At 48.5% G+C, this 69,742-nt stretch overlaps 3 protein-coding genes across 4 annotated transcripts in view; 1 reads left to right on the forward strand and 2 right to left on the reverse strand.

The window, feature by feature from the left end:
• The first annotated feature begins 7,731 nt into the window (after positions 1 to 7,731).
• LOC111144055 (potassium channel tetramerization domain containing 6) lies at positions 7,732 to 16,511 on the forward strand. Its single transcript, XM_022498140.1, has 3 exons — positions 7,732 to 7,820; positions 14,474 to 14,543; positions 15,776 to 16,511. The coding sequence occupies exons 2-3, from the start codon at positions 14,517 to 14,519 to the stop codon at positions 16,460 to 16,462; spliced, it is 714 nt and encodes a 237-aa protein (XP_022353848.1). The 5' UTR covers positions 7,732 to 7,820; positions 14,474 to 14,516; the 3' UTR covers positions 16,463 to 16,511.
• A 2,120-nt stretch (positions 16,512 to 18,631) lies between these two features.
• Positions 18,632 to 48,238, reverse strand: LOC111144181 (acyl-CoA oxidase 2). Its single transcript, XM_022498372.1, has 15 exons — positions 48,079 to 48,238; positions 47,495 to 47,657; positions 47,127 to 47,278; positions 46,617 to 46,724; positions 44,091 to 44,210; positions 43,420 to 43,535; positions 42,583 to 42,755; positions 40,095 to 40,257; positions 38,749 to 38,939; positions 37,203 to 37,379; positions 35,310 to 35,415; positions 30,609 to 30,826; positions 23,496 to 23,628; positions 20,007 to 20,110; positions 18,632 to 18,756 (listed from the first exon to the last, which is right to left on the reverse strand). Exons 1-14 carry the CDS (start codon positions 48,236 to 48,238, stop codon positions 20,048 to 20,050), a joined length of 2,043 nt encoding a protein of 680 aa, XP_022354080.1. The 3' UTR covers positions 18,632 to 18,756; positions 20,007 to 20,047.
• Positions 48,239 to 59,220: 10,982 nt separating this feature from the next.
• The window catches only part of LOC111144127 (family with sequence similarity 107 member A), a 19,433-nt gene continuing 8,911 nt past the window's right edge, over positions 59,221 to 69,742 (reverse strand). For both annotated transcript variants that reach the window (XM_022498281.1, XM_022498282.1), the window contains exons 2-4: positions 62,809 to 62,983; positions 60,952 to 61,108; positions 59,221 to 60,462 (exon numbers count right to left, since the gene is read on the reverse strand). In XM_022498281.1, the coding sequence (XP_022353989.1) occupies positions 60,355 to 60,462; positions 60,952 to 61,108; positions 62,809 to 62,983 (440 nt within the window). In that variant the 3' untranslated portion in view covers positions 59,221 to 60,354. The remainder of the gene's footprint in view (positions 60,463 to 60,951; positions 61,109 to 62,808; positions 62,984 to 69,742) is intronic.

Consider the following 69,742-nt stretch of genomic DNA (forward strand, 5'->3'; position numbering starts at 1 on the left):
ATGATGTGAGGGGTTTGGGTTTTATGTGTCTTAGGACAGGAAGGGTTATAAAAAGACATTTAGCTAATCACACAAGTGCTATAAGAATGTCAGCGGAAGCTATTGTTTCTTAATTATTCATAGCAATTATCAATGTGGACAATATTCAACTTGCAACCGAAATAAATGGATGTTTGAAGAGGCCTTGGTGGAACAGTCAAATCCTCAGTTTCAAAATGTCCCTCTCACAGCCCAGTCCTGCTGCCCGCCAGAGTTTCAGTTCTATATTTATCTTTCTGAATCAGCAGTATAGCAATTAGTTATTATAATAGGAGCTACCAATTTATTGTGTGCCGACCTCACGCCAGGCACTGCGTTACCCGAGCTTTTCATCCTTTAATTTCATTGTCCCCACAACCCTGCCAAGATGTTGTCTTACACCACTTTACAGTTGAGGAAACTGAGGCTGGGGGAATCCTGAGTGGGTCCAAGCCCCCCAGCTTTGCTGAGTGACAGCCAGAAAGCAAGCTGGGGTCCCACCCAGTGTGCTTTGCTAGGTCTCGGGACCTGACGTCAGTGACAGGAGATAAGTGACATGTGTAACAGAATTCCGAAGCCCGAATCATGGCTCTTCACGCGGTTACTATAGTTACTTCTCTCCATGATGCTCACATTTTTGCTGGGATAACAATGGATCCACTGTTAGCCATTGAGGTGTTTGAACCCCTACCTTCCTCATGAAACCCGAGGGACATTTTAATAGGTTTAAAATAGCACTCCTGCCATTTAATCAGACCTTTTATTTCAGAAGCTCCTAGAACGTTAACAGATCCCACTCTGTGGCAGCTTTACCACTATTGTTTTTTGCACTTTGTGCAAAACATAGGAGCTCTCTAAAGGTAATACAGCCCTATTTCAGAGAGAGACCCAAAAAACTCCTTGACAAAAGCAATGCATTTGGACGGGTGGGTGGGTGGGGGTGCATGGATGCCCCCTCACTAGGTTGAGGGTTGGGGGGTGGGCATCAGAGGAAGATGTAGGGAAAGAGGGACCTTAGCTAGGGTGGGAAGGAGAGGCGATAGGACCTGGAGAGATCCAGCAGAAGAGGCAGGAGCTGTGCTTCGCAAGTGGATAAACAAACATATGCAGAGGAAGTGGTTTGGATTAGGAATGAGGTGGGAAGACAACCAAGGCCTGAAATGTGTTATTGACAGGCATTTAGAGCGCTAAGCTGTCGGGGAGTATGAGAACTCAGAATTGGGGGTTCTCTTGCCAGCTGCCCAAGCAATGGTCAGGTAGCTTTATTCCCTTTGGACTCTCAAGGCCCCTGACATTCTCAGATGGGGCACGCCGAGACACCCATGGGACTAAAGAGACAGAAGCCAGAGCTTCAGATTCCTGGTCTAATGGCAGATCCATTCTCTCTAATTACAGTGTCATAATGGTGAAGAGGATGGTGACATCCAAGGACAACCACAGGGCCTCTCTCTCAACACTAGTGAGAACAAGTTTCCTCCCCCTGGGTCTGTAGCTCCCAGCAGAGTTCTGGAAGCTGATTAAAGAGAAGATCAGAAATAATAGGTAATTAGGAACCTTATAAAAAGGAAAAATGCTCTCATCAAACTTACCAAAGCGTCTCCATGGCTGGGAGTGGGGGAAGCATTGAAAAGTACTGGCTGCAAGGCTCACTTGTGTCAAAGGCCTGGCCTGGAGGCTTGGGGGTATGTGTGCAGAGGGACTGGGACTGGTCCCCAGGGGTGGAGTCGGGAGGTGGTTTAGAAATGTATTTCTCAACTGGGGCAGCCACTGAGCAAAAGGCTAAGGAATGCCTTTCAGCTGCCCCAGGAGAACCTCAGCTGGTGAAACCAGTGGTACAAGGACCAAAACGGACTGAGGGCAAGAAAGGGAGAGAGACACACAGAAGAGAAGGAGCCCACCAACAAGACAGGTGGGTGGATGGACTTCTCTACTGGCCAGTTCCTTGGCTATTCAGAATTCTCCAGGAGGGGTAGTTGGAAAGAGCTCAGCAATGCAATTGGTTGCTCTAGGGTTCCTTACCTTCTGGGATCCCTAGGAGCAGTGTGGAAGGTCATTGGAATGCCATGTGTGGGCTGAATGGAGGTTCAGTAGTTCTCTGAGCAGTGGAGCAGCACCCCACAACTTTGCAGGGCATCTCCCCACCGAGGGGTTCCTCATAGTGTCTTTCTAATTTAAGGCGGAGGCATACAGTCCCCCACCCCCACCCCTTTTCTGTACCCTATAGGCCCTCCCATTTGAATGCTCAAGAGACTGTTTTGGAAAAACCCCTGAAGGGAAAGACTGTTTCTTTTTGTATTTCTGCTCCACCAATCCTAAGGCTTCCTGAAGCTGGGGGTGAGGGTGGGTAGACACCCCCTTGACAGAGACAAGGCAAGGGGTAGAGGTGGAGTGGGAAGAGGAGCTCCTGACTGCAGTCAGCACCCCAGAGATTCATCCTGTGTTTTGGGCCGAGTTTCATTTGCTGGTTCCTTTTTCCATCTTGTTTACTTTCATCTCTTCTGTGCTCTTTCATTCCCTCGCTCAGTAAACCTTACTGACCATTTCCGTGGCCAGGGTCAGTCCCAGGTGAAAACTCACTTTGAAGACTGAGACAGGTCTTCTCTGTCAAAGGAGGTCACATTCTAGGTCGGTTTCAAAACAGAGTGAGCTTTATGCTCAGTGGGGGCAGGCAGGGGTGTGGTTTGGGGGCCCAGGTTTTGGGGAGTGCGTGGACCTAAGGTGGTAGCAGTGGAGATCAGGGAACTCTCCCAAAGGAGGAGGGAACTCATGCTGGTTCCTGCTGGAGGTTGTCAGATGAAATACAGGAAGGACCCTTGTATTTAATGCAATATTAATGACATAATTTTCCTAAAACAATTATTTGTTATTTATCTGAGATCCAGATTCAACTGGGCATAGTGTATTTTCATCCCTAGTTTCCTGATGAAGATATAGATAGGAGTTAGCTGAGTAAATGGAGGGACAGGAGGGAAGAGCATTCCTGCAGAGGGAACAGCATGTGCCAAGACTTGGAGGTGAGGGATCCCGTGCTTCACTGGAGAAACCAAACATTATCTAGGGGCTGGAATATGGAGTGCAAGGGGCGGCAAGGGAGGGAGTGGATGCACCACACTGGCCCATAGTTGCTGAGTGGGTACTAAGTGCCAGGCACACTCTGCTCACACAGGGTGCTCTTCTGAGCCAGATGGACGCAGCTTCTGCTCTCAGGAAGCTCACGGTTCAGCTGAGAGGCAGTGAGGTGGGGAGAGAGGACAGACATTGTGGAAGTTACAGCTGGGGGACATCAGCTTGGCTGGGAGGTCAGGAGATGACAATATGCTGAAGGATGAGGAGACAGGCGTGCTGAGGGCTGCGGGAAGAATGTTCTAGACTAAGGGAATAGCATAACAGAGGGCCTAAGGTAAAAAAATTCACAGTGGGTCCTGGATGCTGAAATGTGGCCTAAGGGGCCAGGGCGCTGAGGAGAAGAGGGGCAGAGGAAGAGCCCGGAGAGGTGAGCAGGGGCCAGATCACATTGGAGGGAATCTGGGCTGGATCCTGAAAGCAATGAGAACCACTGAAGGAGTTTAAAGCAGGCAGGGAGACACAACCAACTTTGTGTTCTTAAAGGTGACTCACGCAGGAGAGAAGAGGACGGATGGGTAGTGTGGGAGCAGAGAGAATGAGGGTGATGAGGGAGGGGGCTCCTGCAGATGTCCAGGGCAGACAAGTCAGTGGCTTGGAGCTGAAGAGAGGAGGAGAGATGGATCCAGTCTGCGCTGAGGAGGAAGACTTGGCAGGGCTGGGTTACCCAGCACTGGGAAGTGAGGGGGCGGGAGGAGCAGACGTGACTCAAAGCTTCTGGTTTGGACAGATGGGAGGACGGTGGCACCACTTGCTGAGCTGAGCTGGGGACTTGAGAGGTTTGGGGGTGGCAAACTGACTGGGTTCAGGTTTGCACATGAAGAAGGTGAAGAAGCTGGTGGTGGGCCATCGGAGGAGGGTGTACAGGAGGAGAGAACCAGGGGACGCCCAGCAGAGTTGGTGTTCAAAGCTTTCTTCTCACACTTGGCTGTGTGGCCTTGGTTAATGACTTCCCCTCACCTTGCCTTAGTTTTCTCATCTGTACCCTGGGATGACATGAGTAGTCTGTCCTCGGAGTTGTCAGGGTGTGGTGAGCAACCTCCAAGATACTCCAGTCATCCCGGCCTCCTGGGATTCGCTTGTGTGGCGCCCTCCCACATTGTGAGACCAAGGGACTACATGTGTGCCACTTTGAAGGCTACATTATAAAAGACACTGTGGCTTCTGGGGCGCCTGGGTGGCTCAGTCAGTTAAGTGTCTGCCTCCGGCTCAGGTCATGATCTCAGGGTCCTGGGATCAAGTCCCAGGTCAGGCTCCTTGCTCAGCGGAGAGTCTGCCTCTCCCTCCCCCTTTCTCCCTTCCCCTTCTTGTGCTTGCTCTCTCTCAAATAAATAAATAAAATCTTAAAAAAAAAAAAAAAAAGACACAGTGGCTTCTGTGTTTTCTTTCTTAGATCACTGGCACTGGGGGACACCTCAGCAGCCATGTTGTTGGGAGAGGCTCAGGTGAAGAAGAGCCACTGCTTCCTGCTAAAAACTACTCCAGTGATCTCAGAAGTGGCTTCTGGCCCCAGCCCAGCCTACAGCCGACAGCCCCAGCTGACATCTAGACTGTAAGATCTGCTCTCCATCTAATCTTCTTCTCAATTCTTGACCCATAGAAACTGTGAGATAAGAAATGCTTTATGTTTTGAGCCCCTAAATTTGGGGTTGATTTATTATGTGGCAATAGAGAACTGATCCAGAGGGCAAAAAACTTAGCACAGTGCCTGGTGCAGGGTAGGGGCCACAGAATATGTAATATCTGTGGATTGAGCTCAGGAGAGAGACTTTGGGCTGGAGGTATGGATCTGGGAATCTTTTGGCTTAGAGACAATAATGGAATCCGTGGAGGTGGCTCAGCCAATCCGTAGAGATGGGTAGACAGAAGAGGATTGCCTTGGCCATAAACCTGGGCGAAGGGGCAGGTAAAGCAAGAGGAGGAGCATTGCCATGAGTCTGAGAGGAGGAGCTGCAGAGGAAGGAGGGAAACTAGAACAGGGCCTGGGAAGAGGCTGACTCCTGGAGGGTGTGGTCAACAGCATCCCTTCCTGTGGGGTGGGAGGTGCTGAGTTGGGGAGAGCTAAGGAGGTTCTTTTGGATTCAGCAATAAGGAGATTCCTGGTGGCCCCACAAGAGCTATTTAGGTGGAGAGACTGAGGCCAGATTGAATATTGTGGGTTGGGGTGTCAGTATAAACACTTTCCACCCCCAACTCCCAAACCAAGATGGTTTGCAGGAGAATCCTATAGAAAATCCAAACTACAGAAAAATCACACTCTTATATAAGCTGTGTAGTGAACAGACACCCATCCTTAATTGATTTTATGAGCTCATGTAACTTTGATAGCAAAACCAGATAAGGAGAGAAGAGGGAAGGAAATTAGCAGGCATATCTCATTGTAGATATGGATGCAAAAACCCTAAATAAAATATTGACAAATGCAATCCAGCACTATCTCAAAAAAATAACACATCATCAAAGGTATGTTAATTCCACGAATGCATGGACGGTTTAATATAATAAAATCCACCACTGGATAAGGGGGAAAAAAAATCTCATGCTTGATAAAATTCAGCACCCATTCCTAATAAAGCAGAATAGTGCTTCCTTACCCTCATAAAAGGTATCTATCAAAAATCTATGACTAACACTCTTTTTAAAGGTAACATATTAGAAGCAGTCAAGAACAAGATGGAAATGCCCAGTGTCATCATTGCTATTCAACATTGTGCTGAAGATTTTAGTTAGTGCCTTAAAACAAGGAACAGGAAATAAAGGCTGAACAGGGAGATACCAAATGTAATTGCTTCCAGACTCTATGATTATTTAACAGCGAATTCAAGAGAGGCTCTAAGCTTATTAGAGCTAAAAAAGAGTCCAAGTTTGCTGGATACATTATATAAAAACCAACCACATTTCAGTAATCATCAATATATTATAAGATGTATATTTGAAAATATAATTTATAATAGTAATAAACATTTCAAGAGATATATAGGAATAGTTCTGAGAAAACAACTGACAAAATTAATTCCTCTGTTTTTAGTTGAGGAAAAGGGAAGTAACTCTTTAAAGGATACCAGCAAGCAGGGGGCAGTTCTGGATTTTCAGTGGCACCAAATCCTGAAGATCTGAGTGTTGGGTAATTTTGGTAGTGTTTTCCTTTTGTAAAAATTAAAACACATATTTTCTGATTATAAATTCAATATCTATGCATTCTATAAAATACAGAAAATTCAGAAATGCATTAAGAATAAACCACTAACATCCCATCCTAGAGAACTATGACCAATGACTTGACATATTTTCTTCAAAATTTTTGTTTATGTATATTTTTGTTTTTTAAACATAATATTAGAACTATACCACATATACCGTTTTGTGCATGTCTTATTTTCATACACATTTCCCTGTATCCTCATCTAGTCTTTTTGAATATGATAATACAGCACTCAATCATGTTGATGAAACATATGCCATTCATTCAATCTATCGATTTGAGTTTTTGGAGAAAAACCAAATTATCAGATTTGGCTGTGATGATCATGCGAAAAAAAGTTAAACCCCAGAGCCAATCTGGCACATGCGGACATGAAAAACAGGTGAGTTTCTAAGGCCAGGGGTTATCCTGGTGTAGACGGGGAAAGGACAAAACCAATATCATTTACCTGGTCCCGCCTGAACCAGGACAGAGATCTGGTTAGCGGGAAGAGAATGGAATTTGGGAAGTCTATGCTTGCGGACCAGTTCGCTCTGAGACTTTAGGTAATTCCCTAGCCTCTGCAGCCTTGGCTTCCGTAGCGGTGTACCCGCACCAGCTCAACTAGGGCCAGCTTCTTTAGGCCTCAGGACCTTTGCACTGGTCATTTTCTCTGCTGAAGTCAGCTCTCCCCTTCACCCCACCTGGCTGCCCATGGCGACCCTTCAGGGCTGGCTGCCCTTCCCTACCATGCCCACCAGGCCGGATGGGTGACCTTATCACAGGGTGGCTTCCCCCTAGGGTCACAGGCAGGGCGTCTAGGTTTTCTTGACCACCGAGTGTGAGGCACAGGCCCCTCCCCTTATACTCCGTTTCCTCCAACCTTGTACTTCCCAAGACCCAGAATCACAACTTGTCATTATTTTGCTATTTTCGTGGGTCTTGTCTCTTTTCTTCTTTCATTAGGACCCCCTTCCGTCTGGGTGGCCGCTGTACATGGTCGGGGCCCTATGCGTGTTCGTGAAACAGAGAAACAGCTGTGAGCACCCGAGTGCGAGGACGCAGGGAAAAATGCCAGGGGCTGGGCTGATTCCAAACTGCGGTCGGGGGCGGGACGAAGGGGCGGGTTTCTGGACGCGGGCTCCGTGTTTCGGGGGCGGGGGCTTCGGCTTCGGGGCGGGCCTTCGGGACTGCGGCGGAGCCGGCCTGACCGCTCAGCCCAGGCTGCGCCCCGCTGAGCTCCTTCGGCCTCCTGGCCCTCTGGCCTGCAGCTCGAGCCGCCGTTAGGGGGCGCCCGCACTTGTGGCGCCGCTGGTCTGCTGGGAAGGCGCCGCCCGCGCCGGGCGGCAGGAGCCGCAACTCCGGGCGCGGGCTCAGTCGTCCGCTCTGCCACCGCCGCCGCCGCCGTCGCCGCCGCTGGGCGCAGGCTCGCTCGTCCTCGCGCTCCTGCTCTCCGGCAGCCGGCATCTCCCGGCCGGGCCGCTGCCGCCACCGCGCAGTGAGTGGGGGCGGGCCCAGGGCTAGGTGGCCTGGGGCTCGGGAGGGCCAGCCACAAGGAGAAGCCCGCGCGGAGCGGCCGGGGCAGCGGGTTAAGGAGAATCCGGGCGGTGGCGGGCCGCGCGGAGGGCACCGTGGGGAGCCGGCGCGGCGCGCTCCGGGGCTGGCACGAGCCCGCTGTGGAGCGGCGGGGCTGGGGCGGGTTCCGGGGCCCGCCCCGCGGGGACGTGCGGCTTCGGCTGACCAGAGCTCGCAACACCGGGGCGCGCCCCCTGCCCGGGCCCAGAGCATCTTGTGTCCCACGCCGGGCCGGGTTGGGGGTGGGGGGGGCACTTTGGCTACAGGCAACAGGGAAGAACGGCCCGGACGGGGACACCTCGAGTTTTGCCCGAAAATGATTGTCTTGGGGGTGGCGCTTATTAGCCACCGTTTGCCCTAATTTAAAGGCTGTGGCAGGGCTTCTGAGCACCTCTTTAGGGCATTTCCTGCCCTCAAAGATACTCTGTGAGTGCAGCTGAGTTCTTTCTGCCCGGATTTGTGTATCTTGGCGTTTTTGTTTTTGTTTTTTTTAATTTATTTGACAGACGGAGATCACAAGTAGGCAGAGAAGCAGGCAGAGAGAGAGGAGGAAGCAGGCTCCCTGCTGAGCAGAGAGCCCGATGCGGGGCTCGATCCCAGGACTTTGGGATCATGACCTGAGCCGAAGGCAGAGGCTTTAACCCACTGAGCCACCCAGGCGCCCCTATCTTGGCGTTTTTAATGGTTGATGGTCAGAAGTGATAAATGACCGTGGTAATGGGGAGCCCCTGGAGCACCTGCTGGGCTGACAGTGGTGGAGGTTGTGTCTGAGGGTGGGACCGAAGAAACGAAACAGATCCTCTTTGGATATTCTGCTGAAGTTATCATGTTTCTGTTCAAGTATAGCTGTTCTGGAACAAGTTGATAAATCCAATTTTAGGACTTTGTGATAGAAGAGGTTTGAGTGGCAGGCAGACCGGGGGTGACCTGGTTTGGCCAAGAATGTTTGGGGTAGCCCAGGTATCTCTTACCATTTCCTCTTGACATATTTATTTCCTTCCCCTCACAAATGTCCAAGTGTGATCTCAGAATAGGAAGAAAGCTAGAGGACAGCATTTAGCACAGGCCTGAGCCCAAGACTGATATTTTCAAATGAACAAATGTGTGGCTGGGAAAAGGAAAATCTTCTTATCTGCAGGGTTGGTAGTTGGAGAGAACTTGCTCTTCGGGTGAGAACTATCAGTCCATACTAATTTTCATTTAATGTAATGCTATAGATATTAAAGACTGAGTGGTGAGGACTGCCACAGATGCCATTCTTAAGATTTGTATGATTGAAATGTTCATAAATCCTGTTTTACCCAAAGCATTCCTACATAAAGGAATCCTAGGGTGAATCCTTCTGTAGATCCCTCAGTGTGTCTTGAATTTTGATATTTAGAGTCTGTTTAAAACAGAACACACGTATTTGGGTTTGGCTTTACCTTAGAGATAATCCTGAGTCATGCTTTAGGGAAGTTCCTTCTGTGATCAAGAACTCAGATGTCTGGTGGTCTCTATACAAGCCATCTTGCTCCCCCTTACCTGTAATTCTGCCTTGTGGAGTTCTGAAGAAAGGAGGACCTGGGAAGACTGGAAGCAAATCAAGAGGCTTTTTCTTCCATATTTGTCTTGTTTCCATGCCAGGGTTCTAAATTACTTGTGTTCACACTCTCAAGTTTCTCAGTTTACCACAGAAATTTTGTTTATGCTACTGCCATTAGTATTTTCACGTTTAATACTCGCCAGTGTTTTCTATTCATGATCTTGCTTATTTTCTCGTATTCTGCAAAAAAGCTGGGCTTAAGGAGAGATTTCCTCAGGGTCTCATAATTAGTAAAGGAACAGAAGGGGGATACAGATCCTCACCAGTAACCAGTTCTCTTTCGTCTGCACTGACCTGCATGTGACTTTGGAACCCTAGTCCTGATCTGTTACCGTGTAGGTCAGTTGTTGCCTTTGTGCTATGCCTAAATGGTATCATTATTTTGGGGAAGGTGGTATTATCCTATTGTATTTTGTAGAAACTGAGAGTAAGAGGAATCTTCTAATTTTGTGACTATTTGTGACAGCTCTTAAGCATTAAGGTCATTTTTTCAATTTAGACCTCCTTTCCTCTAGACTACATGGAGACTAGAGAGAGAAAAAAATAATTAATTTTAGGAAAAACAATCTGTTTCTGCGTTGGTATGGTTAAGGATACCCTAACATGTTCTCTTTGTGTGCCTGACTACTAGTATCAGCCTATATGTGAATGTTAACCCAAAAGATTCCTTTAGAGTCCTTTAGTTACTATAAAAAGTTTTCATTTTCAAACTCCCATGTTTCAAGAACTGAGGAATTCCATACCAAAAGTCATTTTGAAGATATGTGTAGATAGAATTTATCGAGTCTTCTTTTCTGAGTGCCAGACACAAAGATTTCAGTAGAAAAACATTTTACAGGGGCTACCTGGAAACTTTGGGAAGGCAGTAGTTTGAGGTTTTTTTTTATTTATCTGAGTTTGGTGGTGTGTATTCTGATGGATAGGCTGTTAATATAGGAATAGGACTTTTGCCTGAGAGAAAACTCAGTTTTAGTCTGTAGCAGAAATGGTAAACCCAGAATATTTATGTAGATTTAGCTACTTAATAACCAAAAGCTGATTGCAGCTTTGCAATGATGAGGAGAATGGCCCTGAGTTCTTCGGTTATTCTTTAGGTTATTAACTTGTTGGGTTGTGCATTTTTCAGATTTGCTACTTGAGAAAATTGTTGGCAGTTTCTTTTAAGGCTTTTATAAATTCTTTAGTATGTGTTTTCCTTGGCTTAATTAGCCGCTAAAATTACACTGTCAGAATTTACACACTAGTCATAATTAACCTTTGAAGCTTAACTGTGGGTGAATTTTCAGTACTCTTTATGTTCTTTGGGAATGGTCAGCCAGTAGTTTCCACAAGAATTTTATTTGCACTGAAGGTCAGATATTTTCAGGTAGGACTGATTTTCAGGGGCTGGAAGCCTTTCTTTGAACTTTATAATTGTGCTTGGTTGCATTCACTGCCGTTTAAAATGATCTTTAATAAGGAGAGTCACTTTAAAGAAAATATTTTTTCATTGTTACCTTCATAATCTCTATTCCTGGCAAATTTTCTGGAATATTTGATTTTTCTTTGTCTTCATTAAGTAAAACAGGTCCCTTTGATGCCCATTTCAAGATCGTCCTTCTGCTGCCTGTCTTGTGGTCATTTAACTTCTCATTAAGCCCTCCACTGGAGACTGTGCCAGAAGAGAGAGATGACGAAAAGCAAACGAATCATTTTCTAATTGTTAGCAGCTCTGAAAAATGATTTGTAGAAGAGATTGACACTATCCCGGAAATTCTTTAGGATTATGTTTTATTTCATTCATCTGTATTATCTCTGAGATGTTCCTAATAGTCATCAATTTAGAAGCTGATTATCCAGCTGTTGGATGACCAGGAATCTAACTGCTTTTTTTTTTTATTTGTTTCTTGCTGTACCTAAGCATTAAGCATCTCCACAGAGGATGTCTAGAAGTAAGGAGTAGGGATAACATTTAAACTGATCAGGGACGCCTGGGTGGCTCAGTTGGTTGAGCAGCTGCCTTCGGCTCAGGTCATGATCCCAGCGTCCTGGGATCGAGTCCCGCATCGGGCTCCTTGCTCATCAGGGAGCCTGCTGCTCCCTCTGCCTCTGCCTGCCATTCTGTCTGCCTGTGCTTGCTCTCTCTCCCTCTCTCTCTAAAAAAAACAAACAAACAAAAAAAAAACCATTTAAACTGATCAATACTTTTTTTTCCCCTTAGAGCTCTTAGTGAACAATTTGATTTTTTTGGACAGTTTAGTTATTGTTATTGGGAGTGACTTATAGTAACTTCATTTTATTTTGAGTATCTGTATCTTATACACAAATGTAGGGAGGCTTTTGGGTGCTTTTTAAGAAACATGGGCTTATATAGATTCCCGTTAATTGCTTTCTTGAATTATTAAGCTTGAGGTTTCATTACATCTTTGTATCAGAACAGAACCTGGGCTTTTGCCGTGGAACAGATTCAAAGGCATCATCTAATTTTCTTTTTATGATTGTTTAAGAAGTTATATTGTTTTGGCTTAGCAGTATAAAAGGGGGAAAAGGATTAATAGTGGACAGACCTTGCCTAACAGCTGTAACATTGATGCTGACTTTTTTCTGTTGTCTTTGGTCTCCCATTTCTCATTTAATCATTCGTATATTCCTGGATTAGAGTTCTTTGCTTCACTTAAGGCAGAGGACACCAGCCTTCAGTCACACTAGTGAGTAGGTTCTTGCTATTTTGCCTCAGGGGAATTTTTACAAACCCATTGTGACTGCTCACTTAGACTGAGTTACTGTTAAATTTGTAAATAAAATCCACCTGCTGGTGGGGGGTCTAAAATTAATCCTTTCAGTTTCTTATTTCTTGGATTCTGTTCTTTCAGTTTCTACCCATAGAGGGGATTTATAGAAAGATCTAGACTAGGAGTCAGAAGATCCAAGTGTTTTGTTGTTGTTGTTGTTGTTGTTTTAAGTTTATTTATTTGACAGCGAGAGAGACAGCTAGAGAGGGACCACAAGCAGGGGGAGTGGGAGAGGGAGAAGCAGGCTTCCCGCTGAGCAGGGAGCCCAATGCGAGACTTGATGGGAGACTCGATGTGGGACTCCATCCCAGGACCCTGGGATTGTGACCCGAGCTGCAGACAGAGGCTTAACGACTGAGCCACCCAGGCGCCCTCATGCATGGCTTACGTTACAGGAATATTGTGGGAGAAAAAGGCTCATCTCTTTTTATTTATTTCTTCATTTTGGAATCCCTTCTCCTCTTGGGTTGTCCAGATATACCTGCAAAGTCCTCCTGAGTGAGCTCTTCCTGAAGTTGGCCCATTTAGAAATGTTCTTGCTTTTTCTTCCTGAAGGCCTCTGCTAGTCCATCCATTATGTAGCACTTTTCTGTACAGTTGTTGCATGTTGCCTTTCTTCACAGGTAGGAAGCTCCATGAGGACAAGGATTGTATCTTTCCTATTTCTGTGTCTTTACATTGCACATCGCCCCCCCATCCCCCGCAACCAAGTTCACCTATAATAAATGTTGGTTGACTGAATAATTTTTGAGGCTGTCAGGAATGAAAACTTTGAGTGATGGGAAGATGCCAAAGATAAGTCTATTACCAGAACTTCTGGATGACTGGCCTTTTAAATCACTCAGTCATTTATCTGTCTGTTGTATCAGTAACTGAATCAGATGCTCATAATGTAAATTGATAAAACCTGTTTACTTGGTTCTGTTTACTTCAGATATTGCCAAGCAAGTCAGAGGAATGCAGGGTTGTCACAACCCCCTGAATAGAACATTTGTTCCATTTCTCACCCTATAGCATGTGGAGATCTATCTATATCCAGCTGCTGAGTATGGAGAATTAAACCTGACTGCACGTTGTCTGGTCCACATTTTAGCTTGTTTTCTTTGAAGAATGTGCAAGGTGGAAAAATAGATGCTTCAGGCTCTGATTTCATCCCCTGCTGTGCTATGCAAATGTTCTCTACATGCCTGAGTGACCTTTTTGAGAAAGAGCCTTTGTGATCTTCTGTAGCCAGGGCCTGTTCTGGGAATAGTGTGCCAGATTTCTCTAAAAGTGGGAAAAGTGAATCTGTTCAAAGACCATATAAAAAAGCCAGTGCTTTTCCTGGATAAATACCGATAAGTTCATGTTTCTTACTGTCTCTTGCCAGAGCTTTTGAAATTTGCTCTGCAGTTTGCTTTGCCGGTTGATTTGGAGAGTGATATGTGTGAGAGGGGACTGACTAAAGCAATTCTGTAGCTGGGAAAGTGTTTTAAGTGCTTTTGAATTGTAGATAAAAATAAATTCAAACTGGCATCATTAGTATCTGGATGTTTATCAATGTCTTCAGCCTGGTTCTCCCTAAGTGCCGGCTGAGTGACTTGCAACCAGATTGGTAAGGTTGTCCCAAATTGTGCTCTGATGATTTGGCATTTAAATTGTTTTCTATTTGTTTTGATTATTGTACAAAATGAAATATGTCATTATTAAAAGTATCATTAGTGTTTTTTATGTTAAAAAAGAAACACCATTCTGATCTCTTTCTCTTGGAAATTGATGCTGGTGTTGTGGAGGTTTAGGGCTTTTGAGGCTTTTACTGAGATGTTTAGCTTCTGTGGCTGAAATGGATAAAAAAGTTTTCTCTTTCTCCCTTTCCTTAAATCACCTTTTTGATAAGGATCATTGTAGGTTTTATGAGGTTAGGGTTAAACAGTTAATTGTAATGTTCTCCTGTATAAGTTGTAAAAATTGAATTTTCAGAGCAGATAGAATTTGAATGACTGCTGTACTTACTAGGCTCTTCTTCCTTCCCTAAGCATAGGAAAATTTTTTTTCTCTAAAGATTGTCAATCTTTTAGTTATGTGTGGACAGTCGCAGAGGAATGCTTTCTTCTCCAGATCTTTGCCCTGTAGCTCGTTTTGACTGAGCAAAGATGAGTAGCTGTCTGCTCTGTTGGGTGGGAAAATCCTTCTTTTTTCATAGTTACATGCTCTGTTATATGTCTTTTTCTTCTCCTCAAGTTTCCCTGGAACCTGGGCTCCCCAAGACGCAGCGCTGGAGCAGATGGATAATGGAGACTGGGGCTATATGGTAAGATGCTTTTGCAGATGCATTTTGAAGGCTGGCAGATAATTTGTATGTGTCTTTCCCCCCTTCTTCTGTGTTCTTCGGTATAATACATCTTGTAAGAATGAAAATTATAAATTGATACATCATCCCATCCCCTCTTAGTTTATTTTTTGGGGTCTAATTTGGTGTTTTTATGTAAGCAAAGTCAATATGAACTAAGTAAGTTTCTATAATGACTTACTTGAGAGCATACTATTTTTTTTGGTCTTTAAAGTATGTTGCTCTTAAAACTCTTCCTTCATAGAGTCGTGACTATTAAAATGGTCTAGTAGGTAATGGTACAGAGGATATTTTCTTGTGTTAGGGAAGTGAAAGGTTGAGAAGCTGCCACTTCTCCCACTTGTACTTTTTTTGAGTGTGAATGTCTTCCTGTTTTCCTTTGGTAAGAAATATTCCACTTGTCTAGTACCTGAAGTCCTTTTATCTTTATTTTTATTTTTTTTCCTTACATATAATATCTAAAAGGTAAAGTATGTATTATTTAGAGGAGCTTGCTTTTCAAAATTAAAGGCCAAATTGCAGCATTATTATAAGAGTGAACACATGATTGGATTATAAAATTTGAAAGCTGCTATTAGCCTTTGAGTATATAAGATGGTGTTGACTAACTGTGTATTCTAATTTAGTATTTGGCACTTTTATTTCCATGGAGAAGTTATAAAGATTAGGTCTGCACAAATTTTTATTTTTAAAATAAATTTTTACTATTTGTTCCCCTTTTTTGAGTGGGAAAAACGAAAGAAGTATTGAAAGTAGGTATCTTTATACTATCAGATCATTTTTATTCTATTTTGTGTTAAATTGACTTAAGAAAAAGGAAGGTAATCAGAAAAAAACTTATGTGAGCATAACATAGCTTGGCTTTTCTCTTCCCATAGTGTACTCTGCCCTAAAAACTTCTCTGTAGATACTAGGCCTGAAATTAAGTGGCTTTGGAAGTCATGCTCTTCTTTTTTAGTGTAAGGCTTTAATGAATTAGATTTATCCTTTTCCTATTGAAAGAAAATGTTAGATCCCTTCATCTGGGTAGGTTTATCATTGACAGTAAAGCTGTTTTGCATGATAGGATTGCTGAATACATTATAGTCTGAAGGAATCTCTTGCCTTGCTGCTTGTTACTGTTAACTTTCTTAATTTGTCAAAGTTAGGATTTAAGAAATTTCAGATGACTGATCGTTTTTTAAAAATTTCAGATGACTGACCCAGTCACGTTAAATGTAGGTGGACACTTGTATACAACGTCTCTCACCACATTGACGCGTTACCCGGATTCCATGCTTGGAGCTATGTTTGGGGGGGACTTCCCCACAGCTCGAGACCCTCAAGGCAATTACTTCATTGATCGAGATGGACCTCTTTTCCGTTATGTCCTCAACTTCTTAAGAACTTCAGAGTTGACCTTACCCCTGGATTTTAAGGAATTTGATCTGCTTCGGAAAGAAGCAGATTTTTATCAGATTGAGCCCTTGATTCAATGTCTCAATGACCCCAAGCCTCTGTATCCTATGGATACTTTTGAAGAAGTTGTGGAGTTATCTAGTACTCGGAAGCTTTCTAAGTACTCTAATCCAGTAGCTGTCATCATAACACAGTTAACCATCACCACCAAGGTCCATTCCTTACTAGAAGGTATCTCAAACCATTTCACGAAGTGGAATAAGCACATGATGGACACCAGAGATTGCCAGGTTTCCTTCACTTTCGGACCCTGTGATTATCACCAGGAAGTTTCTCTCAGGGTCCACCTGATGGAATACATTACAAAACAAGGTTTCACGATCCGCAACACCCGAGTGCATCACATGAGTGAGCGGGCCAACGAGAACACAGTGGAGCACAACTGGACTTTCTGTAGGCTGGCCCGGAAGACTGATGACTGATCTCAAAGCCCGGGAGGAGTTCCTGGAGACTGACTTTCCAGGACATGGAAGAGACTTTTTTTTTTTTTTTTTTTTTTAAATCACAGTGTGGGTGTTTTCTGTTTGTTTTTCTTTTTTGTTTTGTTTTTGTTTTTTAAATATTTGTATTTATTTGAAGGCAGTGAGGACCAGAAGGAAGTTTTGTGCTTTAGCAGACTCCTGTATGTTTTGTTCCTTTTACCTTGAGTATGCATGTGCCTGTTCGGAGCCTCCAGATACCTTTTTTATAAAAAGAAGTATGAAAATCATTATGGTATATAATCTACTCTTAACAGAGCTTTTTTTATTACAGTGCTACAATGATTTCTGATTAAATGGTCCCTAACTCAACTAGAAGGTTAAAAATGCAGGAATGAAAGAATAAACAGAGTACTCATGATGCCTTTGAGAAAAATCAAAACATCATGTAGGGTGACCTAGTTTCCAAACCAATAAGCAGTATTGTAATATTAAAGGAAAACTGTTCCAATCATTTAAAAGTACTTGTTAAGTACTGCTTTTTACAGTTATGACAACTGTTTCTTTCTATGCATATAAATCAAGCAACCAAATATCTGTAGCCATGGAAATGTCTGACTAGAAATATTTATATTGGATTCTGAATACAAAATGTCCCTGTGGTAGAACTCTTACTACTTATGCCTGGTGCAGTATAATTCCCAAATGTACTGTCTACCAGAAGAAAAAAAACCTAATAAAAAACGAAATATGAAAATTAGGTTTGTATTTGTTGAGTATTGTCACTTAAGGGGGGAAATCATAATTCTTGCCTCAAGTTTGCATTGTTCAGCTTATGTCCCACTATATACTGTCTGTAGAGCCTTTGTGTTTGACTCGAGGACTCAGCAGAACCTTAGGATGCAGTTTATAGAATCTCCCGTGTTACTGGAACAGGAATGGATGGAATTAATTCTTTTGTCTAAAAGTGCACATTTGAATAGTGAACATAGAGTTGGTAAACTTTTTTCAAATAGGACTTGCGTTGAAGATGACAGATTTTTCTTCAGTAAGCCACCAGTGGTCAGCACTGAATGTGACCCTTACTCTAGCTTTGTACTGAGCACAGGGACAAAAATGCCTCTTCAGCTATTTTTTTTCTCACAATATTATGGTGGCCAACAAATATATTTTATTATTATGGTTAAGTCTGTTTCTGAGGAGAAAAACGAAACTGCAGTGACTGTAGGCTCTGGAACAGGAGATATATGGATGTACTTTATTTCACTGTGGTCTTATTTTGAATAGTTGATTTGATTATCTTTCTTGGAAGTTACAGGAAGGATTATGTAACTATAGTGAGACTTCCTAGTTTTCGAGAACACCTTATAAAGGGAAGTCATGTAATTTCTTTTCCTGTTTTCTAAGGGAAGACTAGAGTTCTGAGGCTGTGTGCCCTCGAGCAGGTCACTCCTTTTCTCCTCTTCAGAGAAGATTCTGAGATTCTTGCTCTGAAAGGAGGATGAGAACACTTACCTACATCCATTTTGGCCCATGTCTCTGAAAATTTATTTTAAGATTTGACAAATGACTGGCGTGCCTGGGCGGCTCAGTTGTTAGGCCTCTGCCTTTGGCTCAGGTCATGATCCCAGGGTCCTGGGATCGAGCCCCACATTGGGCTCCCTCCTCTGTGGGAGGCCTGCTTCTGCCTCTCCCACTCCCCCTGCTGTGTTCCTTCTCTCACTGTGTCTCTCTCCATCAAATAAATAAAATCTTAAAAAAAAAAAAAAAAAAAAAAAGATCTGACAAATGACCAGCATCTAGAAACCTGTAATTTCCCCGTTTTCACGATCTTCAACTAAACCATCTTTAGCCATCTTCAAACTAAAATCCCTTCATTCTCTTGGCAGGTTGCCGTGATTTCAGTGAATGTGCTAGTGTGAGGTTATCTTTTTAGAAAACCGTCTCATACTTCAAATTGATTAGAGCCCCCCCCGACCAAAAATTATCCAGCCACTTATGTGTTGAGTTGGCGGAAGTAGAGGCAAGACAAAGTGACTTGTGTTGAAAATTGATGTGGAAATGGGAATAATAGCTGTTCTAGGGTTTTAAAAGTTAAAATCTTACGGGGTCTGTTCCTTGCTCGATTTACTGGAGAGAAGTTTGTTTTGGTAAATTTTCTCAGATTTATTAACAACTGAGGGGCCCCTTGGTGGCTCAGTCGGTTGTTGAGCATCTGGCTTTTGATTTCAGGTCACGTCTTGATTTCAGGGTCGTGGGTTTGAGCCCTGAGTTGGGTTCCATGCTGGGTGTGGAGGCTATTTAAAAAAAAAAAAAAAAAAGGAAAAAATTTATTAACAGCTAAATGGTTATTTTTATGAGTAAATTAGGAAAAGTAGCCAGCTGAGATTTTTTGCAATTTAATTTGTCTGGTGGCATTTAATTTTGAGTGTTTTATTCACTTGTGCAATATGAAAAATGTAGTTTGATTATATTTGGGTAATTTGAAACAGTTATGTCTTTTTAAGAAAATTTTAAATAATTTTCACTACGAAATAGTTGATTTTCAAAAATCGATACTCAGTGGTATTCTCAGGGCTCTGCATTTTATTTAGATTACTCCAAGTACAAGCACGTTTGGAGAATTGTGTATGTTCTTTTAAACCCTTGGATAAATGTGTGCTAAATTAAACATAAGTGATAACTGATGAATCTGTTGACTTTAGATCTAAAGTAAAATTCTTCAGTTTTACTAAATAGATGCAACAAATGGATAGCACTACTGTTTTTTATCATGGGAAATTTCAGACATACTCAGAAGTCGAATAGTGCAAACACCCCTGGACCCACTGTCTTCAGCTATTGGGTCTCCTCTTTTCCTTTCATGGATTATCTTGAAGTAAATCATAGATGTTTTATCAGTCCACGCAGATAATGACCCACTCTTTAAAAAAATAAATACTTGAGGGGGTGCCTGGCTGGCTGAGTTGGTAGAGTATATAATTCTTGATCTTGGGATTGTAAATTCCAGCCCCACGTTGGGTATCGGCTTACTTTATTGTTTTGGGTTTTTTTTCCTTAAAGATTTTATTTATTCATTAGAGAGAGAGAGACAGCAGGAGTGGGGGACAGAGGGAGAGGCAGACTCCCCAGAGCTGGGAGCCCAATGCAGGGCTCCATCCTAGGACCACAAGACCCCCAAAATCATGACCTTAGTCAAAGGCAGATGCTTAACTGACTGAGCCAGCCAGGTGTCCCTAGAGCTTACTTTAAAAACAATATATATATTGGGATGCCTGGGTGGCTCAGTTGGTTGAGCAGCTGCCTTCGGCTCAGGTCATGATCCCAGCCTCCTGGGATCGAGTCCTGCATCGGGCTCCTTGCTCGGCGGGGAGCCTGCTTCTCCCTCTGCCTCTGCCTGCCACTCTATCTGCCTGTGCTCACTCTCTGTCAAATAAATAAATAAAATTTAAAAAAAATCTTAAAAACAATATATATATGCACTTTGAAATATATAATGTGTATGTGAAGCATACTTTGAAATTTAATGCTGTATATGCCATAGTACCATTATCACACAGTGGTGCCTCTTGAATGCCGTTGATGACTTCACAGCTTGGATTTCCAGCTTTGTAATAGCGGTCTTAAGTATTTCTCATAGGCAGGGTTCCCCTATTTGTAGAAAAAAGTGCATCGTTAGGACATTATTTCTGCTGGGATTAATGACTTCTACCTTCAAATTAAGTTTTTAGTTTCAAAAAAGTAACATTACATAAGATTCTTAATTTTAAAAATTATTTTTTAAAGGCATTTTGTGTGAACATATGGAGAAACATTTTTTCCAAAGGGCATCCTTCCTTTTCTCATGCAGATTTTAAATTGTGGATGCAGGTGGCCAACTAAGAAACAGCTTATCATTTGCTTTTGGAATTTAATACAAATAAAATGCTTGACTTTTTGAGGTTCTTTGAAATTGAACATTAACCACAAAGCAAGGAATCAGAAGGTGGCCTAAGGTAATCAAGATTCTATGTCAGAGTAGGTTAGTCCCCATTGTTCATTACTGTGTGTCTTGATTCTTTCCTTTACAGTTCTAGCCTCATCTTTTATGTTAACTTGTTTGTTAAACTTTTCGCCTGTCTTGGCTAAAACTTGAAGCTCCTCATCGAAGACAGGATCTATGATTCTTTTGTTCTCCACTGTAGCCTTAGTACATAGAATAGTTTCTGGCATATAGCATATGCTCAATAAATATTTACTGAATGACCGACTGACTGAATGAATCAGTAGGTATGTTTAATGCTTCTAGCAGCTACTTGGACAAATTTTACAGTAGAATACCTAGGGGATATAGGATTCTTGTTTTGAAATCCTCAGTGATTCTTGCGCTGTTTGCATCTATAGGTAATCGCTTAAATATGAATTCACGTCGGGAACAGGAACAGCCTTTTGCGATTCCTTTGGAGAATCTGGCTTGAAATAGCACCCAGCTCAGGAAAAAAGCCAGAAAACACACCATGGCTAGAGGAAACTATGAGAAAGCAGATCGTCCTATCTAGGGATAGAGCTCAACACTCAACCTGCCCCGGTTTGAGTTTAAGTTAAGACATTTAACTTAGCATAGCACTTTTCTTTTGGTAGAAAATGTTGATGAAGTATATTCCCGTTTGTAATGTTGTGTCTTCAAGGCGTGTTTTAACGTAGCTGTTGTTTTAATTTACTTGAAATACCTGTCACGTGCCTTTTTCTACTAGCGCAAATGAAGGGGGAAAATGTCTCATTGCAGCTTCAGAATTATCTATAGCAGATTAGAAATACATACATTAAAAGTGCTATTTCGGTAGACTCTCAAGAAGCCAGTGATAGAAGATTATGTGGCTCTATGTCAGTGGTCAACCGACTGCCATTTTAACTAACTGGCAACAATTCCCCAAGGTCACTGATAACCTCACATGCCCAAATTACTGTGCGTGGAAGAGCCACACTGCTATACCTGGCCCCCTTTTAGCCAAGTGACGTAAGCCACAATGGGCAGGAAGTCTAAAGCACCTACGGTGTCTACAGCAGGTTCTCCGGCCCGCTGTGAGGATTATAAAACTGTGTTCATTTATTCCATAAATAGAAAGTGTCTACTCTGAGACAGATCCTGGACTTAGGAAGAGGAAGACTCCCTCCTTGTTCACAGTCAAGTAGCAGGAGAAAAGGAAAAACAGAAGTGAATGGGATGAAATACATCAACATTTTACCAGGTCTGTTGATGCCATGGACCAGTCATGTCCCTCATTTCCATAAACCTGCCCTCATACAGTATCCAGATTCAGTGCTTTCAAAGTAAAGAGGAGGGGCGCCTGGGTGGCTCAGTGGGTTAAAGCCTCTGCCTTCGGCTCAGGTCATGATCTCAGGGTCCTGGGATCAAGCCCCGCATCGGGCTCTCCGCTCAGCGAGGAGCCTGCTTCCCCACTCCTCCCTCTCCGCCTGCCTCTCTGCCTACTTGTGATTTCTGTCTGTCAAATAAATAAATAAAATCTTTAAAAAATAAATAAAGAGGAGACACAAAGTGTAAAAAACAACAAGACAAACCAAGGCACTCCCTATGTTCTTTAGCGAAGATGAGGAATCAGAACTGGCATGTTTCCTCCTCGTATTGCTAGTTAAGCAGGTCTGAGCTAGATAGATCAGCATTTGCTGGCAGGTGTACGGCAGGCTCGGTTTCTCGCCGGCGCATCAAAGGGCATAATACAGTTATCCTTAGACCACAGGAGCTCACCTGGAGTAGGAGGTCTGCTGTTTCACGCCAGGATTTAAACAGTAGAAAGCAGGGAGATCTAATTATTAGAAAAAGTAAAACGCCAGAAGTAGCTTGACTGTATGAAGCGGTAAATGTATCAACCTTTCTCTAGGTGAGTTCTTTCTATTTTCTTGTCAGGTTAAAAGGATGCCTCCCTGGAGACGGGGAGTGGCCAAAATGGATTGGCCTTCTGACAAGCATCTTGGAGGTGACCAGTTGTGTTCTAATTTTAGATAATCGTGGTAGATTAAGCTATGAGGTATGACAGGATGCAAAATGTGAAGAGCAAGTCTAACACCACGCTAAGTGTGAATGAAAGTCTGAGAGTTGCCAATTTTATGAGGCGTTAAGACACCTTTTCTGAAATTTGACCTAAGGGGTAAAAGAGTAGGCTTCCCTGAGTAACATATTTGCACTATAGAGCTTAAAATAATCTGTTGCGTATCTATAGATTATCTTTGTTTTGATCATCTGTATAAAATCTGCTATTAAAGGTGGCTTACCACACTCTAAAAATAGGGTTTATTTCTTTACTCCAGTAATTGGAGTCATTGACATTCATAACCTTTTCCAGTGAGGCTTAGAGCAGAGGGTCTGTGATGCGGGCCCTCGATCGTTAGGATTTTAGGAGTCCTCCCCTCTCCTGTCAATGACACAGAGTTCTGGTATTCTCTCTTAGGACAGCTGGGGGTCTTTTTGCCATAACCCTCATAATGGTCATTTATACGGCTCTCCTGGGCTGCCGATGGCCCTGCAGCAGCCTTCTTTGTTCCTGGGGCTGTGTTCCTCGATGCAGAGAAAGGAGGTGTCTCCAGCAGATGGTCAGATCTGAGAGTGCTCCCCCACATCCCAAGCTCCTATCCCCTGAGTACCCATTTTTATCAACACAAAACTAAGAGTTAAAAGGCCGAAAATAAGATGGTTAAATCACTGCAATGATTTATTTTTGTTATTTAAAAGCCAGTCTGCCACTATGTTTATATGCCCTTGGGTATGTCAAGCCATGACTTAGAGCCTGGATCTTCCTCCCCGTTCCCTTTACCAAATTCTGAGCAATGCCTTTTGCTGATTACAGTCGACTCTGTTCCTGCCGGGCCATATCCCCACTCCTGGTTTCTTTTATGTATTCTCAAAATATTTTCAACAGACATGCTATGCCAAGCAATTTCCAATCTAATGGGGATCAATTAAAATGAGAAAACATGGAGGTGAATTCACTGCTTGTTCTCTGCTCTCTTACATAATTTATAATGTGTTCTACTCAACTACCTGAGTATTGGTCGGTGACTTCTGAGCCCAGTGGAACAGACGTTCATAGACATTTCCATCGTAACAGCCAAGTGCTGAATTTAAACTGGGATCCGTGAAGTCAAAGGCATCAGTTAACAAGATGGCATCCTTCCTGTAAGAGAAAACAAGAGTTTGTGAGTATTTTAGATTGCTCTTATGAATTTAATTAATCAGGGATGGTGAATAACAACACCTAATTAGAGACTTGATCATTATTCACTTTTTAACAACTCAGCTTTAAATTTTTTTAGAAGTTTTGATTTTTGATCTGTTCTCTACACAAGTATAGACTCCAGCAATCTTCAAGGCCTGCTACTTAAAATCAGCACCTCCCTGTCTCCCTTCTACTTCCCCCACCCCTGGAATCCGTTTCAGTCTTTAAGCTGATATATTTTGAATGTCTCTATCTTGTTCGGATTGCCACTTCTGGATTGTTCCGTTTTAGATATTATCTGTCAATTCTCCATTACAAAAAGATAAGGATATGTTTTTGGTCCCCTACCTTCACCCCTATATGTCATCCTTTCTTCCCAACCCCCCCCCCGCCCTGCCCCAGCCCTGGCATTGCTTCTCCTCGGCCTTCCTGCTCCTAGTATAGTTATGAGTCAGACTTGCATTAGGGGCTTCCACTGTGATGGCTGTATGTGTGTGTATGATGGTGACTTTATGTATCCTGCTCACAGCTGAGCTGTGTCCCTACCAGGTCTCTCCATTCGTGATGTACCTCCTGGTCTGCTGCTTCTCTCCCCCATTTCCTCTGTCATCATCCTTAGTGATTTCATTGCTTACATGAATGTTCCTCTACAATGTGGCCTCAACATTCTGGGATCTTCTCCGCTGATCCTGTTGCGCTGTCACTCCCCGGCAGGAGCCCTCCCCAGGTCTCAGTCCTCCACATAGGCACCTTTTCTGGGATGGAGATGTGGGGTGTCTTCCTGTTGCTGGCTCCGGCCCTTTTAGCTTACTCCCTCTAGAGTTCTGACTCTGATAGCTCCCCCACCTTCTTTTTCTTTTTCATTCAACGAAATATGTTTTATTTTAGCCTATTGAATGAGGTATTTTAAACAAATGTTCACATGCTTCTCTTCCTTTTTTAAGGAAAGGATCTAAAGCATAACACTGCCATTGTTCACACCCAAAGCAGTTGAGCTGACTGGGATACTGTACCTACCTGTTGTCATCTTCTCTGGGTGATCCTTCACCATCACTGTGAGAGCATTTCCATTTCAGGCTGTTCGCACTTCTTTGACCCTATCCACACCCACCACTTACTTCATGTCCCTCATCCTCCTGGTGGCCTCCCTTCCTTCCTTATTCAGTGAAATGCCTGGTCTGTTACATTTACTCCCTCAAAAACAGATTCAGCGGTTTTTTACTGACTCTGTGCCTTTGTAGCTATAGGTGGCTGGGAAACCAGTTCCAAGTGGTGTATGTAACTCCCTTCCTGCTGCCTAGCGATCGTACGACATTGCTCTCATGCCTTTACACTCCCATTCTCTTAGATGATTATTTCACACCTTCTCTCTGAATCTTAAATCCACACTACCCGCCTCCCCATCTCTCTTACTTAGATGACTTTTGGTTCCATTTCACTGATAAAATAGACTCAGTAAGAGCCTAGCCACAAGTTCTCACCCATGTATTTCTGCATGCTTTCTCTGTTTTTAGTATAGGTACGCTTTCAAGTGCCCAGCTCACGTCAGTCCTTCCTCGTCCATTAGATGCCTTCCCCTCTTGCCTACTAGAGAACATTCTAGAAATTCTCTTGCCTTTCCTCTACAATGTCAAAATCTTTCTCCACTGGATCATTTTCAGATACACACGTGCTTTCCTATTTCCCATCTTGAAAACAAACTTTTGAGTCTATTTTTCCCTCTCCATCATCTACTCCAGATCTTGGCTCCCCTTTATGATAAAACTCCTTAAAAGTGTTGTTCTTGTTTATGCTTTGCTATTTTTTCTTCTCCACCTGTTCTCCTAGACTAGATCCGTTCAGGTTTTCACTTCCACCACTCCACTGAAATAGCCCTTGGCAGGGCCACCTCCTCTCCTCCTCTTTGGAGGGTCCCAAGACTCAGTACTCCATGTGAGTACTTGTCTTTTACAGTCACTCCGTGTGATATCCTTCTGAGGGCTTTAAATACCAGCGATATGCTAATGACTTCCAAATTTATCTCTCCCGTCTCACTTACCTGCTTATTAACATCTTACTTGATTTCTAACAGGCTCTTCAAAGTGAACATGTTCAAAGCCAAACTCCTGATCTTCTACACCTTTTGCACATCCTGCCCAAACCTGGTGCATTTATAGCGAATGGCAACTCTGTCCTGGCCAAAAACCTGTGCTGCTCTCCGTCGCTTACACCCCACATCTGATCTGTCAGCAAATCCCGTTCTACCTTCAAAATACACCCAAACTTCAGCCATTTCCCACTACCTCCAGTGCTATCACCTAGTCTAACCCAGCATCATCTTTCCCATGGATTACTGAGGTAACCTCCGAGCTGGGCTCCCTGCTTTTTATCCACCCCCCCACCTTGCCCAGTCACTTCTTAATATGGCAGCTGGAATGATCCTTTAGAAAAATTCATCAGATGATTGAAATACTGAAAACCCTCCCACTCTCACACAAAGTAAGAGCCAACATCTTAAGTCTTTGCGATGATCTCCACCCCCTTTCGCCCCTGGCCCGGTACACCCTAAACTCTCTGACCTCTGCTGTCCTTCCTCCACCTCAGTCACTGTTGTCTGTTCTCTGGGTGGAGGCGCGAAGCATGCTCTCGCCTCCAGCGTTTGTACTTCTCTGCCTGGGGTGCTCCTTTCCCAGCCAACCCCATGGCTTCTCTCCTGTCCCCACCCCTTGAGATCTTTCCTCAAACATCACCCTCCCTGAGAGGCCTTATCTGACTTATTTAAAACTATAGTCCCTGGGGAACCTGGCTGGCTCAGTCAGTAGAGGGTGACTCTTAATCTTGGGGTTGTGAGTTTGGGCCCTGCCTTTGGCATAGAGATTAAAAGTAAAATCCTTAAAAAATAAAAGAAAACTACAGTCCCCCGCCCCCCACCCTGCTTTGCACTCCCAGCATTCCTGATCCCCTTCCCTGCTTTCCTTTTCTTCATAGCATTTACTTACCATTTTGCACACTGTATGCTTGACTTATTTTTTCCGTGTGTATTTGTCTCCTCTAGTCTGTAAACACCCATGGCCTTTTCAGTCTGAAACTTGTGCTCTTCATTTGAGGAGTATTTTCTTGAATTATTCTGATAATGGTTTGTTCCCTTCTATTTTCTCTGTCTGCCCTTTCTAGACCTCTTTTTCAGATGATGGACAGATAAGATCAGTCTTCTTACTATTTTTATCTTTTCTAATTTTTATCTTTTTGTCTTTTTGGTTTCTTTTCTGTGAGATTTATGTAACTTTCTCTTCCGGTCCTTCCGCTGAGTTTTTCATTTCCACTATCGTTTTCTGGTTTCACAGACATCTTTTTTTTTTCCCCCTGAATATTACTTTTTAAGAAATCTTATTTTGTGATTGCTGTATCTCCTCCTAACTCTTTAAGGATATTACTCATCTTTTTAAAAAGATTCCTTTTCCCTGAAGATTCTCTTGTGCAGTCCATTTTGTTTCATTCTTGCTTGTTGGGGTCTCTTTTATGTCAGGGGTTCCCCCCCCCAGGTGTCTAATCATAGCTAAGAGTGGGGCACTAGCTAGCTGATTACAAGTCTGGGCATGCTTGTCAATGTGTGGGATTCACTATGGGGTGAACTGGGGGGACCCGTGTGTCAGTATCTTCAGTTTTGTCTCCTTTGGGCTGTTCAGAGTCTCCAGAGAAGGAGCATGCTATCGTCTTCCTGTAGCTACTGGCCTGGCTGCCAGTTTTCTGGAACCCAGGGGAAAGAGGGCTGAGGGAGGGGGCTTAGGTTAGCACTTAGCCTATAAACATTTATCCAGGCCCCTGTTTTCTGTGGGTAGCCTCATTCTCAACTATGCTCGATGTTCCCTGGCCCACAGACCATCTGTGTCAGAGAGTCAGAGAATCTCAAAACTGCTTGCAGAGAAGGAGGGGAGCTAGGAGTTCAGCTCCTTCTGAAATAGACTTTCAGCCCCTCCTGTGGGTCTTACCTTCACCCTGATTGCCAGACGTACACAGTGCTGTTAGTTCTTGGGGTTCTTTGGTATAACTTGTTTCCCACTCCTGGTTTGTGATCCAGTTTTTCTCAGATCTGCTAAGTCACTGTCCATCTACTTTCTTATTTTCACGTTTCCTCCCCAGTTTTTTTTTTTTTTTCTCTTTTTAAAATTTTTGTTTAGTTATTTATTTGAGAGAGAGACTGAAAGAGAGCATGAGAAGGGGGGAGGGGTCAAAGGGAGAAGCAGACTCCCTGCTGAGCAGGGAGCCCGATGTGGGACCCAATACTGGGACTCCAGGATCATGACCTGAGCCGAAAGCAGTCACTGAACCAACTGAGCCACCCAGGCACCCATCCCTTGTTTTTTCTTTTTGTCAATTTATACCTTTAAAAAGATTTTAATCCATTTGCTGGTATTTTCATGGGGTTTCAGGAGGGAACAAAAGTAAATGTATATGGTCAGTCTGCTGTCTTCACCTGTCTGTCCTCCACCTGAGATTTTACGACCCCTTAAATAACTGTTAACTGTGGGTCAGTTAATTACCGTTACACAGAGAGCTGGTTCTTAGTGTCACATGAAATAGTGTGCCATCCTTCATTTGTCATCTCAGAAATCAGAGGGTGATACTAAGTAATCAAGGGAGGGAACTGTGACACAGAACTGTTACACGCACGATGTCTGTTACATACCTAACACCCTTGCAGTGATAGGAAGGTTACTTAAGAACCATAACATAACATGGGGGCACCTGGGTGGCTCAGTGGGTTAAGCATCTGCCTTCGGCTTGGGTCATGGTCTCAGGGTCCAGGGGTCGAGCCCCACATTGGGCTCTCTGCTTGGTGGGGAGCCTGCTGACCCCCCTCCACCACCTGCCTCTCTGCCTACTTATGATCTCTCTCTCTCTGTCAAATAATCAATAAAATCTTAAAAAAAAAAAAAAAAAGAACCATAATGTGCGTAAATCAGTTTGTGGGTTAGATGCATGCATAAGTTGCCTGTTTGTGTCAGTGCTGTTGGTCTTAAGTTGTAAGTCTCTGGCACCAAGGTAAGCACCTAGAAATGCTGTTGCAGATTTAAAAAATCATGCTTCTGAGGTGTTAGGGTGATATTTTGTGTTTCATCTCTGTCAATCAGGCTAGAATCTTACTGACTTCATACGCTTTGAAATGCGGAGCATTTCATGGGTGCCCAGTGACTTAGAGGGTTAAGCCCCTGACTCTTAACTGTGGCTCAGATCATGATCTCAGAGCCCTGTGCCTTGGGCTTTGTGCTCAGCAGGAGTCTACTTGAAGATTCTCTCTCTTTCCTTCTCCCTCAGTGCCCATGCCCTACTCAGACTCTCTCTCTGTCTCTCAGATAAATAAGTAAATCTTTTTTTTTTTTTAAGATTTTATTTATTTATTTGACAGAGATCATAAGTAGACAGAGGCAGGCAGAGAGAGAGGAGGAAGCAGGCTCCTGATGCGCGGCTAGATCCCAAGACCCTGGGTTCATGACCTGAGCCGAAGACAGAGGCTTTAACCCACTGAGCCACCCAGGCGTCCCTAAATAAGTAAATCTTAAAAAAATAATAAAACGCCAAGCATTTCAGAATTAGGTACACTTGAGCTTGACCTGTGTAATACTCAGTTCTGCTATTAATGGTTCTCACCACTGGATTCTCTCTATTAGGAAAAGTTTAATACCTGGGCCATACTTGTAAAAAATGTATTTTTGACAGTTTTTGATGGTTTAATTGAACATTTGCTGACCACTGAATATCTGTTAGGTGCTTATATGGACTCATAAATGGTCTGTAGCATGTTGCATGTTGTTAGAAATAAAAATAATTTGATCTAGATTTTTTAAAAAAACTTTGTAACAAGTAGTTTATTGGCCTTTTTTATCATCTTAGTCTTATAGATAGTGTGAACTATTGGAGGTTCTAGGGGAAAAGTCACACACACACACACACACACACACACACACATGATACCACCCCACATGAAACAGTCATCCTATTTTCTCAGAAAAGGTTGCACTCTCAAGTAGCCCATTTTTATCCTAGAGACAACAGTGCCTACCCTGTTTTGTTTGTTTCTTCCAGTGCTGTGTTCAGGTTGGGGCTTTGATTTCAATGTTTTTAAAGTGATCCTCTAGATTATATACAATGTAACAGAATGGAAGGGCCGCATTAGTAGGTCATGACCCTGAACTGCGTGCATTTAAGAACTGTTTGTATTATTGCTTTTTGAATCTGTGTTCGAAGACCGGGTTTTTAAAAAAAAATCATCATGAAGCTGAGCAAGGATTAAAGTAAGTTTAGCCCACTTAGTAAGGGTTTGCCTCAGCCCATTCAAAAAGACAAGGATATATTTGAAACATAATTGCCCACCTTAACTTTAACACAGTTGAAGAGCATATTCTCAGGTCAGGCCCCAGAGTGCCCCCTGATCTCCCCTGGCTGATTCTGAGACCTGGGGCAAGGTACTTCCTCCCCTCAGCCTGAATTTCCTCCCCAGTAAAATGGGGAGATTAATAGTGTTCATTTCAGAAGGCTGTAAGGATTAAGTGAGATGATGCATGTGAAAGCTTTTGGCATAATGCCTGGCACATATATGTGTTCCTTAAATACGAGCTATGAAGAAGACTCATTAATATTATCTGTGCATACTATGAATACGGTGGGATGCTTCCTTTAGATACTCTCCTTATTTCCTTTACAGTGTTGAAGAGTATTTGGTGGCGATTATTTGTTTTTAAGCATTTTTATTTCTAATTGTTTTTTCATTTTTTTCCTTTCATTAATCTATCACGCTTTACATTGAGGTAACTGTGCTCTCCAGGGTGGTTGCTGCTTCTGCGGGACCCTGTTTAGCAAGGTCCTGGAGTGCCAGGTTTCGGAGTGGGAAGGGAACTAAGGGTGTGGGGCTCTTCTCTGAAGATTAGCACAATCTGAGGGTCTGGGGGCCAGCCACTCACCGGATGAGGCCGAGCAGCTCCAGGTAGCCGGTTCTCATCGCATCTACTTGGGCCCCAGACAGGAAGCCATCATGGAGAAAGTCAGCAGCGTTAGTCAGGATGCTGTGCAGAGCATAGAGGTCACAGAGGCGTTTGAGCACCTGCTGAACCGCTGGTTTGTTTTCCAGTTTCTCCAGAGTTTCTGTAAAGCTCTTCACACTGATATAGTAGCAGTGTGCCTAAAAGACACGAAGATCCATCAGCTTCTGATTTCTGACTCCAGAAGTCATCTTGGAAGCTGGGCAAGACTGCTGGGGTGAGGTCGCTGTGGCCACGTGCCCCCCCCCCCCCCGAGCTCACCACGGGTCCCCATGGAGGTGTGTGTGTGCGTGTGAATATGTGTTCGCACATGTGCTCCGGTTGGGGGCTTGTGGGCTCTGGGACTTGGTAGCGTCCTGATTTTGTTTGGGGAAATTTCAAGGAGGTTTGAAAGTACAAAGAATACAGGGGTATTGGAGGCTGGCCTGGAGACAGTGGAGGACGGCACCACATTTCTGAAGAAAACAGCTGTTTGTCGTTTGCCGTGTTCACGGCAGCGGGGTGTGTGTGTGTGTGCTTTTGTGTGTCTTGGGGTAAGAAAGTAGATGTACATGATGGACATAAAATGTATCCCAGCTAGAAAGTAAACTCTGCAAGGTAAGCAGGGCTGTTAGTTCACCCATACCCAACAGTCTGGCTTTGTCAGTAGTTCCACTTGGTAAGTGACCACAGCCCTCAACCTAGTGAGACTCCCCTCTCTGTCAAGCCGGGATCCTTCCCTGGGACCCCCTCCTCCCCACAGCTCTGCATATAAAGGATGAATGCCTGACCCAGCAGGAGGCTTTCAGGCCCCTGCTTCCGTTAGGCCTGTAGTGCTTTCTGATTAGTCTGAGCCTCCCTGCTGGTTGTTGAATATTTTTGAATATTCCCCTTCTCCCCAAGACAAATGCACATTATTGTTATCAGGTTAGGTATATGAATTCCATTGGGGGGAGGGAGAAAAGGCAAGCAAACAAAACTCTTCTCAAATGTTTATGTGCATACAGATCAGCTGAGCATCTCTTGAAAATGCAAATTTCCAGGTAGCTTCCCAGTAATGCCTTAAGTAACAAGGCTTAGACTGTCTGGAGGGTTCAAAGAAGTCTGACAAGGGGCAAGGACAGGGCCGGGGTTATTGCGTGCGCACTGGACTGTGCTCGCAGGAGGCTGACCCAGTCTGCTGGGGGTGCCTCCTGGGGCACAGTGAGGCAATGACCTACCTGCAGTGGTGAGGCTGCCCCCCCACATAGCCCCATGCCAGTGAAGGGCTGTGATCCACATGGCTGGGGAAGTGGGGAACAAAGGCAAAAGAAATGTAGATAAGATGAAATTTTCCTCTAACTTGCAGCCCACTGACAAATACTTGAGACAGACAGAGTATGACATTCCTCCAGGAACTGAACTGCACAACTGAACTGTCTTCATGTTAATGCCTTGCTAGAGGGAAAAAAACACCTTAGCTTGACAATAACTGGGCCTCCAGGATCCAGTAAGTCTTCTCGAATGTATGAAAATCCTTTTGGAAACTCCTTTTGTCTCTACCCCTCCCAGTTTAAATGTATGTAATCAATTGCTCCTCATACTCCCAGGGTAGCTCTTTTTGCTCACTGGTCCTGCCCCTGGGCTTTAATAAAACCACCTTTTTTGCACCGAAAATGGCTCAAGAATTCTTTCTTGACCATTCACTCCCGAGACCCACAACAGATCACATCAGTTGGGATTTCTTTCCGTGGGGGTCGGAGAGCCACCAAAGTCTTCAACAGGAAAGTGAGCCCATCAGGTTTCTCACTTGGAAAGGATCTGCCTTTCCCATGGAGGTCTCACATGGGGGCTAACGACACACTCTGCCACATGGACCTGGTGTGCTCACAACCACACTGGGTTCGCAGCAGTTGGGTGCAGAAGGGGAGCAGATGTGCGTTGCTGCCCATGCTGAGTCAGACAGACCCGGCTTCCCTTTTCTCATCTGAGGACCACATCCTTAAACTCTCAGGGCCCCGGGCTGTGGAGTGGAGTGAGAAAAAGCTGCTCAAGGGCCTTGGCCTCTGTGGCTTCTGTTCCGGTGACCGGGTGAGCTGAACTTTGGCACCATGCTCCAAATGCAATGAACTCTATCTACTTTTTGTGTGTTGGTTTAAACCTTGCCTCCTGACTAGTTTGGTGTGTGGGGTGGGATGTGTAGCATTTATATGCTAGGTGCATTTTACATTTTACATGTATTAACTCATTTAATCTCCATAATAATCCTAAAAGGTAGGTACTATGATTGGCTCCATTTTGTAGATGAGGAGACTGAGGCATTGAGGGATTAACTTCCTTGCCCAAGGTCACCTGGCTAGCAAGTGGTAGTAACAAGATCCACACCAAAATAGTCCATCTCCTTGTTAAGCGTCTGTACTCTTCACCACTCCCCTGCGTTGCCAAAGCCATGAGAGACCAAGGCTGGATTAGAATGAGGACCAGCATTTGCTCCCGTGGCCCTAGGGACAGACCTCTCTCCAGAGCAGGGTCTCAGATAATAGGACCAGAACTTGTCAGAACCTAAAGGCCTTTTTCATGCCCCTTTGTTTTACAGACTGGGAAGTTACAGCCTAGAGAAGGAAGGACACTGGAGGTCACATAGAGAAGCCGGTCATGCACAGAGCTGGGAACAGAACTTAGGCCACCACTCTGCCACTGTTCCCACTCCCCTTGTGTTGCTCACTCTCTACCTGCATTTTTATGGTTTCTAGATGGGACTTGGTGGGAGCTTAAGAGTTCTGTAGAGTAGATAGTTCTTCCAAAGCACGAAGCTCAGAAATTGCAGATTTCCCTGCCCCTTCTGACTTCGGAGAGTCAGCTTGGGCACCATCTCCCCTGGAAGCCACTCTTCTTCAGCTTACAATGGCTGGAGGAGAAGGGACTTGCTCTTCTCCTCTAGGCTGGTGGAACTCTCTACCCTCAGTAACCCTAGAACTCAGGGATCACCTCCCTCCCTTACACATAGTGGCTCCCTGAGGACACAGCTTGCCTCTGTGAGGGAAAGGAAAGCAAAGCATCTTAACTATTTTCTACTTCTGGGACTTAATTCTTTTGAGTTCTGGTTCCTCATCCTTAAAATGGAGATTATGCTGCTCTCTCCCCCAGGGTGGTATGTACTAAATGAGGTAACCCTGGCATGCAGGGTCCACTCCACTGGAAGGCAGAGCACAGGTTTGGAAAATGGATGCATCATGGGCAGCTGGGGTTCCTTTTGTGCTTGTCTGGTGAGAACACAGCCTTGGCTCACCCTCCCCTGTGTTGATAGGACATTTAGCACAGCAGGCAGTGCTCCTGCGGTGGACACAGCCTGGAGGATGGTGGCCGGGGTAAGACCAGCACCAGCTGCTGTGGTAGAGGGGGCAAGTCACCAGGGGGCGCTCATGCCCAGCCTGTGCAGTGAGGGCGTTACAAAGCTCTCCTCGGACTCTCCTGCCAGTTCCTGGGCCCGTTGCTTGAGGATCCGAGCATTCATCTTGGTTTTCCAGCTGTAGGTAGGGCCAGAGTCTCAGCTGCCTAAGCTAGAGCTCAGGACTCAACCTCTTTCCCAGCCCACTACTCTAAGAAGCCTGTCGCTATCTCCTACCCCCTTAATATGTCTGTATCCACCCACTCTTCTCCATGCCCTCTGCCAAGGTCATGGTCGGGACCATCCTCAGCCCTTGACCAGACTGCTGCTGCTTGCTCCTAACTGGCTTCCAGCCTCCAGTCCATTGCTCCCCAGGCAGCCTGCATGATTCTTCTACGGTGAAACTCTGATCACCTCACTCCCATGATACAAAGTCGGCCAAGGCTTCCCATGGCAATGAGAACAAAACCAAACTGCTCACAGTGAGGCAGAAGGTCCCAGGCCTTGCCTATCTTTCCCCATCCCCTAACTGCCTTCTTCTCCTGGGTTCAGTCTTCCTCCTTGAGCTCCTCCTTGGGAGGATTTGCATTTCTTCAAGCACCGTGCCTTTTCTTGCCTCTTCCTTTTCCACCTGCTGTTCCCTTTGCCAGGAAACCTTTGTTTCCCAAACCACAGCATCTACCCTTTGCCTGGCTAATTTCAGCTCCTCCTTGAAGTTCTGGCCTCTATGTCCCTTCTGGGAAGCCTTTAGGATCCTCACGCCGGGTAAGAGCTGCACCTCTCTGGGATCCCACGGTAGCCTGTGTCTCCCCATCACAGTGCTGCCTTGATGGCACTGGGTGTAAGGGCACCATGGAGGCCCCAGCCCCCAACACATGCCTGGTGTTGAGCGGGTGCTCAAATATTTGCTGACTGAATGTGAATTATGCACAAACACAAAACATAGTAGAAATTGAATCAGACATCTAAGGCTTGCCTGTGGGGCTAAAGGGAGACTTGACCTGCTTTTCTATCTGGGAGGAAATATTTGAACAACCTGAAGCAAATCCAGTAACACTGCCTCATTACAGTTTTCCCTAAGAGCTGTCAGCAAGATTGCTTTGGAGTTAAGTCCTTTAATTAAAATACCCTGGACGAAAGCCTTGGAAGTGAAATGAGGGCAGCCACGGAGCAGGGCTGGGGAATAATGGCAGAGCTCAGATTTTCTCAGCGTGGTGGTCTGCTGGGGAAACAAACAGGTCCCTTTCAGCTGGCGCTTCAGCTGAGGGGCAGCTCACCTTAGCAGTCTGGAGGTGTATGACCGTGGTCTGGTTCCATGCCTTATCCCAGTCAGCCCCAGATTGCATCAGAGTCTCTAGGTGATGCGCTGATTCCTTTATGAGCCTGAAGGCCAGAGGAAAAAAAAGAAGGTTCCACTTTCTGACTGAGTGGGAAGGACACTGATGGAGTCTGGTCTCAGGCTACCTGGGGATCCCTCAGAAGTAGAAATGCAGTTATTCCCATTGATTGACCATTGGTTTGTGTTGCAAAGCTAAATGGTGACTATACATTATCTCTCTAACCCTTGTAAGGCTAGGCATTCCCAATTTACAACGGGGAAAGCTGAGTCCCAGATTGGCTCACTTAACTGGTCTGGGGTCACACAGTTAGTAAGGGGTAGAGCTGTCCTAACCTCGGAGCTGGAAAGCCTCAGGGCTCTGGGACGGGCACTGACCCTCCTTTCTAATGCAGACGCCACCTTATGCCAGGGTTTCCACGCCATCCCTTGACTGCCTTCTGTGGCTGAGCAAGGACAATGGTTTTCCTGTAAAGGCTACTGACACCTGTCAGTCATCCGGCCTATTCCAGGTTCTACCTAAGGGACCTTAAAAGGCTAGAAAAGAAAACTAAACAAACTCTTGTCCCCCAACCACTAAGTCGGTCATTTGCCATGTACGTAACCTTTATTCTTTTATTTTCTATTCCCTGCCCATCCACTCATGACCCTTGGAATTTCTACGCAAAACACACTGTTTATTAAGCAACATTTATTTTTCTTACTTGTCAGGGAGTAGATAAACAGATGTCACATCGAATTCCAAGCAAAAATCAATATAATGGCATTTTAACTACCCTGAGAAGCCTTACTGGGCACTCACCACCTCCCCCAACTAAAACATTAGTTCTGTGAGGCCTGGGCTTTTTGCGACTGGTTTCCTGATAAATCTAAAATGCCTGGAATAGTGCCTGGTGCCCTGTAGGCACTTAGTATTTGTGGAATAAATAAATGGATGTCCAAAGTTGCTTGTGATCTTGAAATAATTATTAGCCATCCTTTCGACCACATGTAGGGGTATAAGACCTCTTTTCATATACTGATAATATTTCTTCCAGCTTGTTTTGGTGTTTTATTTTTAAATTTCTATTTTTTAAAAAATATTTTATTTATTTAACAGGCAGAGATCACAAGTAGGCAGAGAGGCAGGCGGTGGGGGGGGGCAGAGCAGGCTCCCCACCGAGCAGAGAGCCCAACTCGGGGCTCGATCCCAGGACCCTGAGACATGACCCGAGCCGAAGGCAGAGGCTTTAACCCACTGAGCCACCCAGGTGCCCCAGTTTGTGGGATATTTTAAATACAGTATTGGTATTTATTATTTATCAGTATTTACATACTGATAGATTTGTGGTATTTACAAATGGGCACATTCATTGCACTGCAAATCACAGTAAGCGCCTAAAGATAGAAAAAGTTCAGGGCGCCTGGGCGGCTCAGTTGGTTGAGCTGCTGACTTCAGCTCAGGTCATGGTCTCGGTCCTAGGAGCAAGCCACTGCTCAGTGGGGAGTCTGCTTCTCTCTCTGCCCCTGCCCTGCTCATGCTCTCACTCTCTCACTCTTCAATAAATAAATCTTTTTAAAAAAATTTCTTTAAAAAAAAAAAAAAAGAATTTCCTTGCACTGGCCAGAGGGCTGATGTCCTTCTACCAGCTCGGCCAGGATGGGGAAGTGATGGTGGCTCATGGATGTGGCTTCCCCTTCTCTGCCCATGGTGGCAGGAACCGAGAGGACCGAGGTTGGGGAGGGGGGGGGTTGTTCTCAGAGGAGTATCCACGAATGCTCACCCAGCCTGCTCCAAAGGCCCTAGTGTGGGAAGGAGCCTGCCCCCAGGTGGAATGGCCAATTTCTTGCTCACCTGGCTGCCACGTGTGCCCAGGCCGTGGTGTAGAGCTTTGGGTGGAGGAAGTCAGCTGCTTTCTGGGCTGGGCACCTGGCCAGGTAGGGTGCAGTCAGGTATGCAACAGACGGAGGGAGAGACTTCTGTGTGGAGCCTGGGATCGCATGAGCTTGCAGGAAGTTTTTCACTAGAAACCTGGGGGTGGGGGCGGGGGAAGCGGGTAAGCAGTGGGGAAAACACGCAGTCTTATACTCCCTACAGGAGAACTGGGGCCATGCAGGCTCCTGCCCCTCCCATGGGCATGCTCACTCCAGAGCCCCCTGAGCCGGCCTGCTGTGAGGCCCTCGGGAAAACGCACCCCGAGGGGCTGTAGTCTCTTCCGTAGGGAAAGGAGGCTGGAGCTGCGGAGCTGTGAAGACACTCAGATCCAGAATGTAAACCCTTTTGGTACCTGAGCAAACAGAATCCTTTCTCCTGGTTAGGATCTTGGGATTTGGGGATTCGTGCTCAACTGTACAGTGATGGCAGAAATCCAATTTTCTTGCTTGAGAAAGGACAGGGGTAAGAATGCTAACATGAGTGGAGAATTACAGGTGACTCTCAGCTTCTTTCCTCTGACGACCCAGTGGTTAAAGGCTCTGGGCTCAGCCAACCCTGGATTTCCAGGGCAGCTCTACAGAAGACCTCTGGCTGGTCCAAGTTACCTCATCTCCCTTGGCCTCAGTTTCTCCATCTCTAGATGGGGATAACAGTCACTTGATAGAAGGTTTGTGAAAACTGGAAATATTTGTAATGCTCCTATAATGGTGGGGCACTGCACGTCTAAATAAGATACTGTAGCCCCCTTATCATTTGAGAAAACCTCCCATAATACTCTAGGGACGGGAAAGGCCTTGTCAGTCTGAGCCGCCCCCCAGCAGAAGAGAATGAACAGAATCCTCCACTTTGCGGGGAGGCAAATGCTGCCTCTCTTCCTGCCTCTCACGTGGGAGGCTCTGCGGGCAAGCCCCGTGCTAAACCCAGGGACCCGCGGTGAGCAAGCCCCTCAAAACTCGGGCTCACAGAGAACAGCCCCTCGCTCAGTGCAGGCCTGGCTCAGTGCAGGCCTGGCGTGTTCAGTCGGGGCGGGCAGCTAAGCCGGGACCTGAGGGCTGAGAGGACCAGCAGGTCCAGCAGGCTGGGGCAGAGGTCTCGGGGTAGGGAAGCTCCGGGAGCCTGTGATGGGAAACAGGAACCGGGTCCAGCTGGGGAAGGGAGAGCACGAAGCGGGAGCCCGTGGGGCAGGGGGAGCACGAGGGAGAGAGAGAGCACGTGGGAAGGGAGGCGGGGCCAGGGGCGGGGCAGGCCGCAGGAACCCGGTGGGGCAGGTGCAGCGTGGCGTTTTCCCGTGAGCTGTGGGGAGCCCCTGAAGGCTGTGAAGCAAGGGAAAGCTGTGCTCCTGTTCCCTCTACCGAAAGCTCAGGGTGGACTGGAGACTGCGCTGGCCTCCGCTCGCTCGGCGCCGCCCGGTGCCCGCCCCCGCCGACGGCCTCGGGCGCTGCTTCAGCCCACGCAGGGGCCTTACCTGGCCGTCTGCAGGTAGAGTACAGTGTTGTCACCCTCGTAGGTGCAGGAGGCTGTCACTCTGGTGACCAGAGAGGGCAGGCCGCTCAGCTTCGAGTAGCCGTGGCCGCCGCAGGCTCGGCGGCACAGCTCGGAACCCTGGAGGCACAAGTCTGACGTCATGGCCTTGATGCCTGCGCTCAGGGCGTGAAGCTGCAAGAACAGGGGATCGCGATGAGTCAGGGGGCCCTCCAGGAACAGCCATGCTTCCCATTCACTGAGCACCTGCTGTATGCCCATGACAACCCTGTGAAGTAAGAAGGATTTCCCTCGCAACTTTATGGAGGAGGCTGAGGCTCAGAGATGTTATGTGACTTGCCCAAGGTCCTACGATGAGGCAATGTAGCTGTAGGGGCAGTAAAAACAAAGGGAACCTGTCCACGCCAGCATCTCCAGGATCTCGGGAAGACGGGCCTTCCTGGAGTTGGGCTCACCATCATCTAGGACTTATGGATTTTGCTGGCAAGTGGAATTTTTGGAGAGCAGGCCTGGGACCGTGGAGGTCCACCATCAACCCCAGTGGTCTGGGTTGTAGGAGGGGCAGCCACGCAGCAGACCTGTTCGAGCTTTTGGTTCTTGAAAGCCCTTACCCATCTTTCAGGCTTCTAAATCCTTGGGAGGAAGGTCATAACCCTTAATCTCTGTGCTTTACTTTCCCAATCTGTAAAATGGAACTACAAATGGGGCCAGTGGCACAACTGGAAGGATTAATGAACCAATGCTTATGAAGCCCATGGTCTGGTGGACAGAACCGCAGTGTATATCTAAGTCCATAATCTTTCATCTGAGACCCTTTGGGGCCAGATGGGTTTTGGAATTGCTATTTTTTGGATTTTAGAAAGCTAAGGCAGAGCACTGAAGGTAGATTATATATAATACCCAGAAAAGTCTGGGGCAGCCTTAGTGATCATACTCATTAGTATTTTTGGCTGCAAAAGGTATACATATCCAGTGAGATGTATCAGATCAATTCAGGTCATACCATGCCACCAAATATGTTCTCAATGATGCGGTAATTTTTCAGAGCTTTTTAGGTTTTCAAATTCACACCAGGGATTGTGCTCCTGTGTTCTATGTTTTATGTGTGATTATTCCCTCTAGCATTTCTGGAGCTTTCTGGAGGCCAGATGTAGGTGGATTTATATGTTGGGGTACAATTTGCCCTGGGTGCCCTGGGATATTGGGAGGCTGGGGGAGGGAGTAAAAGGAGTTCATGGGAACAAGAGTGGGGCTGCTTCCCAGTGGCAGGAACAATTTCAGCCATTTTCCCAGCTCCTGCCCACCTCCCCCCCAGCAGAGAGCAGGTACCTCTGGCAGGTGGCTGAAGTCTTTGTTCCGAATGGCATCGTAGGAGCTGTGCAAGAATTCCAAGAGGTTGCTCGCCAGGAAATGGAATGCATAGGCTGTGGCCAGCTGAGGGAGGAGTTTCTGCTGCTGCGTCTGGTAGTCCAGGATTTTTGCCTCTGGGTCGCTGAGGGGAGGAAAAGCAGAAGGTTTAGAAGATCACTGCAGCTCCCTCAACTTCTTATATCCCCAGAGCCATAAGAGGTGTAAAAACTGATAGTTTTTTATAACTCACTGCAAAACTTGACCTGAACTGACATGAGGTTAGTAATAATCTTAAAATGCCATCTAACATGAGTATCCACACATTTCTCTGTAGAAATATTGACAGGTTTGCTTATGGGTTCTGCCCTTTATGGGGGACGTGTACAGAATTATAGCATATGCACCATATTATCTTGCCGAAATCTGGAAAGTTCTGAATTCCAATGCATTTGGTCCCAAGGACTTCAAGTGAGGGCTTGCGGTCTTGTACACATCAAGTTTCATGATGTGAAACTTGATCTTTCACTGTCCAGGTGCAAGTATAGTATGTGCTGGGGGGTAGATCAAGTCTAATCAGTAACTCTGAGGATGTGAACTTGGGCCTGATGGAATCCCAAGGCAGGGACTACATCTGCCTTGTCCATTGCTCTGTCTGCAGTGCCTGAGACAGTGCCCAGCATGAAGGGGACCAGGATAACTCTTTGTGGATTAAAAGAAAGTGTGAATGTGAGAAGCCTCCCATGGCTGTTGGGGAGAATCTTAGGTTAGCAGCTCCTCATTTGGACACTTAAAAAAAAAAAAAAAAGATTTTATTTATTTATCATGGGGAGGGAGGGGCAGAGGGAGAGAAAGAATCTCAAACAGTCTCCCCGCTGAGCACAGGGCCCAACTCAGGGCTTAACCCTACAACCCTGAGGTCATGATCTGAGCCGTGACCAAGATTCAGATGCTTAACCGACTGAGCCACCCAGGTTCCTCAGACACATACTTTTATAACTATCCTTGGGACACTTGTGGAACCCAGAAAACTGGGCTCTGGACAGGACTTCAGCAGCAGCACCTTTCCTCCCAGCACCCCTGTCCTCCAGAGAAGACTCCCTCAGCAAGGGGGAGTTCGATACCCAGGCCAGTCCCAGTATCTTGGGTTTGCCAGAGGAAAAGTACCCTGGGCTATGGGCCTGACTTGCTTTTTTACATTTCACTCTCCACAGTGCCCTAAAGGAGTGCTCCTGTCATGCCCTATGTTGTAGATGAGGACACTGAGGGACAAAGAAGTGGCATGACTTGCCCCAGCTCCCACAGCCGGCAAGTGGCCCAGCTGTGTGTCCCCCAGGTCTGTCGGTCTCTGACCCTCAGTCCATTTTGCTTTAGTCTCCTGGATCCTCAAGCCCATGGCATGAAACAATACTGGGTCCTTAGACTGGAGGTTCTCCCGCTCTTCACATTCCAGGTAAGAAAACCGAGGCCCAGAGTGGGCAAAGGACTTGCCCAGGGTCACTTAGCTGAGTTGGGACAAGAAACCGCCAGGCTGAAGTCCATCCCTCAGCACCACGAGTTTAGTCAGCTGGACTGTGCCTGTCTTCCCACGCTGGTAACATCTGCTCAGCTCCTCGCTGCCACATCTTGGCTGCATGTCCCCATTGGTGGTATATTTATTCTAAAAAATTATTTACTGTTTACCTAAAATTCAAATTTAACCGGCTGTCCTGTATTTTCATTTGCTGGCAACCGCGTATGTTTACACAGGCCCGCATGAGCATGGGGGAACATAACACACGGTGAAAAAGAGAGAGTCCTGGCGTGCCTGGAGGGCTCAGTGGGAAGAGCCGTGGAACTTGATCTCAGGGTTGTGAGTTCAAGCCCCACGCTGGGTTGAAGATTGCTTAAATAAATATTCAAATAACGACAGAGAGTACAGTCTGCTATTCAGTCCCATGGGGCAGAGGGGGTACCCACTGGACACAGCCACAGGCAACAGAATGGATCCAGATTTGGATGTGCTACACGTGGGTGCGGACAGCCACAGCTGGACAGAACCCACTTCAGCCACACACCACCCGACGTGACAGCTGGCCTTTCCCAGAAACGCTCACTCACACCCCAACAGAACTCAGGAGCCACAGTCCCCCGCCTTCTGGCAACCAGCTGACAACCCAGACACCGTCAGCCAGTCATAGCCGCGCTGAACCCGGACAGACAGATCTGAGTCAGATCTGACGGTACAGGATCACACAGAACCCCTGACCGTGATCTCTGGCGGTAGATCAGCCAGGGACAGAGAGAACCCGATGGAGACCCCGCAGGCAGGGCCAGACGGGCCGGGTCTGGCCAGAGGTTGTGCGTGTGTTGTGGGGGTCACATGTATTCCCAGCACCCCACTCGGGCAGAGGGGCAGCATCAGGGGGCAGGCGCTGTGGGATGGAGAGCTAGCCCTGTCTGTCGTGGTCAGCGTGTGGGTGCCCCTTGCCTGGGCTGGATGCTGGATTGGCGGCGGATGGTGGAGTAGCGGATGGCGATGACACAGGCCTTCTGCAGCAGAGGGATGATCTCGCCCAGGAGCAGCTCCACCCGCACCACCACCATGGAAAAGTAGTTGGTCTGCTGTGTTCCCAGCTTGACGTAGGTGCCGTCTGGCAAGACCTGGGGTACCAGAGACAGGTGCTGGGTCTGAGCCAAGGCCCCGAGTCTGTCCTACACCCATGACCGTGGGCTTCTGTCCCCTCCAGGCACACAGTCCTCAGACTGCTCACCGGGAGCAGGTGGCTGACCACCAGCTAGGTGCGCTGGTTGTGAAACACACCTGTGCTTTCTGCTGATCTGTCCCTGCCTCAAGTGCCTGGGTTCATGGCTCCTCTCCTGGGACACCCAGGACCTCCCCCCAAATCCACAGCTAAAGGGAATGCCCGGCAACATGGGGACCTCCAGAACTTCCTCCAGCACTTGGCTTGTGTCTGGTCAGTGACTGGTTGTCCAGGCCTTACTGTAGGTAGATAAGCCGGTCACCCTCAGCCCTTCCCTCGTCTCCCGTCGCTTTGCCACCCTGCCCTATGGCTGCTCTACCACCACATGGAGCTCTGAGCATTGATCCATGAGAACTCTGAGGCTCAGAGAGGTCAAGTGACTTGCCCAAGATCACACAGCTCCTAAACTGGGGCTTTACCCAGATCTGTGGGATGCCAGAGCCCTTCTAGAGTGGGGTGGGGTGCCCCAAACTCTGCTCTTTGGAGGAAGACCCAGAGCCAGCAGCATTCTGTAGGAGGCCACTGTCCCCTCTTCAGGCAGTGTAGGCATGCGAGACTCCCACCTGTGCAAAGCGACTCAGCATGTTCTCTCTAGGGATCCGCACGTGGTCCAGTCGCAGGAAGCCATGGTCTGTGTGGTCATAGTCCATCTTGGGCCCGATGTCTCCAACAGTGACTCCTAGAAGGAGATGGAGATGGGAACGCCTGTCAGCCAAGTGCTTTCTTTTTCTTCCAGAGCTCATGGTTTTTTTTTAAGATTTTATTTATTTATTTGACAGAGAGATCACAAGCAGGCAGAGAGGCAGGCAGAGAGAGAGGAGGAAGCAGGCTCCCCTAGAGAGCAGAGAGCCCGATGCGGGGCTCGATCCCAGGACCCTGAGATCATGACCTGAGCCGAAGGCAGTGGCTTAACCCACTGAGCCACCCAGGCGCCCCAGCCAAGTGCTTTCTGTGTGCCGGGTACCCCCCCCCATTCCTTCCACCTCCCCTGAGCCTCACAGCAGCCTGTCACATGGGGTTATTACACCTGTTTTGCAGGTGACCAAGCTGAGGTCAGACAGGTGCTGAATGTTGCTCAAGTTCACCCAGCTGGTTAGCACCAGGTCTATCCAGGGACCCATACCTGCCCAAGGGAGACATGCCCCAGCTTCTCCCATGAGCTCTGGGGCCTTGGGATAGGGAGACCTGGTGGGGTCTCTCCATGGCAGTGGTCCTGGGAGCCATATGGGCTTACCTGGCAGTGGGGTGTGGTCCCGGAGGCTTCGGATGGGCACAATGAAGGCGTGCATGCCCTGCCGGGCTCCTGAGCAGATCAGCTGGGCCTGGACCAAAGTGTGGGTGGCTGACCGTCCCACTGAAGGCAGAGAGAGGAGAGGCCCAGGATGACCTCTGGTGTAGGAGACTAACTCTCCCTATCAGGGGCCTGGGTGTGGGCCCTATCTGTAACGGGCCAGGGGGACCAATGTGGTGGCCTGGGGAAGGGCAGGGCACCATGGGAAGCCGGGATGGGCTTTGTTTGATCAGCCTCAAATGCTGAGGTCAGGGGAGGGTGCACGAGGAGCCTGAAGGGTACAGGGCCTTCCCCGGGGGGGTCACACAGGGCAGGGAGGGCCAGGCAGAGGACAAGGTAGCATCTGGGGCAACAAAGCAATGCTTTTTCAGGATACCCCTTGACTCACATGGCCTTGACCTATCCTTGGAAATGGCTGGAACGGTCTTGAGAGCTTTAATATGAGCGTCTGGCTCTAGAACGCACTGGCTTGGTGGATGTTATGGACACTCATTTGGTGGCTGGAGGAGCAGGGGGTCCTGTCTAAATGTCACGTGTGTGGAGCAACCTCCCTACAATACACAGGCACGGGGCAGGGAGGCTGCAGGAGGCTGCTGGAGATCCTGAGGGGTGCGGAGCCCTCCACACCCTCCAGATGCTCCCCACTTCCAAAGCCAAAGTTCACAAAGGTTATGGATTTTAATGCAAATAGCCTAAACGAAACGATCTGGGGAATCTCAGCTTCTTTAAAAATTTGGTTCTTCTGGGGCGCCTGGGTGGCTCAGTGGGTTAAACCTCTGCCTTCGGCTCAGGTCATGATCTCAGAGTCCTGGGATCAAGCCCCACATCGGGCTCTCTGCTCAGCAGGGAGCCTGCTTCCCCCCCCCCCCACCCCGCCTGCCTCTCTGCCTACTTGTGATCTCTGTCAAATAAATAAATAAAATCTTAAAAAAAAAAATTTGGTTCTTCTGAAGTCTTCTGGCTGAAGTGTGTGCCCTTGAGTCATTTTCTTTGGAATCAGGGAGATAGGGTCTTTATGCCAGAGCTGCTGGGGTATGTCTGTTAGGATCCATGGTGAGAAAACCAGTCCTGGATCACAGGGAAAGGTGTGTATCGCTACCCCCACCCCCCATCCCAGGGGCCCTCAAAGAGTCATTGATTCCAGAGAGGGAGACCTGCTCCCAAAGAACCAAACAAATCTAGCAATGTTTTGCAAAAGGCACTGCGAGATGAGCAAGATTTTTGTTTTTTTCTGTCCTCAAAAACCTGTAAATGAATCACTGTATCCTCCACCTAGTAATAATGAATACAGATAATTACCATTTATCTAAATCCAGTTGGTGCTGGGCCCTGTGCTGGTGCTTTCCGGTTCTCGCAGGGCGGGGATGATGAATCCCATTTCCCAGATAAGGAAACTGAGGCTCAGAGAGGCGAGGGAGGCCCCTCAAGGTCACTGGCCTGGACAGGGGCGGCACTGGGATTTCAAGCCTGCCTGATTGCCAAGGTTGGTTTCTTTTTCCTGCTGTCCTTTTTTTTTTTAGGTTTTTTTTTTTTATTTATTTGACAGAGACTGAGATCACAAGTAGGCAGAGAGGCAGGCAGAAGAGAGAGGAGGAAGCAGGCTCCCCGCCGAGCAGAGAGCCCGACGCGGGGCTCGATCCCAGGCCCCTGAGATCATGACCTGAGCCGAAGGCAGAGGCTTAACCCACTGAGCCACCCAGGTGCCCCTTTTTTCTGCACTTCTGATGGTGGTCATCTATTCCCTCCCTTTCCTCTCTCTTTGCTCTCTCCTGTCTGTCCCTATTTCTTTGACTTCTCTCTCAAGCTTTCTCCCTCTCTGCTTATCTCTGGCCTGTTTCTTTCTGCTTAGTCGTACTCTTGGGATTCCTTTTTCTCCCCATGGAAGCATTCACCAAATGGGTTCTGAAGTGCCACAGAGGGGCCCTCACAGGTGTGTGTCACATCCAGGGGAGAGAGCCTTGTTGGGGTCCCCTCTGGAGCAATGACAGAGCCTGGGGGAAGCATGGTGCGGTCGCCACCTGGTGGCCACAGAGGGCAGTGTGGTGCTGGCAGCCAGACCGTGGCTGAGCCTTTCTGGAGCAGGGGCGATCTGTGAACTGGGTGATGGCTTGGCAAGCTTAATCACTAACTTGGGAGGTGAGAGTGCCTGGGACTGGGCCGTGTGTCTGTGTGGGGGCAGGGTGCCTGTGGGAGAGGCCCTGGCCCTCATCCCCAACAGGTCGGGTGGGTTTCCTCAGCTACTTCAAAGTTGGGGTCTCTCAACCACTCACGGATGAAATTCTTCCCATCACCCCTGTTGCCAGGGTGAGACCCTGAAGTTCAAGTACATGAATTGATTCATTCAAGTTCACCAGCCTAGAATAGGGAATCCGTCTGCGGTCTGGTGGACCTCAGAGCCGTGCTACTCTACTGTCCAACTTTGTTCTCCTTGGGGACAGATAGAGCTGGGGGGTACGGATGGATACTCACAGTCCCCAGGCCACCATTTGGTGGCTGTCAACGTGGGGCTGTGCACCACAAACTCCTGGGTGGCTGCATCATAGGTGGCTTCAGTCTCCAGGCCCCGAAGATTCGTCCCTGGGAATCAAGGAGGAGAGTCTGTGAGTCAGGGTTCAGGATAGTATTCCCACCTGGGGGGCAGCGTCCTGGTGGGCCCAGAACTGCCAGGACCAGCCTCTTCTGGAGTCGGGGAGCTCCCAGCTGTACTCACAGGCATTTCTTGTCTTTCACCCGTGGGCTGAGTGGGGGAGACGTGTCCAGCCCGTGACAAGGGACGCCTGCTGACATTTCCAGAAGGAACGACTTGCCTCACACACGCTAGCTCATGTGGTGTGTTTCTATAAACTAGGAAAGGGAACCCCCTCCTTCCAGACCCTTGACTGCCCCCTGCTGGAATGTTTCCATAGGAAATACACAATCTCTGACTACTCAGCTGTGAGTGGGCTTTCTGGAACCATGCATGCAGAAACGCAGGCTCACCGTGTCCCAGTTCTGTCTGGGCATATGATGCAATGATCCGGAACTCATTGCAGAGCAGGGTCCATTTGGCAATCTGCTCCTCAGAGCCTAGGCTCTGGAGGGATTTCAGGAACACGGTGTGTAGGCCTAATGCCAGTTCTCCAGAAAGGGCTCTGTGGGGGAAAGGACACGGTGCTGGAGTAGCCCACCGGAGACAGGGACCCTGGTACCGTCAGCCTGGCGGGGTGCAGGAGGGAAGGGGCGCTTGTCATCCTAGCCTCCCAACAGCCATGGCCTTTAAAGGTGGGGAAAACTGCTAATGGTGCTAAGGTTTTCCAGGTGAACCCAGGTGACCTCTTCTCTGGTGGGGCTGCCCTGGGAGTGAGTACCTGTAAGCGTAATATAATTCAGGACTGTTTTCCGACCAGCCGAGGCGCTTTGCTATTATCTGGAGGTGAAATTTCTTCTGGACGGCGGCCACATAACGTTCATTCTGGGTCATGAAATAATTATCCTTCACACTAAACTCTGGGTCACTGTGGATGATGCTCTCTTCCAGAGACAGAAAACAGAGGGCTTAGAGACCAGGGTGAGGTTCCTGGCACCTTCAGATCTTTCCACCCTCTTGCCTTGTGGACGTGGAAAGGAAGTCAGACATTGTCATTTTACTGATGTAATGACTGAGCACCAGAGGTGGGAAGGTGACTTGCTTGAGGTTACAAAGCTAGGCAGTGGCAGATTAAGGACCAACATCCCGGTCTTCTGCTGCCTAAGACTCTTCTATCCTTCAGTTGGGTTCAGGGAATATGGACTTGTTAGAGAGGTCCTTCCAGGCCAAAGGAATGACTCTCTAACAGTGGAATTTTGAGAGCAAAATTTGTCATTTGAAGGTGGGACAGCTAGTGGAGGACTCTTCTTCCAAGAAAGGCATATGGGCACAAACCAGGGGCTCCACTCCCCAGCTCCCTCTTACCAACTTTCCTCCGGAGTGCAGTGTTCTGGGCACCTCCATCCAGGATGTTGGTGAGTTGTTCCACGCTGAAGGACTGTATGAACCTCTCACTCGCTATGTCAGGGTGCACTCGCCTGCTCCAGGTATCCCCCAGGGACACTCGGTGCACTGGGCTGTCCATCCTAGCCTGGAGCTGCCTGGTGCCTCAGGAGAGATACTTCTGGCCTAGTGCTCCGAGCCCCGGGGGTACTAAGGACCTCTGTGCAGGAGGAGGAAGTGCCCAGAGCTGAACATCAGCCAGGGGTCCCTCCGCATAGGAAAGCAACTGCCCTGAAATATGCCAGTGCCCCGCACCCCCACCCCTTTCCCGGGGCGCCCTCGGCTGGCCAGGCATGCAGTAATCGCTCTGTAAATGGTAGAGCAGGACTCTTTGTCGAGATCTGGACAGGATCCAGTCACAGGGCCGGAGCTCCATCCACTGCAACCTGTACTGCATGGGTTACCTGGGGGAATTCTCGCATAGTAGTTCAAGTCACTCATGCACAGATATTTGGTGACACTGAGCATCTGTGTGGCCTCTAGCTGCATAGCTTGAGGCAGCCAGGAGTTGGACAGGGTCTGACCACAGAGCCAGGGGGCCTTGCTGGAGGGACCTGCAGTCCCATTCACCTGGTCCCCTGAGTCCTGGGCTCTCTCAGTCCAGTTCTGTGAGCCTTGAGGGGTACCACAGAGCTGGGGGAGGAAGCTTGCTTCGGGCCTGGGCAGGGTTCCCCCCGGGACCCCTGTGTGTCCCCCGCAGTCAGGATGGACCTGCGTCCTTCGGCAAACCCCCTGACACTCAGAAGCCCCTGTTCCCCCACAGCAAGGCAACCATCAGGTAGGCTCCAGTCTGCTTCTTGAGTATCTCAAATGCATTTATTCCATCCCCATGTCTGTCCCCCACCCCGCCCCCACCATCTCTCACCTAACCTCTGCCTCTCCCTTGTCAGTTCTCCAGGCTGCCAGGTGGAGCTCTTCAGCTGCAGTCACATTGTGTCTCCCCGCCACCCCCCACTTGGAATTTGCCCCTTGGTGCGCACTGTTTTGCGGGAGAGAGTCTATGCTCCCAGGCTTCCACCACCTCCCCTCAACCTGCCCCTAGCCCTGGATCAGCTACTCCAGCTACTCCAGCACCTGGGGAGCTCCCCTCCTGCTCCTGCTCCCTTTTGCCTCTGGCGCTTTCCCCCATTGTTCCTAGTCAGACCCAACCTCCAGGGACCTCTCCTCCAAGGAGCCTTCCTGACCTGCCCCCCACCCCCGGAACTGAGTGCCCCTTTGCTGCCCCACTGGGCGCTGTTAGAGTAGGCAATAGGAACGATGCCTTTTTTGCTCGAATGTTCCCCTCCCAAGTGCCTGGGTGGTCGGCACTTCCTTGGATCCCACGCCTAGCTGTCCAGAGGCACGTGGTCTGTCTTTCCCTTAGGCATCCAACGCAGCCCTATAGACACACTACTGTTACTAGCCTGTTTTACAGGGAGGTCAGGATGGGAAGGAAGGACACTCTGTGAGGTCATGTAGCCACAAGCGGCAAGTCCGGTTTGTATGCAGGCTTCCAAACCGATACCCCCGAGGGGGTGGCAGGGCCATGGGGGTGCTGACAAGGGGTCTGTCACGTTCAAGGAGCCCCTCTCATCTGCCCCCTGGATCCCTGCAAGGCCGCTGAGCTGGCCTCCTGTCTTCCTGCTCCACTCCCCTACTGTTGCTGCCACCTTGCCATGCCTGGACACCGCAGGCCTCCCCTGCACCCCACCTCTGCCAAGTTGTATCCTCTGCCTCGAACTCTTCTTCTGGAACACTCTTTCCCCAGGTGTCCTCCTGGCTCCCTCATTACCTCCTTCAAGTCTTTGCTCAATGTCACCTCCTCAGTGAGGCCCACCTGACTGCCCTCTTTAAAATCCCAAGCCCCGCCCTCCCCTGGAGTTCCCCTGGCAGGGGCCTTTGTCAAATTAAACTAACACTTAGCCAGAGCCTGGCCCATGGGTAGGGTCTCTAAATAGGGGTTGAAATGAAATCAAAGAAAGCCAAGCTCAGAGTCATTAGGAGCACAGGGAGGGTCATGACTGAGGTGGTCCAGCCCTCAGGGGCCTCCCACTCCCTCCCCTGTCCCCCGACCCAGCTCACCTGTCTCACCTGTGTCTGCCTGTAGGCCTGGCCTCTGGAGCTGCACGCCTAGGTTTCTAGTGGGTGGCCCAGCCCCTTTGTCCTCCTCTGGAATGGGCTGGAACATACAAAACCGGAAGGCAGTGCCTGGCGGGCTCTCAGCTCTCAGGGTTCCCAGGCTGAGCTCCCTGCTTTCCTCTCCTGCACTGGCTCCCTTAGGTGGTGTGACCCGTTCTGCCTTCTGCCACCACCCGCTTCTGTGGGGGTGGTGGGGTGGTGGGGGCACAGCTCTGGGAGTGTCAACTGCTGACCCTCGCCGGGCTCTTCCTCTGTCCGCCTGCACTTCAGAGCGGTCCCTGGAACATGCGTACCTGGTTCCCTGTGCGTCAGCAGACACCACAGCCCCCACCTGGAGTCCAGAGGCCCGGGCTCAGACCCTGCAGATGTGACCGGGAGATGTCACTTGACCTCTCTGAACTTCCCTTCCCTTGTCTGTAAATCGCAGGCTATAAAGGAAATCTCTTGGCAAACTGTGAAGCTCCTAGTTGTAACTTGAAATTATGTTACTTATCTCAAGTTGTAATTTGAGATTATGACTGGTTTCTTGGTGCCCTATGACAGAGTTTCTTAATTCCCCCAAGTGACGTTTAATGGTGGAATTTCAGATTCTGGACAGTCTGCTGTTGAGGTTCTTGTGGGCGGGTGTGTGAGGGTTTAGGTTGTAGGGACTTGTTGGTTTGCTTTGTTATCCAACCCTGTGGTTGCGTGCCCAGCACGATCTAAGCACTGGGGTCCAGTGGGAAGCAAAAACCAAAGGAAATCCTCTAGGAGTCCTCTGACCTTGAAGCATCCAGGCTGGGCTTGGGGGGCTTCTGGGGAGGGAGTCTCCGCTGGAGGAATGAGCAGGAAAACCTGGACGGCATACAATCACTTCTAATGAATTTCTAGCTTTTGGAACTTTGAAGTTTCTCTCCCTCTCTTCCTGCCCCCGCTGTTCCCAGGCCTCCCTGGCCCTACTGTCCAGCTGCTTTTTATCTTTTCATCTCACCACACTGGGGAAGTCCGCGCAGTCTGGGTTGGAAGCTGCAGGACCTGCTTTCTTAGCTCCAAGTTTTGACCCCTTGTGGTATAATACAAAACACGGGTATTTGGTCTTTGTCCCCAGTTCCTGGCACAGACCCCCTAAAAACCCTTGCAAGCTCCTGAGTGATAAGACCATATCCTTTTTTTTTTAAAGATTTTATTTATTTATTTATTTGACAGAGATCACAAGTAGGCAGAGAGAGAGAGAGGAAGGGAAGCAGGCTCCCTGCTGAGCAGAGAGCCAGATGTGGGGCTCAATCCCAGGACCCTGAGACCATGACCTGAGAGGAAGGCAGAGGCTTAACCCACTGAGCCGCCCAGGCGCCCCAAGACCATATTCTTTATTATCAGTAGCGGGGAGTGGGGGGCCTTAGATAGCTTCAGGATGGGGCCTGCTTGCTTGAAAGACCAAGCCTTAATGAGAGAGGTTGGAATTCTCTGTTCTCCCGATACATCCTCCCCACCCAGCCTCCAGGGAGGGGAGAGGGGGCTGCATTTTGAGTTAATCACCAGGGGCCAGGGATTTAATCAATGATGCCTATGTAGTGAAACCTTGGGAAAAGTCCCTCAACAGCAGGGTTTGGGGAGAGCTGGTGAACATGGAGGTGCTGGGAGGGCGGCTTGGAAATTTCCATGTTGCTTCCAGCCCCTCCCTCCTCAACACCCTGTCCTCCACGTGCCTTCCCATTGGCTGCCCCCAAGTTGTGTCCTTTATAATCACCCGATAAACTAAGTAAAGTGAGTTCTGTGTGTCATTCCAGCAAATTATTGAACCCAGGATGGGGGGGGTGTGGGAACCCCTGAATTTATAGCCAGTACTCTGGAGGTACAGGTGGCCCTTGGGATGGGTAGCTGTGGTCTGAGGTGGGGGCAGTCTTGTGGGACTGATCCTTGACCCTGTGGGATCTACACAAACCCCAAGAGTTGGTGTCAGAATTGAACTGAATTGTTGAACATCCAGTTGGTGTTGGGGAATTGGTTGTTGGTGTGGAAAAACCACGCCCTTGGTACACCCACTACCATGTGGGTATTTTTTCTTTAACTCTTGATTTTTGTGTAGACCACCAATGAAAGCAAGGACTCTCTCACTCTTGGTCACCGATACAGTTCCGTTCCCAGACCAGGGTCTGGCCCAGGGTAGGTGCTCAACAAATATTTGGCAGATGAGTGAATAAATACGGTTGACAGTGAAGGACTTTGGAGCTTTGACACTGTTTTCAAAGGTGGGAGGGGGTGGGTTTGTGTGTCTACTCTATTTGCACACATTTGTATATCTCGACACGAGACCCATACGTTCAGTCTCAAAGCTGGGGATTCCTTTGGTACTACCTGTACCAAAAAGCTGTGTACCCAGCTGGGTTTCCAAAGTGATCCTGGTTTTTTTGCATCCTTTCCCGATCTTTCCTGATGGCTTCTTGTCCTATTCCCCGTCAGGAACTCGGGTTGTTAATATCCAAGGGGCTTAAAAGGCTCCCCTCAGGTGGTCCTTCTATGAAAGGTTTGATCTGCAAGGTGAATGATTTTTCTCTTCCCGTATGTTTCTGTGCTAAAATTTGGCTTGCCTTGGGGCACCCGGGGTGGCTCAGTTAGTTAAATGTCAGCCTTCGGCTCAGGTCATGACCGATGGAGTCCCGCATCCCACTCCCTGCTTGGCGGGGGAGTCTGCTTCTCCCTCTGCCCCTCACCTTGCTGGTGCTCTCACTGTCGCCGCCTCTCTCTAAGATAAATAAATAAATAAAATCTTAAAATTAAATAAAATTTGGCTTGGCTTATGCTTAGCGTTAGTATCCGAATGCTTCTGACCACCGTTCTGGAGTGAATGTTTTGGAGCACCTGTGGTGGATTGGGCCCGGCTCGGGGTGGGACCTGGAGTGGAACCAGGTCTCTGTGAGTGGGTGGGATGTTTACAGGATCCCTCCCCTCCGCTGCATAACAACCCCGGGGAAGTCACATGCCTCTCTTCAGTTTGTAGAAGGTGCAGAACTGGGATTTTTAACCTGGTGTTCTGGCTCTTTCCCCATGTATATAAGATTGGGAAAGAAGGCAAGAGAGCCAGAGCACCTGTTTTGAGAGGACTTCTGAGGTCTCTGGGCAGGTGCCCTCTTCCCTCAGGCTGTGGACTCCTCATCTGTGATGATAGGTTTCTGCTCACTAAGGGGCCTCACACCGCCCCATGGTCTCTCCCTGTAGTAGCGCCACACCTTAAAAATCTTTAAAAATTAAAAAAAACTAAGTATTTAAGTAATCTTGGCACCCAGTGTGGGGCTTGAATTCATGACCCCAAGATCAAGAGTCACACGCTCTTCAGCTGGAGCCTGCCAGGCGCCCGTCAGACATTTTATGTTTGTTAATGCCGTCCTCTCAGCTACTTGTGAGGCTGGCACTATTGGAATCCTCAGCGAACAGATGAAAAGCTCAGAGATGTTAAATAATTTATCGAGGGGCGCCTGGGTGGCTCAGTGGGTTAAGCCTCTGCCTTCGGTTCAGGTCATAGTCTCAGGGTCATGGGATGGAGCCCCACATCGGGCTCTCTGCTCGGCGGAGCAGAGAGCCTGCTCTCTCTGCTTGCCTCTCTGCCTAGTTGTGATCTCTTTCTGTCAAATAAGTAAACAAAATATTTAATAAAAAAAAATAAAAATAAATAATTTGTCAAAGGCCACCCACCTGGCGAGTGGCAGAGCTGGACCGCCCCCCACCCCAGTCTGAAGTCCGACTTTGTAGCCTGGGCTCCTCACGGTCATGCTGGGTCACCTGTCAGGGTGTCCTTAAAAGGGAGAGAGAGAGAGAGAGAGAGAGAGAAGGAATGTCCATCCCTTGAAGTGAGCCAGGCCCCGGGATCAGGCATTTTGTGTCCAGTCTCTCACGTGGTAAGACCTGCCAGGCATATAGTAGATGCTCAATGCATGTTTCTTTCCTTCCTGCTCCTTCCCTGAACATCTTGGGCCGAGGCCAGGCTTTCGAACCTTGGTGTCCCACTGGCCACGGTGTTGTCTTAAAGTGGTGAGTGGAATGGGCGTGGATTCTTGTCCCTAGGGCACCTGCAGTCGGGGAAAAAGGAAGGAGGAAGGCCGCAGGTCCTCAGCGCGCTCGCTTGCAGGATGTTTGCGGTGACAGATGGGAAAACTCGAATGTGGGTGCTTTGCAAAAACAGTCCTGCGGCCTCCACCAGCAGACGCTGTCAGGACAAATGTGCTGGCCCATTCAGGCAGACGTGGGTTCATGGGTTCCCAGTTTGCTGCCTCCACCTGCTGATGGCGTGCCTTTTGGGGGGTGGCTTGGCCTCTCTAAACTTTGGACTCTTCCCCTGTAAAGTGGAGGCATGCCAGTCCTGGGGGGTATTCAAGGAGAGAATTCACAGGAAATATAAACAGCCCAGTCCCTGCCACAGACACCAAATATTCTATAAGTATAAATAGCATTATCTGTGTTGCAGATGTGGACAATGTGGTCCCGCAAGTTTCCCAGGTCTGTGACAAGTAGTGATTGTCAGAGCTGGGGCTTGAATACAGGTCTGGGCACAGGGTTAACCATCTTTATGGGGCAAAAGCCTAAAGTCAGCCTTGCCATGGGGAATGCGCCTCTTAGGTCAGGTTCCCCAACGGGTCAGCTTCAGCTCCCTGGTCCCCTGCAAAGCCTGTCCCTTGGAAGGGGAGCCCCAGCTCACTTTGGTCTTGCTGGGCAGCCCAGGGGAGTTGTCGGGGTCCTTCCCTGGGAAATCCTGCTCATCTCTCCAGGAGTCCTTTCTGAGAAGTGTCCTCCCTAGGTGAGCACCTGCTTTTCATCAACTGAGGTAATCTTTGGATGGCTCAGATGAGGGTAAGTGGCCCTGGGGAGTATGGGGACAAAAGGGCCAAAGGGCGTTTGTGAGGCAGGGCCTGGTGGGATCAGGGTGGCTGGGGGTCGATGGGTCTGGGGGTGGGGGGTACTGAAACACCAGAGTGTTTACGTTACTGCTCAGCAGAAGGTCCAGTCCTGCAAGGCGGGCAGGAATCCCACTTCGACGGTAGATGCTAACCTGTTGTTTGGCTCCAGAGACTGGTTGGCTTTGGGGGGAGCAGAACCCCAGAACTCACATCAGTGTATGTTGACCTGAGTCTGTTTTTATGGGTAGAGGCCAGATCCCTCAAGTGCAGACACAGAGAAGGTTAAAACAGCTCAACGAATCTCATGGCCAAAGGTCAGAATGGCACAGGGCCCTCCTCCGTGCCCTTCCTAGGATCAAGGCCTAGCTGTAGTGGAGAAAATGTGCACTTTGCAGACAGACGGCTCTGTGGGAATCTTGTCTTTCCCCAGGGATGGTTTTGTGACTTCGGGCAGGTCTTTTAATTTACCTAAACGTTGATTAGTCTGCAGAATAGTGAGACTGACATCACGTTGTCATGGGTGGTGACATTGCTGGCCTTCTGTAAATGCAGTGACCGTAACTGACACCCAGTCACAGCTTTTGGAACACCTGGGTTGGTACTGGCAAATGGAAGCCGAATCAGCCAGAGTCCCTGCCCTCCAGGAGCTTGGAAGTCGTATAATCCCTAGCGAGGTAAGGCTGCCCAACAAAGCTCCTGGGTTCTGAGGGCTCCCCTGGGCTACATATGCAGAATCAGGGATGGGGGGCCCCTTCACCTCCTGAGGTCTGTCTCCCAGGTTGTGTATTTGGGCCCATCAGCCATCGAAGAGGGTTCACCCCAAACCCAGACTGGGGCTTGTGGTCTGGAAGGTGTAGGGGAAGATGGGTGCTTAGTGAGAATGGGCTTGCTGCCCTTGGTTCTCCTGTAGGGCAGAGTCTGATGTCAGGGCTCCTTTCCTTCTCCAGGGTCCCCAGGACTCGGCGATGACTCAACCTCTGCCTTCGGGAATGTTCTAACTCTCTGGATGGCCACAGAATGGCGCGTAGCAGCCACACAGCTCCAGTGTTGGTCTTGTAGGCGGTCGGGCCCAGGTATACTGACAACAGCCCAAGCAGCCGGAGGAAAGCTTCTGGACCAAACTGACATCTCTGGGCCCAGGTGGGATTGTGGAGGGAGGGGGCAGGTAGGTGATGGCGGTGCTGCCTCGGGAGAAGCGCCTTCTCACTTACTCGTCATTCAACAAACAGGAATCGAGCACCTGTTGCATGGCTGGAGCCCCAAGCCTATTTGGCTTTTCTCAAAGCCACCAGTGGGACAGGACTGGATTCCTGCTCCCGGGGCCCAGTCTGCCCAGTCGGCTGGAGACTGGCACAGGACAGGTCACCTGCTGGCGGGGAAGGAGGACGGAGGACGGCCATTTGGGATTCAGCAGGAAATGAGACAGACAAACATCTCTGCCCTCATGGAGGGGACATTTTCTCTAGGGGAGACACACAAGGTAAACAAGGAAGATGTGTAGTTTGGTGGCGGCAAATGGTGAGGAGGAAAAATAAGATGGGGAAGGAAGGATAGGAAGTGTGTACGAGATGCTGGGAGTCAGACGGGTCGGCCACGGAGGGCCTCCTTTAGAAAGAGCATAGAAAAAAGTCCTGAAGATTGTGGGGGAGAGGACTGTATGTCTCTCTGAGGGAAGAAGGTGAAAAGGCACCTTGTGGGATGTGGGGCATGAGGAGACTGGGCCAGCAGCCGGAGCTGGGGGATGGTGGAGGGCAGAAGGCAGGAGGCCAGAGGTGAAGAGGGAGCTAGACAGGCAGGGCACTCCGGGTGGCAGGAAGGCCGTCATGGGGGGTGGCGGGGTAAGGGAGGGCTCTGGGCAGAGGAGCGCCAAGACCTGTCTTCCATGTTCCCAGGCTCATTTTGTCTGCTCTCTTGAGAATAGGCCATAGGGGACAGGGCAGAAGCAGGGAGACCAGCGAGGAGGCGGCCATGGCAATGATCTCATCGTTTTGTTTCCGACTGTGCCCCCAGCACACAGCGTGCTTCCTGGCACCGAGCAGGCCCTCAGCAAATCTGTACTAAATGCTGTGTGAATTAAGGGTGCCCAGATACCAGACTGGTGTGTGGGCTGTGTGGAGAAGAGACGGAGAAACAGATCTCAGGCATTGCTGCTGGCGATCCGAATCCAACTAGTTTCTTTCTTTAAAAAAAAAAAAATATTTTTAAGATTTATGTATTTATTTGAGAGAGAGCATATATGTGTGTGTGTGTGTGTGTGTGTGTGTGTGTGTGTGTAAGGGGTCTGGGAGGGGCGGAGGGAGAGAGAGAGAATCTCAAGCAGACCCCCTATTGAGTGTGGAGCCCAGCATGGGGCTCGATCCCACAACCCTGAGATGATAACCTGAGCTGAAATCACAAGTCAGATGATACTTAACCGACTAAGCCACCCAGTGCCCCTCCACTTGTTTTTCTTTTAACTTTTTTTTTTAAAGATTTTATTTATTTATTTTTTTGATAGAGAGAGATCACAAGTAGGTGGAGAGGCAGGCAGAGAGTGGGGGGAAGCAGGCTCCCTGCTGAGCAGAGAGCCCAATGTGGGGCTCTATCCCAGGCCCCTGAGATCATGACCTGAGCTGAAGGCAGAGGCTTTAACCCACTGAGCCACCCAGGCACCCCACTCCTCCACTTGGTTTCTAATGGGAAAGAGGAATCTGGATTTTCAGTACAGTCTAGTGGTTATTCTAGGCATCAGGGCTGGCCTTCTGTGTCAGGAATGCTCTGGCTGCAAGTAACAGAGACTGACCAACAGCGGCTTAAACAAAGAGGGTTTTCTTTTTTATTTGTAAGAATTCTGGAGGAGGATGGCTGCTGGCATTGGCTTGGTCAAATGATGACAGGGTCAGTGCTCTGAGATTCTCTTGGCTTTTCCTCATGGTGGCAAAATGCCTGTTGTGGCTCCAGGCATCACATCTTCCATCAAGGCAGGAAGAATGGAGGGCCAGGGAGGTGTTACGAGTGTCTGCCTCTTTTAGCAGAAAAGCATAAACTCTCCCAAAAGCCCCTGTAGAGTTCCTCTTAAATTTCACTGGCCATACCTGTTCATATGTCCCCCCCAAGCTGCAAAGGAGTCTGGAACAGTGGGAGTTGGGATTTATAACCTCCACAGTGGGAGGCAGCTAGAGAGAAGGGGCGTGGATGTGGGTGGCTGCCGAGGCCCCACCGGACGATGTGGAGTTTCATCTCCGTGGCTTGCCACTTCCACGGAGCACCTCTGGGGAGCACTGAGTGGAATCCCAGCCATCCTCTCCGAGGGGCTTGCTCCATCCCAGATGCTCCATCCTGCTTCTTGTCATATGTCTGAGCAACACACAGACCTCAGGGGGAGATGTCTTTGGTGAAATGGTGGTCTTTATTTGGGGATTGTGCTTTACACTTGCTCTCAAGAGGCAGACATGAAAATACCATGACCATGTTCTCACTAAGACAGAGTCACGAGCCTTTTAGAGCCTGGCTTGCACACATGCACACGCGCACGCACACACACACACACACCCGCAAGAAGCATGTCTATTTACACTGCTGGGCACCCCACCCAGGAAAAGGGCACCATCTTGGTCATCCTCAAACCACTCAGTTAGGGGTTGAGACCAGGATGACCCCTTTCCTGCTGAACGTCCCACGTTTGGTCCGAGAATAAAATAGCGTTCCAGCAGCAGCTTTTTCTGGCCGTTTTTGGCGGGGAGAGGCGGTGGAAGGAAATGCTTTTCTAGTTCTGCCCTATCACCTTAAATGAAGGGGTTGCAAGGCCAGAGGGCTGGGATTTTATCCCTCACGGGGCAGGGAAGAAACTGGCCTGATTTCTTCTCTAAATCTTTAACAGTGGGCTAGAAGCAGAAGGTTGACACACGTGGTCTCGCGCGGGGAGGGTTTTGAGGAAGAATGAGTGACGTCACTGGAGCTCAGGTGGTGGAAACCAAGCAGGGAGCTGGTGCAGGAACTGGAAATGGGGACTCAAAGGAGCCTACGAACCACCGTACGTATTTCCAGAAACCCACGGAAATCACTGTATATTTGTTCTCCATAGACTTCGGGAAAATAATTTTTTTTTTTTTTTTTTTTTTTTTGCTAGAATTGCATCATAACGGTGGGGTAAGAAAATGCAGATTGGCAATGATAGACCTCTCCAGTGACAATGGCAATTATGAAACGGACATAATTTGCTGGGCAAATGTTTTCCCAGGTCTGGGGACCCTGGAATGGGGTGGATATTCGAGAGCCCTTGGGGCTGCAGAGGCAGGGCGGGGAACCCCCCAGGGCAGAGGTGGCTTCAGGGAAGGCGTTTCCAGTATTTACTATTCCTGGCTGCTTACAGGGTGGTGGTGAGAGCCCCGCCCAGGAGCTGGTTGGAAACGCAGACTCTCAGCCCCCAGCCCAGATCTCCTGAATCACAAGCTGTCCTGTAACACGACCCCCAGTGATTTATAGGCACAAGCAAGTTTGAGAAGCACTGTTCTAAACTTTGGGGAGCAGGAAGGCCGCAGCCCGGGTTAGGTGTGGTTACAAGGCCCAGACAGGGAGGCCCAGGAGAGAAGAAAGCAAGCGCCTGGGTGTAGGGGAAGCTGGCAAACTCTGAGAAGCTTTCCTTGTCAGTACCCTTGCAACCTGGCGGCTGTGAGCGCCGAGGCCGCCTTCGGAGCTGCCCTGCCCTTCCTCCCCAAGGACAGCTGCACTTGAACCATATTCCCCTCAGCTGGCTTTCAGGGCAGGTGTTCTGAGATGCTATACTTCAATGTCCCCCACATGACCGCAGGGGAAACCACAGTCAGGGAAGCTTTCGGAGAGCGGGGAGCTGGGCTGTCCAGAGAAGCAGGGCCCCGTGGGGCCTGGGCAAGATGGAGGGCTGGTCAGGCCAAGGAGGGGCCTCTCTCTCCTTCCCAGTTCTGCCAGGAGGATCTCAGCAGAGCTTCCGGGAGAGGTGCCTTGGGAAAGTTTTCTCAGCAGCAGCTTCCTTTTGGAGCAGAAGCGGTGAGTGCTCGGAAGGAAAAGCCAGGGAGCTTAGGGGCCCCGGCTTCTTTAGGGGTGGGAAGGAGGGCCCAGGCCCTCTGGGGCATTTTCACAAGAGCAAGCGTGAACACCATTGCAGATGGCCCCAGGCTGGGGGCCCGGGGCTACCAGGCGCGGAAGGGCTGCAGGCGGGTGCGGCCGGCTGGGGCTGGAGTTCCAACAGCCCCCTCTACAGAGCTCTCTCTTCGCTGGTGAGTGTCGCGATTCTCCGCAGGTTTTCCCTGACTTTCATAAACTCGGGGGCATGGTCCTCTTCCTTTTCTGGTGGTTTTTCCAGCTAAAGGAGAGACAAAGCAGAGGTGTAAAGTGGGGGGCTGGTTTGGGGGCTTCCCCAAACCACAGTGTTTGGACCACGGATCCTCTCTGGGGGAAACAGAACGGGAATTTTTCCTTGTGAAGCTGTGGTGGATCGCTTGCCTCCGCTGGGGCCTCAGGTTCCTCATCTCTAGAATGGGAACGCCATCTGGCTTGTAGGGCCATAGCGAGAATGAAATCAGGATCAGCATGCGATAGGTTGGGCCGGTGAGGGAACTGAGGTTCAGAGAGGGGAGGCCACCAGCTCAAAGTCACACAGCCGAGTGAGTGGCAGCATGAGGACTTAGGCTGGTGGTAGAATGCGGGTTGAAGCCTCATTTGGCATCATCTCGTCCCTCTTGTCAGCTGTGGCCAAGTGCAGCAACAGCCCCACCCCCACCCCACACACCCGCCCCAGGCCGGGAGATAGTCCTGGGAGGGGCTGGGGCCAGGGCTGGGCGCTCTCACCCACCTGGTTCAGCCTCTGCTGCCGTCTCAGCAGCTCCTGCTCAAAGGGACACTGCAGCCGCTTGGCCTCCAGCTCTTCCTTCTTCTTCTTGATGAGCTGGTTCCGCCTGCGGTGCTCCAGGACCCGCTGCAGCTCTGGCTTGCTGTCCACGCCCAGGCCCCTGGGTGGGGGGGAGCCGTCAGGAGTGCCCAGTGTCCTCCCGCCCAGTCTCAGGGCTGCACCCCATAGTGACACCAACCTATACCATTGTGTCCTACACCCCCCACCCCCGCCGTGGGCAGCTCCAGGAGGGGGTCTCATTCCTGTCCCCTTATAGGGAGCCAGGAAATGAGGCTGCTAGGACTGAAGACACCAGTCCAAGTCACAGCTGCGAAGGGGCCGAGCGAGGATTTGTACCCAGGCTGTGTGACGGCAGAGACCAGGTGGTATGTCATTTCTGGTTATGTGCCAGGGTCAGTTTCTAGAGGTGGATTTGCTGGGTCAGGCTCTTTGAAAAGATTTTGGACACATATTTCCATCTGTCCCTTAGAAAAGGTTCTCCAGTTTATACTCTGTCGTCAGTGTACAAGAGCATCTATTTCTCCCCACTGTCACTGCTCAGTCTTTTTGTATTTGAGCATCTGCTAGGCAAGGAATAAGACTGGTTTTCATGTGTGTTTCGCTAATTCTTAGTTACATGGGAACAAGAGCCTTCGAGATGTGCACCCATCATTTGCATTTCTTCTTTTGCGAACTAACTATACCTCTCTTTGTTCATTTTTCCCCATATGGATTTGTAAGTGATAGGTATACATTTTTATGTGTGTTTTATATTGCAAGTGTTTCCCTGATTTGTCTTAAGGCTTTTGTTTGTTCTATGGTGGTGGTGTTTTTTGACGTGAAAAGGGATGACTCTAAAACACATTCGGAGAAAATACACATGGTATACTAAGCAAGACAAAAAAGAACCCACCGAAGATAGAAAATGACACCTGCTGGAAGGTCTTGAACAGAGCAGAAAATAGAATGAGGATCCTAGCTCGTGCCAATTCCAGAATGTGCCAGTAGAGGGAGCTGCAGAGGCGCCGCCGCCTTCCTCCTGGTGCTAGCCAGCTGGGAGGTATTTCCCAGGCCGCCTCCACATTCCCTCCGTTACTGAATCCCAGCCCTGCCACCGCAAGCCTGTCTCTTTCATTGCATCCCTGGCCTCGCTGCTTGCCTTATGCCTCTCCCTCCTACCACCCCCTCGCGATTTTGACATCCCTGCTTTCCAGGTCAGCACATCTCTGGCCTACCTCAAAGTCAATGCTGTCAACAACCTGAGCTACTTGTGTTTCCTGTCTCTTAGCACATGCTCTTCCATTTGCTGGGAACATACTTGCTTTCCACCAGCTGGTGCCCACCTCCTAGTCTGGCTGACTCCAGCCCACCCTTCAGGCTTCATCTGAGGCATCCTCTCCTCCGGGAGGTCACCTTGGACCACTCCCAGGTGTGTCCTCTGAGCTCCTCAGCCCATTTAGGGCCACCTCCTAGCCTGTGGTTATGCATACATCCCCACTGTGAGGGCAGGAACTGGGTCCCCTTCCTTCTTGTACCTCAGGTCTGGATACCATGCCTGGCACATAGTAGGTGCTCAGTAAATGTATGTGGAGGACAGGCATGAATAGGTAGCTGGGAGGGAGAGCAGGGCTCTTGGGGACCACTGGGAACTAAAACTTCACAGTTTCTGTGGGTGACTACGTGTGGTACCCTCAGCTGTACTCAGCCTCTGGGAGAGCCAGCATGACCATCAGCCCTGCCTTCCACAAGGGGTGCCTCTGCGAGGCCCAGCAGGCCTCAGGAGATGCTTGCCAGGAGGAGGCAACTGAGCTCTGTTCCCACCTTCTGTGGTTCATGAGCAGCTCTCGGTGCAGCTCCTGGTGGCTCCGGGAGGCCTTCACAGGGTTCAGCAGCTTCTTGGGCTTGATGAGCTCTGGGTTCCATTCTCTGTATTCGGGCCGTGCCATCAGGCCTCCGATGTCTGCCCGCTCCCTCTGGATCTCCGAGTACATCGAGGCTGTAGAGACAGGTAGGGGTGGGTGTTGGTCAGAGTGGGGTCCACAGTCTTACCCACCCCTGTGGGGCACAGCTGAAGCCTCTCGATGTTAGATGGACTTTGGCCATCTGTCGCTGGGAAGCCCTGGGCTGAGTGTCTGACCTTCTGATCTCCTCATTTGTGAGATGGAAATAAATGAACCTGTGCCCATGGTTGTTGTAAGGATTGGAGATCTGTTTGTAAAGCGCGGTGTGGGGCTGAAATGATACTGGGGTGGACACATGCATATGTTTTTGGCCTGATTTTGTAGAAAATAATATTCTACAAAAAGAATTATGTTTGAGTTTTTTGTTTTTCAGTGAGCTCTCATCAGAAAAAGAAAAGATACTTAAAAAGAGCAAGTTTGCGTTTGTTAAGTGTGGATGGACGTAGTGATCAAAAGGAGACTTCACCCCCTATTGTCCCGTTTCCCTCTTCTTCATTCCAAATTCTCTGTGGAAGCATCCAGCTTTTCAGTTTCTCCAGATCAAAGAGGAGAGTAGGAAATCCCGGAATGGCTATGTGTCTAATTACAAAGTGATGGCTATCATCTTTAATGCAGATGGCTGGCTTCTTGATGGCCTCACTTCCACCACAGAAGTTCGAAATTTGTCAATTTACTTAAGTAGAAATTCAGGCAAAAGGGCTCCCTCCTATAAGTTGGCTTTGTATCCTTGCAGTGCCCCAAAGCAAACTTCTGTGTGTGTTTGTGTGAGAGAGAGAGAGAGAGAGAGATGACAGAGACCGACAGAGAAAGGAAGACTTCTTCAGAAAAAGTCTCCAGGGGGATGACACAGCCTGGCCATCAGCTTCTTTTAGTAATTCAAGTGAAAATTGAGGCACTGGTTCTCCCTTCATGAATCCTGCCTTTCTGAGGTTGAGCTTCTGCTCTAAGCCAAGCACTGGCGTAAACAGGAGTCCTCCAAGTAAACTAGCTAGGCATGGTGGTGTGTGCAAACACCTGGGTGTAGGTAATAGCTCAGTGGGGCTGGAAAATGCAGGAGAAGGGGGGTGGCAGGGTGTAAATGGCAAGGTGGCATGTCAGGGAATGTCGGCATCAAAGAGGAGATTATGTTTTGCAAATGGTGGCCCACTGGATACATGTTTGGCATTTCTCTTATTACCCATTGCAGGGTGCTGTTTGGAGAATTAAGTGAGATCACATTTGTAAAGGTGCTGTGTAAACTGGAAAGAGTGTTAATTATTACAAGATATTTTGGAAGTAGCCAGATGAAGTGTCAGAGCTTAAAACATATCTGCTAATTTTTTTCTTGAATTCACATTCTCAGAACTGTCTCTAAAATGAAAATTCTAATTAATCGCCTTTCTTCACTTTCTTCATAAGGCTGTTTGCTTTCAGGTTCTATCCTTCCTAGCTCTTTGGTTTTTAAAGATTGTGGTAGTATTTGATCGCTAAAAATGGGCAGTTGACAAAACAGCTCCCTCATCTTTTAAAAATGTGGGCATTTACCTTTTTTTTTTTTTTTTCCTAAGTAAACGCTACACCTAATGTAGGGCTTGAGCTCATGACCTCCAGATCGATAGTCGCATGCTCTACCGACTGAGCCAGACAGGCTCCCTAGAATGTGGATATTTTCTTAGTCTGTGGGCTTATGTTGTCTGGGAGCCAATGCATTAGATCCCTGATTCAGACTGGCGTTTGGGGATTTTTTCCCCCTTTTGCTGCGTAGTCTCATGACCATGTCCCACCAAACCTTTGAGTGGTTTCAGCCATCCTCTTTACTCATCCTATCCACACCACACTAAACATAGCTGTCATAGCTCCTTGGCTGTTGATCCTGCCTCTTTAGTCCTTTTCTGTCCCAAACCTTCCAGAAAGTCATAATTTTCATCCATCACACCATCTTTGGAATAACTAACTCTATTGTACATTACCAAAGCCACAAGGCAGGAAACAAATTGTATACGTTTAGGAAAGAAGGCAGAAATAATTGGCTTAAGATACCACGACATACCGAGAATTCCCAAAAGGATTAACATTAAAACATTTGGAATGAATGAGAGAATTCAATAATGTGGCCAGATACAAAGTAAGTACACAAAAGCTGAGAGTGTCTGCATAACAGGAATGACCATTTAGAACATACACAATAAAATTTTTCATTCATTCCACAATATGTTTTTAGTTCCTACAGTTTGCCACATTTTGTGGTAGGCACTAGACACACAGAGGTGAACTAAGCAAACAAGGTTCCTGCTCTCACAGAGCTGACCTTCTGTTAGGGAGGCAGACAGTAAACATGGACACACACCAGTCAAAACAAGTGATTGCAAATTGCCGGGAGCCCACTGAAGGAACCAGGGGTCTGAGATAGAGACTAAAAGGAGGACCCATCTTCAGCCAGGTGCACTGGGAGGGTCTCTCTGAGGACGTGACATTTCAGACCTGAGGACCGAGAAGGAGGAGGAAGAGGAGAGAGGCTGTTTGGGGCAGAGGGAAGGAACAGCCTGTGTGACTCACGTACCTTGAACAAGCTTGGTCTGTTCAGGGAACAAAAAAGCATAGTGTGTCTGGAGTGGCGTGAGTGAGGGACAGGGAGAGTGGTTGGTGTGAGGGTGGACGGGTGGGTTCAAGTCGGGGAAAGAGTGCGTCTCATTCGATTTTTAAAAAGGCCATTCTCTCTGATGTGTGTGGAAAAACTGTCAGCAGGTTTGGGGACATTTTTATAGGACTTTGGTTTCTTTGATTTCCACTGGGCACTCGTCTCTCCAGCCTGTTAAATTCCAGAGGAAGAACATCTGATTGGCCAGGCGGCGACTCTTCACCTCATAGGTCACCAGCCAGCCAATGGGTTGCCTGCCGGGGGCCGGGCCCCACCGCAGCGACAGGACCCTTTCCCCCCGTGTCCAGCCTGGAAGAGGGACCTTGTATGTATTCAGCCAGTCCTGCACCTAGGCCCGACCAGTGATCAGCTCTGGCTCCAGGCCTCTTTATTTTGTTCTAAAAATGAAATCAGAGGGGGGCCTACGTGGCTCAGTGGGTTAAAGCCTCTGTCTTTGGCTCAGGTCATGATCTTAGGGTCCTGCGATGGAGCCCTGCAGTGGGTTCTCTGCTCAGCAGGGAGCCTGCTTCCTGCCCCTGCCCTCCCGCCTGCCTCTCTGCCTACTTGTGATCTCTGTCTGTCAAATAAATAAATAAAATCTTTAAAAAAAAATAAAAAAGATATCAGCATGTAGCTGGGGTGGGGGAGGGGGAGGTGGTCCTCCTGAGGCCAGGGTGGTGTGGTGGTTCAGGCAGGGATTCTGAACGATGTGGCTGGTTCTTCAGACCAAAACCGCAGGCTGGGAAAACTGCTGCCTTTGCCAGCTCTAGAAATGACACGTGTGAGATCTGTGGACACGCGTGTGGGGGTCCTCCAGGGCTCAGCCTCTAAGCCAGCTTCCCTGCCTTTTAGTTTAATTAAAAGAGGCCCCCCATGTAGAAGAGCCTCACGTAGGTGCTGGAACGACAGGGGCCAGCCCAGATGCTAGGCCAAGAAAACCTGGGCTTCCGTGGGTAGGGTGGGGAGCCTGGGGGCAGGTGGTCCTCCTGAGCAGAGGCTGGAAGGGGAGAATCTGATCCTGGGGCTGCCCTGGCTAGGTCCCTCAGGCAGCTAGGGGGTCCTGAGAGATCAGAGACCTTCAGGGAAGTGTCCATGATGGGGGCACAGTGTGAGGTTGCCTCTGAAGAGACAAAACTGAATGCCGGAAGGAGGAGCCAGCAGAGAAGAGGAACAGGCCAATGGAGGGGGAGTTAAAGGCAGAATGAAGCTTAGGTGTATAGACACGGGAGCCTCCCCGATCTGGATTTGAATGTTGGCTGTGCCCCTTCTTAGCCTTGGGCAAGTTTATCTCTGCTCCGCAGCAAGAGTCCACAAACTAAACCTTTGGACCAAATTCAACCGCTTTGGAACACAGCCATGCCCACTCATTACTTACTGTCTACATGGCTGCTTTCTGCCAGAAGAGCATCCTTCTTCACGAGGGTTGTTGCAAAATAAACAAGGGGATGCTTGCTTAGTGCTTGGCAAACGCCTAGCACAGAGTTGAAGACTCAGTGGTGCCACATATCTGGGCAGCCAAATACAGCAAGGCAGGTTGTGCACTGTACAACCCTAGGGCCTCACTCCTGTAAATTAAACGATGAGTAGAGCCCCTGGAATTGCATGGTGTGGTCACCCAATTAGCTGTTTTTAACAATTACTAATAAATCCCAGCCCTAGTCTTGGACGGAGCTTTCTTTTCTTTCTTTCTTTTTTTTTTTTTAAAGATTTTATTTATTTATTTGACAGATGGAGATCACAAGCAGGCAGAGAGGCAGGCAGAGAGAAAGAGGAGGAAGCAGGATCCATGCTGAGCAGAGAGCCCGATGTGGGGCTCGATCCCAGGACCCTGAGATCATGATCTGAGCCAAAGGCAGAGGCTGGATGGAGCTTTCTTATCCTCTTTAAAAACCGCACTGATTTTGGGCGCCTGGGTGGCTCAGTGGGTTAAGCCGCTGCCTTCGGCTCAGGTCATGATCTCAGGGTCCTGGGATCGAGTCCCACATCGGGCTCTCTGCTCAGCGGGGAGCCTGCTTCCCTCTCTCTCTCTGCTTGCCTCTCTGTCTACTTGTGATCTCTCTCTGTCAAATAAATAAATAAAATCTTAAAAAAAAATAAAAATAAAAACCGCACTGATTTAATCAGTGCCCCTTAACCCTGGCTACATGTTGGCATCAGCAGAGGAAGTTTTAAAAATACCAATGCCTGGGGCGCCTGGGTGGCTCAGTGGGTTAAGCCTCTGCCTTCGGCTCAGGTCATGATCCCAGGGTGCTGGGATCGAGCCCCACGTCGGGCTCTCTGCTCAGTGGAGAGCCTGCTTCCTCCTCTCTCTCTGCCTGCTTCTCTGCATACTTGTGATCTCTCTGTCCAATAAATAAATTAAAAAAAAAAAATACCAATGCCTGAGTGGCACCCCAGGGATTCTGATGTCATTGGCCTGGGAGGGCAGCCTGGTTTTTGGGATTTTAAAAAGCTCCCTGAAAGATTCCAATAGTCAGGCAGCTTTGTAAATCATGGAGTTATTAAAAAAAAAAAAAATCAATCTTCTTTGCTTTAGCCTGAGTGATTTCAGCTGACTGACCTGGTTATGGTGGACAGGTGTAGTTGAGGTCATAGTTCTTAGCTACTGGGTGAACTTGGATGGGTCTTAACCTTGAGGACCCTCCTCCTTTGTAACATTATGATGCTGTGAAGACGGGATGAGCTGAGAGGGGCAGGTGCAGCCGGTAGGTGACAGCTAAATGGAGTGTTGCTTGACTACAGGATGGGCAAATAATTCTCACTTACTCTGCGGACCATGGGACTTTCTTCCTCTTTGGGGGCAGGGTGGGGTTGGTAGTAAAATGTCAGGGGAGAGACTGGGAGCTTCTTCCTTGGTTCTTCCCTGTTTCTGCTGATAACCCAAGAGGTCCCATAGCTTCTTCCTAGGGGCTCTGCAGACACCAGCCCCACACCAGGCAAGGCTCAGCTGGGGTCACTAACTGCTCCTAGGATGAGCCCGCCAGCTGCTGGGGCATGTGTGGCTGATGTTAGGGTGGTGGTGGGGACCCAGGTCCCAGTGGATCCTGAGATGCCTAAGGGCTCCATGTCCCCTTCATCTGCCTCTTTGCCATGGTCGCTCTGGTTCTGTCTTTGGTGGCATCAGTTAGAACACATGACACACGAGCCAGTCAAGTCGCAAGGTTAAGGCAAAAGTTTTGGAGGAGACGAACTGGGTTTCAATCATGGTGGGTTACTCCTTACTAGCTGTGTGAACTTGGGCGAATAGCTTCACCTCTCTGAGCCTCTGTTCAATGGAAATAATGGCCATACCTACTCATGGGGCTGTTTAGAGGGTGACATGATCAAATGTGCATGATATCGCTAGTCCAGTGCCTGGCACAGGGATGCTCTCAGAAGGCAAAACTTTCCTCCTTTCCTGAGGGGACCTGTGGTAGCATTCAGCATTTGGCAGAGGCTCACCCACCTACATCTGGATCTCACGATTGTCCCGGAGGCTGCCCGCAGTACTGTTTTATTGCACTTGTTTTGTAGATGAGGCTTAGCAGCTGGAGAACTTCTAGCCCAAGGGAAATACAGACTCACTGGGGAGCCCCTGCCCAGCCCTCACCACCTTGGGCTTGAGCCAGAATCCACAGCTTGTCTGTTCAGGGGTTGGCCTTTGATTAGGAGGGGCCAACTGGTAGTCCTCCTCCCCGGGGTGTTGGTCAGGGTCTTCCCTGCCCTCCCTCCTGGCACCCTAGACCCTCAGTACCATTCAAGACGCAGGTTCAGGACGCACTTGGGACCTTCTTAACTCAACATTTCAAGAGGCAGAAGGGTAGAGGAGGAGAGAGGTTTTTTAAATAACCAGGGGCAAAAGAGAGTGAGGCATTCGATGAAGATCACAAGTGTGGCCACTGGATTTCCCAGCCCCTTGCCATTTTTTCCTCCCAATAGGGAGTGTGCCCCCCCTTTTAAGATTTTATTTATTTATTTGAGAGACAGTGAGTGAGAGAGAGAGAGAGAGAGAGCACGAGCTGGAGGAGGGGCAGAGGAAGAGGGAGAAGCAGGCTCCCTGCTGAGCAGACAGCCTGATGCGGGGCTCCATCCCAGGACCCTGGAATCATGACCCAAGCCCAAGGCAGCCGCCTAACTGACTGAGCCACCCAGGTGCCCCGAAAGCGCCCTTTTGTGTTGCACTGACTGGAGACCGTTT

This window comes from Enhydra lutris, unplaced genomic scaffold (genome assembly GCF_002288905.1).
Source record: "Enhydra lutris kenyoni isolate GAN:26980312 unplaced genomic scaffold, ASM228890v2 scaffoldscaffold10, whole genome shotgun sequence".
NCBI classification, from domain to species: domain Eukaryota; kingdom Metazoa; phylum Chordata; class Mammalia; order Carnivora; family Mustelidae; genus Enhydra; species Enhydra lutris.

Coding starts and splice junctions, on each gene's coding strand:
- LOC111144055 (XM_022498140.1), top strand. CDS start 14,517: ATGGATAATGGAGACTGGGGCTATATG. Junction 14,544..15,775: donor ATGGAGACTGGGGCTATATG/GTAAGATGCTTT, acceptor TAAAAATTTCAG/ATGACTGACCCAGTCACGTT.
- LOC111144181 (XM_022498372.1), bottom strand. CDS start 48,238: ATGGACAGCCCAGTGCACCGAGTGTCCCTGGGGGATACCTGGAGCAGG. Junction 46,725..47,126: donor CCAGACAGAACTGGGACACG/GTGAGCCTGCGT, acceptor CTTGATTCCCAG/GGACGAATCTTCGGGGCCTG. Junction 23,629..30,608: donor GAGCTGCTCGGCCTCATCCG/GTGAGTGGCTGG, acceptor TTTCTCTTACAG/GAAGGATGCCATCTTGTTAA.